The 72089-nt window shown below is 35.0% G+C and overlaps 1 protein-coding gene across 1 annotated transcript; it reads right to left on the reverse strand.

The window, feature by feature from the left end:
* Nucleotides 1-38907: 38907 nt before the first annotated feature.
* On the reverse strand, nucleotides 38908-41877 carry LOC149561898 (xyloglucan endotransglucosylase/hydrolase protein A-like). Its single transcript, XM_089825415.1, has 4 exons — nucleotides 41581-41877; nucleotides 41283-41383; nucleotides 39741-39934; nucleotides 38908-39654 (listed from the first exon to the last, which is right to left on the reverse strand). The coding sequence occupies exons 1-4, from the start codon at nucleotides 41768-41770 to the stop codon at nucleotides 39255-39257; spliced, it is 885 nt and encodes a 294-aa protein (XP_089681541.1). The 5' UTR covers nucleotides 41771-41877; the 3' UTR covers nucleotides 38908-39254.
* Between the last annotated feature and the right edge of the window lie 30212 nt (nucleotides 41878-72089).

Genomic DNA, 72089 nt, shown 5'->3' on the forward strand with positions numbered 1-72089 from the left:
CACAAACAACATCTAAAGTTTGTATGTTAAGCAATTATGGAGCATATTTAGTAATTACTGAATTACAACATTTTATGTATGTTTATCGAGTATTAGTAGAATTCAATTTTCTATTTGTATTATGTACTAACATCCAAGGGATTTGGGATTTATTTTAGTAGTAATTGATTTACCCCTCCCCTCTCAGCTACTCCTCTTATATTTCCAACAATTGGTATTAGAGCTTTTGGTGCTTGTAAAGAAGGTTTCAAGGACCTAAGCTAAAGCTCAAGATGTCTTACAAAAGAGAGATCCCCACGCTGAACAAAGACAATTTTGCAGCATGACAAGGACCTAAAAGGTTACATTTGGCTACCATCAATGATTCATGATGCAAATATCTTGATATTGAATACAAGACTCTGACTGGAACAATTTTTGTTGAAGATATTACTAAAAAGAAGAATCATAACATCATGATGATTGATATTGCATCTAGTCTTAATTATGCTAAATTTGATGAAGTCAAAGATTGCAAAATAGCTCGTGAGAGGTGGATCAAACTCAAAGACATATATGGAGGAGATGACAATGTAAGAAGAACTAAGGTTAAAAGTCTTAGAGGTCATTTGATCAGATGAAAATGAGAGAAATGAAAACATTGCAAAATATATGGAAAGGATCAAAGCAAGTGTAAGTGCAATCAAAGCATCTGGAGGAGACATTGAAGAGAAAACACTTGTAAGCAAGGTACTCAGAACTCTTCTTCCTATTTATGCAATTAGAGTATCTGCTATTCAAGAGATGAGATGTGATCTAAATAATAAAATATCTTTAGATGCTCTAGTTGGAAGATTGACAACTTTTGAGTTAGATAACTTTGATAACTATGTTCCTAGTTCAAAGGTTATTGAATCTTCTTTTAAAGCTAAAATTTCACTCAAACAAAAGGGTAAAAAAAAAAAGTCCAATCAATTAGGAAGTGAAGAAGAAGAATTAGAAGAAAGTTCAGATAGTGATCTTGAAGTTGTTGAATCCCACTTACAAAGAAGTATTCCAAAGGCAGAGGAAAGTACAAAGGTAAATTTCCTCTGATCTACTTTTCCTATGAAGAAGTTGGTCACATTACTGCAAGGTGTCTAAATAAAAAAATCAACAATGAAAAGAAAATAAAAAAGTATAAAGGCAAGAAGGATTCCAAGAACTACAAGAAATACAAGGACAAGGGTAATAAATCTTGTTTTATAGCTAAATATTTTGATAACAGTGAAGATGAAATGGTATACATTGCTATAAAAGATGAATCTAATGATGAAGGAGATAAGATGAAACTTAACTCTCATGTTAGCAAAAATGATATATGGATTATTGATAGTGGCTATTCACATCATATGACTAGAGACAAAACAAAGTTTGAGAAAATGGAATATTATGATGGAGGTAGTGTGAGATTTGAAAACAATGAATCTTGTAACATAAAAGGAAAAGAATATATTTTATTAATGAAAGAACTTGTATGTAACAATTCTTATTGGGTTGAAGGACTAAAGCATAATCTACTTACTGTGGCATAGTTGAATAACATTGGATTCAAGGTAGAATTCATGAATGGACTAGCCAAACTACTAGATGGAAAAGGAAATATGGTTGGATCTATAATGATGACTATAATGTATCTAAAATCAAAATCAAAATCCTTTCAAAAGTTCAAGTGGTATCTAGCAATAGTAGAAAAAGAAACTAGAAAGAGGTTGAACTGTTTAAGATCAGACAGAGGTGGTGAATTCATCTCCAATGAATTCAATAATTTCCGCATTGAAAGAGGAATTAAAAGACAAGTATCAACCCCTAGTACACCATAGTAGAATGGTATAGCTAAAAGAAGAAATAGATTTATCGTGGATTGTGCAAGAATCCTAATGATTGAAAAGAATTCCACTCTTAAATACTGGAAGGAAGCTATTAGCACTACAATTCATACTTCGAACAGAGTACAGTTGAAGAAAGACTCAAAAAAAACTCCTTATCAACTATGGTATGGCTACAAACCTAATGTAAGTTACTTAAAAGTATTTGACAGCAAATGTTATATCTTGAAAGAGTCTAGAAAAAGAAAATTTAATGTAAAAGGTGATGGAGGCATATTTCTAGGATACTCCTATAGAAGCAAAGCATACAAATGTTTGAATTTATCTACTCATAAAATAATAGAAAGTGCACATATTAGAATTGATGAGTTTGTAGAAAATAGTGAAGAAAAAAGAAAAAAGGAGCTAGAATATTACAGAAGATTTGTTTACTATGAATTTGATACCCTACCACATCTATTTGAAAGAAAGGAAGCTTCATCTCCCAACTTCCCGAAATCTCCAATAGTTACCAAGTTGCAAATAGTACAACTTGAGTCACAATCAAAGGCTATCAAGCTAGTTCAAACTAAGTCTAATGGACCTGAGTCATAGATAGAAAGACCCAAGCTTGAAACTAAACTTCATAATGAAGACATTGGAACTCATTCAAAGCCTAAAGAGCCTATGTTAGCAAGATATCATGCACATAATCAAATCATTGGAGACAAATCTAGTGGAACAATGACATTAAGAAAATTAAAAGGTACATGTTTACTTGCTAAATTTGAAACTAGAAATGTTAAACATGCTTTGGATAATGAATGTTGGATTGAATCAATGAATGAAGAGATAGAACAGATAGAAAAGAACGAAACTTGGACTCTTGTTCCTAGACCCACAAATAAAAATGTAATTACTACAAAGTGGGTATTCAAAAATATGCTAAATAGAGATGGAAAAGTTTCAAGAAAAAAAGCAAGACTACTATGAAAATGTTATTCTCAAGAAGAAGCTATTGATTATGGTGAAACTTTTGCTCCTATAGCAAGACTAGAAGGTGTTAGAAGTTTACTAGCATATGTAGCATATAAAGGATTACAATTGTATCGAATGGATGTTAAATCTACATTCTTGAATGGAATTCTTGATGAGGAAGTCTATATTGAACAACTAGAAGGTTTTGTAGATCCTAGCAAAAGAGACATGGTTTTCAAGTTACAAAAAGCATTATATGGTCTCAAGCAAGCTCCTAAAGCTTGGTATGAAAGACTTCACAATTGCTTGGTATAGATTGGCTTTCGAAGAACAAATGATAATAGTAGTCTACATATCAAGAAAGGACTAGACAAAAAGATTGTATTGGCAGAAATATTTGTTGACGATACTCTATTTACAAGAAATGATGAGTAAATAATTTGAGATGTCCATGTTTGGTGAGATAAAATTCTTTGTTGGATTGCAAATATAGAAAAATAAAAATGGTATCTACATCACTCAATCTAAATATATCAAAGAGATACTGAAGAAGTTTGGAATGGAAGATTCAAGACCAGTTAGAACCCCTATGTCTATTGGACATCAGCTTTCCAAGAATGATGATTCAAAAGAAGTAGATTAGACCACATACATATCAATAATTGGAAAATTGTAGTATGTAGTACATATAAGACTTGATATTGCTCTAGCAATTGGAATAGTGGCAAGATTCTCAGCAAATCCTAAGGAAAATCACATGATGGAAATCAAGAGAATCATGAGACTTCTAAAAGGTACTAAAGACTATGGCTTATGGTATAAAATTGGAAGAAATTTGGACTTTAAGGTATTTATTGATGTTGATTAGGCAGCAAGTATTGATGATAGAACAAGCACTAGTGGTGGAGCATTCTTTCTTGGTAAAAAACTAGTGTCATGGATAAACAAGAAGCAAAAATGTACATATCAATCCATAGCAAAGGTAGAATATGTGGCAGTAGCAGTTAATTGTTTTAACATTGTTGGTTTCAAACAATTGTTGGAAGGAATGAAGATGGAGATCAAGGATCCAATAGTCATATACTATGATAACACCAGTGCAATCAATATATCAAAGAATCCAATGATGCATATCAAAACAAAACACATTGTTATAAAATATCACTTCTTAAGAGAGTTGGTGTAGGATAAAGAAGTCATATTGGAATTTGTGAATACAAAAGAATAGATTGAAGACATATTTACCAAGAAATTACCTAAGAATGCATTTCTATATCTAAGAGGCAAGTTAGGGTTCATTCCCCTATCTGAAGCTCACTAAATAAAGTTTAGTGATGCATCAACAAAAACTAAGTTGAAGATCAATCAATTGGTGCAAAATTCATAAGGGCATATTGCAAATGAATCAGTACTCAAGGTACATTGATATTAATAGAGTTGTTGTCTTTGGCATATGTTATCAAATAGGGAGAAGTTTATTGTCATATCTTTGAGAATTTTTTTTTTGGAAAAAGAATAAAGTAAGGAACTAAAAGAGGGAGAAGTTTACCGTCATTCAAAGAAAGAGAAGTTTGTTGTAAGAGGGAGAAATTTTTGTAAATGAACTTGGTAGAAGTTGTTGTAGAAGAATCCAGTAAAAGGAAGAGCTCATACTAACAAACGGAGTTCTTAAGGATAAATCCAAAATTTCATTGTGCTATGACATGTTGTGTTGCCATCAATGCCAAAGAGGGAGATTGTTGGAGACAATTGATTAATTGTGTATTGTCTTTGATGTTACACAAATATCATATCATTATCAATTAGTATATATCAAGCTCACTTGGGTAGTGAAGACAATTTTTTGTGTCTATCGAGCATTCTTGTGATTACCTAGTTCAGAAGGTAGTGTCTATTGAGTTCATTTAGTTGTCAAAGGAAAGTATGTAGAAGATGAGTGTTAACTGGGCTTACTCAGTTAATGAAGGAAAGTTGGATGGAACCAATGGTAACTAAGCTCACTCGGTTCCCAAATAATTTTTGCTAGTTTGTAGTGTTAATGGAGCTTCTATTGGTTAACATAGGAAATCATTTCTAAGTTAGTTTCTACCAAGCTAGGTTAGCTAAAGAAGGATTTTCTTATTTTTTCTCATTAAGCTTAATTAATTTATCTATGATTCTAGTCGACTAAGATGATGAATATTAATTATTATAGGTTGTATTTGAGCCAACTTCACAATGTAAAAGATATAAGTATAAGGTCAAGTTGTAATTTTAAAGTTTGTAAGTATGAAGACATTATTGAAGATCTAATGATGAAGAGAGGAAGCAAATTTGAAGGATAATTAGAATATCCTTGTGGAGCAAAAAAGCTATAGTTGATTAGGAAGGATCAAGTACAAGCCAGAACAAAGATCTATAATTAGCAATTCAGTTGCTTTCAAATCAAGTCATCTCATTATTTTTTATTAAGAAAAATAGGTTTTACAAGGATCCTAAAACCCAAGATTTTTTACATAATATCTAAAATAATAATTTTAAATAAATTCTAGACCCTATGCAACTACCTATAAAAAGCCATAACAAAAGACTAGCCCATGGCTAGGAGACAAAAGCTAGAAAATCTAAACTAAAGATAGTATGAAGCAAAAAATAAGACCACTAGCAATTATTTATCACTATCTGGATCTTGTAGATTTTTTCCTTCCTCTTTAGCACTCTAAATCTCCATGCCCACATGTTCTTGATTCAAGTCATTAGTTCATTCCACCTAGCCCCTAGTCTCTTTCATTTCTCCCTTAGTCTGCCTAAGGTCTAAGCTGGCCTTTTCTTCCTTATCCCCACCAATTCCTACATTTTTCAACAATTCGCCTAGACTCTTGATGTTCTCATATAGAATGTTCACAGTAGTAATCACATGATTAGCAAGATTTTGGTTTGATATCTCCATCTTTTGCACCCTTTTCTCAACCTTTAAGAGATGATCCTTCTGGTCAGTAAGATGACCCAAGTCACTGCTCATCCTATGGCCTTTCTCCTGGCTCCTTTTCTCCTTGAGTGCCTCAATCTCATGGAACAGCCACTTGATAGAGAAAAAATTATCTATCATGCTATTTTTGGCATTATTGAGTAGATTGAGCCCTATTTCTCTTGCATTATCTGAAATTGCAACCAGAGCGAGGTCTATGAGTTCATCAAAATGGGCTTTTCCTTCTATGTCTTCCATGACTTGCAGGTTCACTTTCTCCCTAACAATCCCCATCTTCATCATTTGAGCATTGAAGTTTCTCCCCAACCTCCTTCTATCTTTCATAATTATCTCCTCATCATCTTCCACCATGGTATCCTCAATCTCCTAAGATGGAGAGAAAGAAGGGAAGGGTCCTGAAGCCTCAGGGGTTTGATCTTTTCTCTCTTTCAGCTATAGCTCCTCCTTGGCCTTTCTCTTTTTGGGGTTTCCTAATAGAATCATAATATTTTCCCTCAACTTCTCACTATCTTCTCCCTTCTTCTCTTCCTTTGACTCCATTTCCTCTTCCTCTTCATTATACTCCTCTTCCTCTTGTTTCATTGGATTAGGGGTTAAGCCTCGAGGGTTCTTTCTGCTAGGAGTAGTGTTGGCTGAAGGAGGAATTTTCTCCCCTCCCTTATGCTTCTTGCCTTTCAAGGAGGTATTATCCTCATCTTCTGAGCTTAGACTTTGAACTTCCTTAGAATCAGAATAGTTTGAGCTCCCAGTGGCCTCTAAATCATCCCCAGAGTGGCCTATAGATTTCCCCCTCATTTGAGTCTTAAGATATTCATAGACCAATAGGAGAAAACCCTCATGCAAGGGTGCGTTTACGGTAGATTTTTTCTTAAAACCATCAATGCCCTTACTCATTGAAGTAAACAGATAAAAAGAAAATGTTTTTTTTGTGCCATGCCTAAAATGATTTAACAGAACAAAGTGGTGTATTCTGACCCTATCAAATCTAGTGTCCAAAGATATAAATTTAATAACTACCTTTAAAACATACCTTCCACAACTTTTTTATCAAGTCCATTTTGTAGTATGTCTCAACCTTCATTAACTGCTTTCTTTCTTCCTCATTCTTCACAAAATCTTTAACTGCATTAGTAGACATTTTCTTATCCTTGTAAAAATTTATCCCCTCCATGGGTATCTCTATGATCTAAGCTATCATTTCCACATTGATTTGGTGAGAAACCCCATCAATTTTTATGTGCTCATCCTTCTAGGTATTCTTCATGAGCTTGGTGATCTCCTTATCAAAGTCGTGGAGCTTCTCAATGTACCTCGCTATACCACCCTTCTCCAGCTTGTTCTAGACCTTCATTCTTTTACTCTATTTTTCTGTCTCCCTAGTCGAATCCTTCCTACTCCTCTCCCCAACCATCTTAAACACTTGTTCAAAAATCTTGCACTCACAGACTTCACCTTCCTACGATTTTTGTATCCCTAAATCTTTCTTACCTTTGGAAATTTTAATGGGGATAGGAAAAGTGACCCATAAAACATGCCACAAATACATAGAATGATAGAGAGTTATTAACTTCCCATGATTTTTATTAACATCTTGTCTTACTTCCATTGTTACATATATTTCGATAATTAATGTAAGATTCCCTTCATACTTCCCTAGATATGTTCTAGCATTATAATATCTTTTGTGGCCACCAAAAAGATGTCTCCATTGTCTCATGTCATCATCATGTTTTTGACTACCACCTCGTTCACAAACCAGTCCATGACTAAGTTGGCCTCTCTGTACGCATGGCTAATGTGGACCCTTTTGAATTTACCAAAGTCTAATTGAATCTCCTCCATCACATTTGTAATGGTCTAGGAGGGCTTAGAGCAACCTTTTAAATAATTTATTATATTTAAAGAGTCTCCCTCCAACCAAAGGTTCTCAATTTTGGTAGCTAAAGTCAATTTAATAATATGACAAGTTGAACTAGCCTCCACAACATGATTCATCTAAATCCCTAAGGAATAAGAAAAAGACACAACTCCCTTTCCATGACCATTTTTGATAATTCCTCCATAACTGGCAGGGTCAGGATTCCCTTTGGCTACCCTGTCAAAATTGGCTCTATGCCATTCTTTAGGGAGAAAAAGCCACATAGCTTCCTGTCTTTTCCTCTCCCTATCCTTTTTCTTTTCTATGGTGTTTCCTCCTTTTTCAATGTCTCCCCCCTTTCTAATGGTGAAGTTCTCCTTCATGGTGGTAACAATTTTATCTACGATAACAAAAGTCAAGGTTTCCCTATCTCAAAAAAATGACTACTCCTCTCTTTCCATATTCCCTAGCAGAAATGTGGAAGAGATCAAGAGCATATCATATGTGTCTTTATTCCTTTGTACATACTAGTCCATTGTCTAAAGAATTCCTGGATGTTGGCTGATTTACGCCAACTAATTCCATAGCCCCTAGCCATAAGATCAAATACCTCTGAGGAATAGGGGCAATGAATAAATAGGTGGTTGGTTGACTCCAAATCATTCTTGCAAAGGCTACACCTATTTGGGATAATCTAACCCCTCTTAATCAGGTTATCCAAGGTAAGAATTTTTTCTTGAAGAAGCAGTCAGAAGAATATGTTGATTTTCAGAGTGAGGCCAGTCATTCAAGCCTTTTCCCAGACAGGTTTATCCATCCCATTCCACAGTGAGAAATAGCCTAAAGCAACTGGATATAAGCCATTGGAATCATCTCCCCATATAATTTTATCCCCTTTTATTATTAAGGATCGTGGCATTTAGGATATTCATTAATGGTTTAAGATCCTGGGAAACTAGGGATAGGTCTTTCCATCCTTGATTAGCTTTGTAGTCACTAACTTTCAGACCAAATCTTCTTATACATAAATCAGCCGATCTCTCATAGTTAGGATGATCTATGAGGGGCCCCTGTCTTAACCAATTACCCTACTAGAATAAGATACTTTCTCCATTACCTAATTTCCACTTTACCTTTAATTTAGCCAGAGGTTTTGCCTTAAGGATCCTATTCTAGATAAAAGATCCATGTGGAAGATCAGCTTCACTAAATATGAAGCTGAGTGAATGCCTTCTCAAATATTTTTCCACCATGATATCTTGCAATTCTCTAGAATTTTGAAAAATCTATCATATCTGCTTTGCTAGTAGAGCATTGTTGAGGTGTTTGATTTTTCTAATGCCTAGACCACCATAGCTTTTAGGCAAGCAAACATTGTCACACGCCACTAAATTATATCTCTTGTTTTCTTTGACCCCTGTCCACAAGAGTCCCTCTGGATTTTCTCCATTCTATCAGCATGTTTAATTGAGATCCCAAAAAGGTTGAGGGTTATAAGTTGGGAGGTTTTGAAGAGTTGATTTAACCACCTTCTTGACTGAGGGTAGCTCCTTTCCATCCTGCCAACTTCTTGTTAAATCTATCAATAATGTCATTCCAAAAAAATTCTGGCAGTTTTGACCCCAATGGCATTCCAAGGTAGCTAGCTAGAAGAGACCCAACACCACATCCCAGGATGTGAGCTATCTTTCTTTGTCACTCAATTGTGGTGTTTACAAAAAAGATTGAGTTGTTTTCCTAGTTTATAGCCTATCTTAAACCCCTCATGTAAGTATCCAACAAACATGTTAACACCTTAGCCTCTTGAACTATGGCTTCCCCACCCAGAATTATGTCATCCACAAATTGCTAATGGGTGAAATTAATCTATCTGAATGATGGCTTAATACCATGTAGGCTCTCATCCTATCTTTTCATCAAGATTAACCTCCCAATACACTCTACCATAATAATGAATAGAACAAGGGATAAAGGATCACCCTGTCTAAGCCCTCTCGAGGGGAAAAAGAAATTCAAGGGAGTTCTATTGATTAAAATGGCCAGAGAGGGGGTGGAAACAAGCTGAAGAATTAATTTACAAACCTGGACATCAAATCCAAAAGCCTAGAGAATAGCTTTCAAGAGGTCCCAGTCCACCTTATCATAGGCTTTAGATAGGTCCAACTTGAGAAGGAATCCTTTCCTCTTCCTAGCTTCCAAAGAGTGAATCACTTCAAGAACCATCTTTATTGAGTCTAGGATCTATCTCCCTAGGACAAAGCTAGTTTGTTGTGGAGAAATAATCAAATGGAGAACACTAAGAATTCTAGTGGTCAAAACTTTCAAAATGATTTTATAGAAAGAATTGCATAGGATTATGGGTCTAAACTTGTCCATTGAATTAGCCCCCAAGGTTTTCAAGATTAACACCAAAAAAGTAGCATTAAGTTCCTTCAAAAGGTTCCTCACCCCAAAAAATTCCTACATTGCATTCACCACATCCCCTCTGACCACCTTCCAATATTTTTGGAAGAAGAAATTTGGGAAGCCATCTAGCCCTGGATCTTTGTTAACAAGGAGAGATAGTAGAGCTTGCTAAATTTCATGTGAAGAGGGAATAACCTTCAGCATAGAATTATGATGTTCCTGTAGTAGAGTGGGGATTGAAGTCAAAATACCCTCTTGATCTTTTAGGGAAAGTGAAGAGTCCTTAGAGAGAAGTGAAGATAAGAAATGCACTACTTCATCCGCAATCTCATTTTCCTTTGTCAAAGAGGCCTACCCCCTCGTTATACTCAAAATCCTATTGTGTGCACGATGTTTTAAGGTGGAGAGATGGAAAAACCTAGTATTTTGATCCCCCTCTTTAAGCTAGTTGACTCTCAATCTTTGCTTCCAAAAGTACTCTTCCCTGCTAATGATATTGTGGAGGTAAAAAAGGATAGACCTTTCTTCGCTCCTAATCTAATCGTTGTATCCTTCCTATTGTATCCTTTCCTAGATTTTTTGAAGTTGGTCTATCTTCTCATCTTTCCCGTGAAAGATATGCCTGAAATTCATCCTATTTCAGACTTTGATGTTTCTTTTCACATTTTTCAATTTTTGAGCTATCCTAAACATTGATGTACCTTACACCTTTATATTCCACCAAGAGGAAATCTTAGCTTCCAAATCTAGGTGCAAAGTCATGATCTTCTCAAAATGGAAAGGGAAATTTTGTTTAACCATTAGAGGATTGAATGAATGTGAGATAGGTGAGTGGCTGACCCAACTCTGAGAAGAAGAGAAAGTCTACACATGTGGGTTTGCATCTAGTTTGGGGAAATGAGGGCTCTGTTCAGATGAACTTGGATGCAATCTCCACCAGTTCTCTTGTTTGACCAAGTAAATCATCCCTCCAAGAGATCAACATCCATTAAGGCCAAATTGTTAATAAAATTAGAGAGGTCTAATTTTGTTTCCTTATCTGGGGCCAGCCCCCTAATTTGTCCTCATCTAAAAGGGGGGTATTGAAATCCCCCATAAGAACACCTTTATTTATATTACTATTGTGAATTGCATCAAGAATCTTGGCCCAAAAAACCCTTCTTTCCCTTTTAGTATTAGGAGCATACAAATTTAAAATAAACTAGGAGTCACCACTATATACATGAGAAACCTTACAAAGGAAAGTATTACCTTCATTAAGAATAGTGGAGATCTGGAAAGCCATTTTATTGTAAAGTGTCAGAAATCCCCCTACAACTCCTTCTAAATCTGTGGCTTCACTACTCATATTGCAACTGAAAGATAATTTTCCTACCATGTCTTTTCTCATCTTTTTTTCTTGAATCTGTAAAAAATTAGGTCTTTGATCTCTAATCATATTTTGAACTATCTCCTATTTGTGGGCATCATTTAGGCCCCTTATGTTCCAAGATATGATCTTCATTTCTTTTTTGTAGAACATTCCTTGGTGGTTCTCTGGCTCCCATCTGCCAAGTTCTTTCTGGCCTCATCTTGCAATGTCTGACTCAGACTTTTTCTTCTTGGAGACTTAGGTTTTAACCCAACATCTGCTTTGATCCTTCATCTAGTCATTGCTGGGGATAATGGAAGATGATATTGATTTTGATTTTTTCTTCTTTTTAACCATACTCCCCTTATCTTTTTTGTCTTGAGAGCAACTTTTTATCCATTCCTCCAATTTTGAGATCTATTCTAGGGAAGAGCTATTGATTAGTTCTAAAAATTTCTTCCTCAGGGCATTGGAAGCTAGTGGATTTTCCATAGAAGCCAAAGGGAGTTCCAAAGGAAGCCTTTGATTTTGAACCTTATCTTTTGTCTCCTGCCCTACATAACTTACCTCTTCTCCTCTATTTTCTTTGCTAAGTTTATGATCAGAGTCCTTTGGGAATCCACTTGGTTCTCTAGTTAGGGCCAAAGAATCTTCTACCGACTTGATCTCCTCTCAAGGGTTCTCTAGTGTACCAACCTCCTACTCTTTTTGATTTAGTAAATCCTTACTTGCCATTTCTATGGCTTGGGGCTCGACATCGTGGTCCTTATTTTCTAACACCTTTGATCCTTTTCCTCCTTCATTGCTTTGATCTCCTTCTTGGTTGAGGACATTTTTTTTTCCTCAATCCCATCCTAATTCTCTGATGTATTGGTTATTTTCTATTTCCAAACCATTTTCTTACCCTTTTACTGAATTACCAGTAGTCTTTCTTTTTTTCCTTTCTACCTTAGAAGTAGGACATTGGTTTTCCTTATGCATTGATATAAAATTGAGGAAACATGCAAAAGGAATAGACTCATAAATTAGTTTTTGAACATGCACTCCCAATTTAGAGCGAAACGTCACTATTTTTGGCATATCCATGCCTTCCCTTACACCTATGCAAATACAGGCATAGGTAAGATGTCTTTTCAAGGTTGTAATCAGATCTATTAAGAGGATCTTGCCGAAGGAGCCAGCTACCCCCACAAAAACATCTTCATTCCAGAATTATAAGGGGAGCTTTGGAGGCCTTACCCAGATAGGGGCTTGCACAAAGAAAGAGTCATTCATATTCAACTTCGAGGACCACTTCTAAAGAATTAGAGTGGAATGACCTACAACCCACAACCCCTCACATAGAATGTTTGAGAGGTCTTCCATACAAGAGAAATCAAAAGATATAGAAAAGCCTTAGTCATTGCCATGACAGAGACTTGACCTTTGAGGGCCCATTTCTTCTTAATGAAAGATCTCACAATATCTATATTTGGCCTTGGCCCTAAGAATTTACCAACCAAAGTCGAAGCCATTAAAGCAATGCTATGATCCATAAGCTCATCTAGAATGACAATGGCACAGGAACCTTTCTCCACCTTCGAGAGAATCTCAACAGGAGGGAAAGAGGACTTGCCTATAGGCTTGACCTTGAAAAGCGATGACCATTTAACGGAGCTAGGTAGACCCACCTTGGGAATCAATGGAATCTTGTACAACACCTTGGATGGAGCATTTGGGTCCCCATCATCTTTCTTCACCTAGTCTCCTGTGCCTAAAGATCCCTGACTATCCTCCTTCTGCAACCCATGCCCCAAGCTAGGGGCCAAATTCTGACATTCCAGAGAAATCTTTCCCTATTCAAAGTTCAAATTTTGAAAATCATTTTTCCCTCCCTTATCAATGCTCACCATCGTGTTCCTATGGTGGTACCAAATCCAATCATTACTAGGACATGAAGATGTTAGAGTAAAAGATTAATTTCATTTCATTTATTAAATTGAGGTCATCTCATTGTTACTTTCTAACCATTGTAGCAATTATCTAAATCTCTTAATAGAGTTGGCTTAATAGCTATTTCCAAATCCTCTAACGAGGTGGCAATTCTATTGAATTATTTCAAGACCTAAGAGAGTATGTGCAGGATCATGGTTAACCAAACTATGGCCTTAAGTGGCAGTGAAAAACTAGCAAATCAAGATTATGTCAACTTGATACATAATTTTAAAGTGGTTCTAGACTTTACATCAAAAAGTTGTAAGAAAATAATCTGTAGGAAATTGAATGTAGTTTCTAAACTACTAGGCCTTATCTAGAGAAAAAAAAATATTTGATTGGTCAAAGGTTTGGATTTTAATATAGTACTACAAAAATTTTAGGGCAAAAATAAAAAGTAGGTGTATGTTTGACCACCTTAATCAAAATCAAATGATAATATTTTTAAATATAATTATAGATATAAAAAGTAGACTCATGCTCGGATGTGACATATTTTTGGATATTTTTATTCCAAATAAATAATTAAATATAAATTTTCTACTAAAACTTTTCTAGTAAAAAAACTCCTCTATCTGACCACCTTAACTAATTGAAAACTTTACCAAATTATTTTTTTCCCCTTATACTAGGGGAAGCATAGAATGTGACACAACTTTTAGATTTAAAAAATGTTATACCGTTTGAAAGTTATAGCTATTTTCCAATCAGTATGTCAATCAACACTTTACAATCATCTTCACTAAAAATTAACTAATAAATACTTATCAAACTCAAAATTTGATAGCAATTATATCGATGGAATCGCGAGAGTGTTATAAAATAAACCCTTTTCATTTCATTCAATTTTGAGGAAAATAGCATTGTCAGATGGCTACCCAAAGTTTGAGTGTCAATGAAACCCTTCTAAAACACATTTTTTGGGTTGACCAAATAGGCTTGGTAAGTACTGAGCCTAATTAGATACCTAAAATAAAATCAAGTATCTGATCTGTAATTGGATACTCAATATGAAATCGAGTATCCAATCATTGCGAGTTTTTTCAATTGCAATTTTGGAGGGAAATTTAAGAGGAAAGATTTTCCAATTGCAATTTTGGAGGGAGGGAAATTTGAGAGAAAAGAAATTTTCCAATTACAATTTTGGAGAGAAATTTGAGAGGAAAACTTTAGAGGGTTTCAGAAGGAAATTTATTTGGGGCAAGTGTGGACATTAATATTATTATTACATATGATTATTATTATTATTATAACTAAATATAATATAGTAATATATATGACAAATATTATTATTATTAAATATATATAGTAATATTATATGACTATTATTATATATAATAATATATATGGTTATTATTATTAAATGTATAATCTAATAACACATGATTATTATTGTTATATAATCTAATATTATTATTATTATATTAAAATATACATTATTATATTATTATTAAATATAATATAGTCATAAAATGCATCGAAAGGGGTCATAGATTAACCTATGACCCCTGTCAATGCATTTCATGATAACGTATGTCCCTAAGGCCCCTAGTGACCCCTCTCGACACATTAGAACCAACCACATGTGTCTCCAGAGGTCCTAGGTCCCCTAGGGACATACGTTGTCATAAAATGTGTCAAGATGCACTGGAACCAACCAAATGCATCCCTAGGGATCCTAGGGCCCCTAGGGACATACGTTGTAGTGAAATGCATTGAGATAGGTCATAGGTTAACCCATTACCACTCTCAACACATTAGAACCAACCACATGCATCCTTAGGGGTCCTACAGCCCCTAGGGACATATGTTGTTATGAAATGCATTGAGAGGGGTCATAGGTTAACCTACCACCCCTCTCGACACATTAGAACCAACCAAATGTGTCCTTAGAGGTCCTCGGGCCCCTAGGGACATACGTTGTTGTGAAATACATTGAGAGGGGTCATAGGTTAACCTATGATACCTCTCGACACATTAGAATGAACCAAATGCCTCCCTAGGGGCCCCAAAGCCCCTAGGGACATACATTGTAGTGAAATATGTCGAGAGGGGTAAAAGGTTAACCTATGACCCCTCTCGATGCATTAGAATCAACCACATGTGTCCCTAGGGGTCCTAGGGCCCATAGAGACATAGATTATAATGAAATACATTGAGAGGGGTCATAGGTTAACCTATGACCCCTCTCGGCACATTGGAACTAACCACATGCACTCCTAGTGGTCGTAGGGCCTCTAGAGACATATGTTGTCATAAAATGCATCGAGAAGGGTAATATGTTAACCTATGACCCCACTTAATGCATTAGAACCAACCAAATGCATCCCTAGTGGTCCTAGGGCCTTTAGGGACATACCTTCTTGTGAAATGCATTGAGAGGTGCAATAGGTTAACCTATAACCCCTCTCGACACATTAGAACCAACCACATGCATCCCTATTGATCCAAGGGCCCCTAGGGAGATAAGTTGTCATGAAATGCATTAAAAGGGGTCATAGGTTAACCTATGACCCCTCTCGATCCATTGGAACAAACCAAATGCAACCTTAGCGGTCATAGGGCCCCTGAGGACATATGTTATCATGAAATGTGTTGAGATGGGTCATAGGTTAACCTGTGACCCCTCCCAATGCATTAAAACCAACCACATGCATCCCTAGGGGTCCTAGGGCCCCTAGAGACATACATTGTCATGAAATGCATCGATAGGGATTATAGGTTAACCTATGACCCCTCTCGATGCATTAGAACCAACCACATGTGTCCCTAAGGGTCCTAGTGCCCCTAGGGACATAGGTTGTCATAAAATACATTGAGAGGGGTCATAGGTTAAACCGCTTTCGATGCATTGAAACCAGCCACATGTGTCCTTAGGGGGTCCTAGGGCCCCTAGGAACATATGTTATTATGAAATGCATTGAGAGGGGTCATAGGTTAGCCTATGACCCCTCTCGATGGATTAGAACCAACCACATATGTTCCTAGGGGTCCTACAGCCCCTAGGGACATACATTGTCGTGAAATGTGTCAAGAGGGGTCATAGTTTAACCTATGACTCACTTTGACGCATTGGAAACAACCACATGTGTCCATAGGGATCCTAGGGCCCCTAGGTACATAAGTTGTCATGAAATGCATCGAGAGGGGTCATAGGTTAACCTATGACCCCTCTTGACATATTAGAACAAGCCACATGCATCCCTAGGGGCCCTAGGGACCCTAGGGACATACATTGTAATGAAATGCATTGAGAGAGGTCATAGGTTAACCTATGACCCCCCTCAATGCATTAGAACCAACCACATGCGTCCCTAGGGGTCCTAGGGCCCCCTAGGGACATACATTGTCATGAAATTTGTCGAGAGGTGTCATAGATTAACCTATGACCTCTCTTGACACATTAGAACCAACCACATGCATCCCTAGCAGTCCTAGGGCCCCTAGGGAAATACATTATCATGAAATGCATCAAGAGGGGTCATAGGTTAACCTATGACCCCTCTCGACACTTTGAAACCAACCACATGCATCCCTAAGGGTCGCAGGTCCACTAGGGACATACATTGTCATGAAATGCATTAATAAGGGTCATACATTAAACTATGATCCTTCTTGGTGCATTAGAACTAGCCAAATGTGTCCCTAGGGGTCCTAGGGCCCCTAGGGACATATCTTGTCATGAAATACATCAAAAGGGATCATAGGTTGGTCATAGGTTAACCTATGACTCTTCTTGACACATTAGAACCAACCACATGCATCACTAGGGGTCCTAGGGCACTTAGGGACATAGGTTGTCATGAAATGCATCGAGAGGGGTCATAGGTTAACCTACGACCCCTCTCAATATATTGGAAACAACCAAATACATCCCTAGGGGTCCTAGGGCCCCTAGGGACATACGTTATCATGAAATGCATTGAGACAGGTCATAGGTTAACCTATGACCCCTCTCGATGCATTAGAACCAACCACATGTATCTCTAGGGGTCCTAGGGCCCCTAGGGACATAGGTTGTCATGAAATGTATTGAGAGGGGTCATAGGCTAACCTATGACCCCTCTCAATGCATTGTAACCAACCACATGCATCCCTAGGGATCCTAGGGCTCCTAGGGACATACGTTGTCCTAAAATGCGTCAAGAGGGGTCATAGGATTGGAACCAACGACATGCATCCCTAAGGGTCCTAGGGCCCCTAGGGACATACGTTGTTGCCAAATGCATCGAGATCTTGATGCATTGGAACCAACCACATGCATCTGTAGGGGCCCTAGGGCCCCTAAGGACATACGTTGTCGTGAAATGTGTCGAGAGGGGTCATAGGTTAGCCTGTGACCCCTCTTGATGCATTAGAACCAACCACATACGTCCTTAGGGGCCCTAGGGCCCTTAGGGACATATGTTATCATAAAATACATTGAGAGGTGTCAGGTTAACCTATGACCCCTATCAACATTTTAGAACCAACAACATACAACCCTAGGGGTCCTAGAGCCCCTAGGGACATACATTGTCATGAAATACGTCGAAAGGGATCATAGGTACCTATGACCCCTCTCAACTCATTAGAACTAATCACATGCATCCCTAGGGGTCATAGGGTCGATAGGGACATATGTTGTCATGAAATGCATTGAAAGGGGTCATAGGTTAACCTATGACCCCTCTCAATGCATTGGAACTAGCCACATGCGTCCCTAGGGGTTGTAGGGCCCCTAAGGACATACATTTCCATGAAATGCATTAGCAAGGGTCATAGGTAACCTATGACCCATCTCAATGCATTGAAACCAACTAAATGCATCCCTAGGGATTCTAAGGCTCCTAGGGACATATGTTTTCATGAAATGTATTGATAGGGGTTGTAGGTTAACCTATGACCCCTCTCAATGCATTAGAACTAATCACATGCTTCCCTAAGGGTTCTAGCACCCCTAGGGACATAGGTTCTCATGAAATGCATCGAGAGGGGTCATAGGTTAACCTATGACCTCTCTTGATGCATTAGAACTAACCAAATGCATCACTAGGGGTCCTTGGGCCCCTAAGGACATACATTGTAGTGAAATGTGTCAAGAGGGGTCATAGGACATATGTTGTCGTGAAATGCGGTGATAGGGGTCATAAGATTTGGTTGGTTTCAATATGTCAAGAGGACCCCTAGGGACATAGGTTGTCATGAAATGCATCGAGAGGGGTCATAGGTCTTAATGCATTAGAACCAACCACATGTGTCCCTAGGGTTCCTAGGGACATACATTGTCATGCCACATGTGTCCCTAGGGGTCCTGAGGCCCCTAGGGTCATATGTTGTCATGAAATGCAGTGAGAGGGGTCATAGATTAATGTATGACCCCTCTTGATGCATTAGAACCAACCACATGCATCCCTAGGGGCCCTGGGAACCTTAGGGACATAGGTTGTCATGAAATGCATCGAGAGCCTCTCAATGCATTAGAACCAACCACATGGGTCCCTAGGGGTCCTAGGGCCTCTAGGGACATATGTTGTCCTGAAATGCATCAAGAGGGGTCATAGGCTCTTAATGCATTAGAACCAACCACATGCATCCCTAGGGGCCCTAGGGCCCCTAGGGACATAGTTTGTCATAAAATACGACCCCTCTTGATGCATTGGAACCAACTAAATGCATCCCTAGTGGTCTTAGGGCCCCTAGGGACATATGTTGTCATGAAATACATCGAGAGAGGTCATAGGTTAACCTATGACCCCTCTCAATCCATTAGAACCAACCACATGCATCCTAAGGTGTCTTAGGGCCCCTAGGGACATAGGTTGTCATGGAATACATCAAGAGGAGTCATAGGTTAACCTATGACCTCTCTCGATGCATTGGAACCAACCACATGTGTCCCTAGGGGTTGGAGGGCCCCTAGAGACATATGTTGTTATGAAATGCATGAAGAAGGGTTATAGGTTAACCTATGACCCCTCTTGATGCATTGGAACCAACCAAATGCATCCTTAGGGTTCCTAGGGCCCCTAGGGACATATGTTGTGGTGAAATGCATTGAGAGAGGTCATAGGTTAACCTATGACCCCTTTCGATACATTGAAACCAACCACATACATTCCTAGGAGTCATAGGGTTCCTAGGGACATAAGTTGTCATAAAATGCATTGAAAGCTGTCATAGGTTAACCTATGACCTCTCTCGATGCTTTGGAACCAACCAAATGCTTCCCTAGTCCCTAGGGATGCATGTGGTTGGTTCTAATGTGTCAAGAGGGCCCTTAGGGACATAAGTTGTCATGAAATGTGTCGAGAACCTCTCGATGAATTAAAACCAACCACATACATCCTTAGGGGTCCTAGGGCCCCTAGGGACATACATTGTCATGAGATGCATCGAGAGGTGTCATAGGTTAACCTATGACCCCTCTCAACACATTAGAACTAACCACATGCATCCCTATGGGCCCTAGGACCCATAGGGACATAGGTTTTCATGAAATGCATCGAGAGCCTCTTGACACATTAGAACCAACCACATATATCCCTAGGGGTCCTAGGGCCACTAAGGACATACATTGTCCTGAAATGCATGTAGAGGGGTCATAGATTAACCTATGACCCCTCTCAATGCATTGGAACCAACTAGAGGCATCCCTAGGGACATACTCTATCATGAAATGCATCGATAGGGGTGATAGGTTAACCTATGACCCCTCTCTACACATTTTAGAACCAACCAAATGGATCATAGGTCATAATAATAATAATAATAATAATATATATATATATATATATTATAATAATAATAGTATATATTATTATAATATAATTATAATATATATTAATATTATTATATAATTATAATATATATTAATATTATTATATAATTATAATATATATTATTATTATTATTATTATTATATTTATAGATAATAATAATAATAACATATATTATTATATTTAATAATGATATAATATTATAATTGCATATATTAATAACAATAATAGGTCATAATAATATATAATACATAAAAATAATCCTAAATAATATTACTAATCATACATTCCCCTTAATTCCCTCCAAAATTTTGACACTGATATTGGATATCTGATCTAAAATCTGATATCCAATTTAGTATTGGGTACCTGATTAAACTGGCATGATTTTTTCATAATATTCCCTATCACTACATACCCGACAACACTGCTTTTTGTGGTCATTTTCATAGGTTTTGGAAAAACTCATGTTTTGGGCCCAAATGATCAAAAAAGTTTTGATAATATATCATTAGGTGTTCGATATTGTCATCTGAATGGGGACCAATAGTCATTGAAAAGCTAAATGCAAAAGGAAGGTATCCAATGAAGACATTGCGACATATAGGGAAAGGAACAAACTAAATCACCAAAGAAAAAGATAGGGTATGTTAAATGTGAGTGAAGTTGATGATGAATTGGTCAAAGGTGAAATCATAGAGTCAGATAATGAATATGTGTAGTTAGGGAATGAAAATGTACCAATTGATAACAATAATATTGGAATTAAAAATTTAGAGAATGAAAATTTGGAGGATGAAATGCTACCAAGTCATAATGTAAATTGTATAATTGACCATGCCGAACATGACAATGCATAGGAACCTTACATATCTCCTAATTATAGTCAACATGAAGGTTCTAGAACACTAAAATGGATAATTGAAATTGATGAAATGATTTTACCAATTTGGAAGGGAAAAAATCAGAAAGAACCATTCGGTTATGGGCTTCAAGACTATATAAGATATTTTTCAGCAATAAGATAGTGGTGGAGCAATGTCAGCTTTTCATGCACTTATTAAAGATGCAAAAGATGAGACCTATGCTTTCTAAATTGAAGATTCATGTCAATAAAAAATTGGAAAGAAATGCCATTATTGTGAAGAATCTTTTCAGTGCTCTCAATAGCATTGGGAAAAATAGTAGGGAGAAGGATAAGAGAGTTACTCAAAGGGTTATTACAACCTCTTTAGTAAGTCATCATTTGAGAAAGGGTAGATATATGAGACAAAAACGTATTGACTTGAACCTAAATTGTACTACTTTGAGAAGAGCACTTAGTAGACGAGAAAGAATTGGTGATCCTCTTCAAAATGAAACACGTGCTTTTATTGGAAGACTTCCACGTTCTAATAAGAAGCTATCTGATGATATGAAGGAAGAAATTACACAATTTTGGCACTCTAGCTAAAGAGTATCACCCAATGCTAAAGATGTGTTAAAGTTGAGAATTGGCATCAAAGACTACATGCCACATCCTAAATATTATTTGGAGGTAAGTCAAACTATGTTTTTCAAACAATTTAGAGAGATTCATCAAAGTCTTCATATATCACAAAGGGCTTTCGAATCTTTGAAGTCATTTTATTGTGTGCCACTTAAAATTCAAAATACATGTTGCAAATATCATGTCAAGTTTTCTATGCACCATGAACTATTACACTCCATCCGTTCTCCTTTGCATAGTAAAGAAATGTTGGAGAATTGTGGTGATAGTAGGCTTCCAAAATCATCAAGAGACTTGCTAGATCAATTTTTATGTCATAGAATTGATGGTTGTTTCTTTTATAGAAATGCTTTCTTAAATGAGAAGTGTTCAGAATGTGGTGGCTTATCCAAGTTTGACACATGTTTCCATGAGGGGTTTGAACAAGATTTTGGAAAAGCAATAGTAAAAAAAAAGTTATATGAAATAGTGAAATACACATTGAAGAGTGGGGGTGAGGGCTCTAGATGTGAATTGGTTGCAAAAGAAATTAGTGTGGCTACTTTTATTTTAGATTTTAAGAAAAATCTTTTCTACAAGTATGCAAGACATAGTCACATGTCTTAGTGGTTGGATCAACAATTTAGAATGTGTAAGGTGACTTTTTCCATTTGCTCTATTATATTAGTTGTTGATGTTGCTGAGAACTACACATTGCAACCTCAAAATGAGACACAATTTCAATATTACAACTCCATTCAAATTTCTATTTTTGTCCACATAACATATAGACATGCCCCTGATAGTGCGGAAGATAATTGAAAGATTATTAAAGAGTATCATTTTCATATGAGTGATGATAGATCTCACTCTCACAAGTTTGTGCAACATTGTCTTGAGAATTATTTTGATTTCTTATAGGAGCATGCAATTACTATCGATAGACATATCATTTGGTCAAATAATTGTACAAGTCAATTCAAGAATGCTCGCATATTTTATCGATTGTGTAGGATGCACATAGAGAGGGGGGTGCCTCATATTTGGATTTTTTTGAGTCTGGCCATGGGGAAGGGGAACATGATGGATTAGGGGCATGTACAAAGAGAGCTCTAGTTAAGGAGCAATTGAAGAATTTAGGAGCAGAGCTTCTTGATGCTCGTAGCATTATTGATTGGTGAAGTTTAGCATTATCATAGGGCAGGACTCTTCATTCAGTGGTACACAAGTTCTTTTGGTTGGTTGAGAAAGTGTCCATAGGTGATAGATCAGATTGTACTATAGTGAGAGACTCTGTCAGCCTCCCAATTAGATCAATAACTTGGTTTACAAACACAACTCACGGATTAGACATCCAAAATGAGCAGTTATATTTCTAATAGAGAAAGTTTATTTAAATTGTCAACTTGAGGACGTATACTTGAAACAATTCTACAAAGTATATGCACCATGAAACTCTCTAAGTTATTCTATCATTGAAAAACATAAACTATAATAGTGCTGATAATAAATCTAAGTACACAGTAATGGCTGCAAGAAACTACAAAATAATGGCTGCAAAAATTGTATACTACAAACTACAACTTTTCACATATGTCTGCATCTATCTACCTCTCTACCTCTACCAAATACTTGATTACAATTTTGAATATATAATATAACTAAATCCCTAACAAAAATCTAACAATTTTTCCATTATTCCTTTAAACAAGGAAGAATCTTATTACAAAAGTAATGACAAAGTGTGCAGAATTTCAGTTCCACATTTTTAGTAGTCCACTCAAATGCATGGCTCTCCTTCATCATTGCTAATTAGATCTAAACACTTTACCATGTTATGATCCTCCTTTTCACCTTTCTAGATCATTTTGAAAATTTAAATTTCATTAAGAAATGTGAAAGTTATGGTCATTTTGCTGAAAGTGGTTTTATGCTACTTGAAAACGTGCCACTTTTTCCTCATCTGTGGTGCTCATTAACTATTTTGAACCAACTCAAATGCTCATGCTCCTTATTTTCAGCTTTCCAAAACCATAATCCATTCTTAATTTCATTAAGAATTGAGTGAGATATGCTTATTTTTCTGAAACTAACTTTTAACTTTATCTTCATTTCCTGCTATTGCTAAATATTGACAAGTGTCAACTTGCTTCTCCTTCTTTCTAGCTGCATAAATGACTCAAAGAACTCACAATCAAAATGTTAACCACCTCAAAAATATTATTATTCAATGTTAACCATTTATCACAAAAAATCATCATAATCTAGCATCGACTAGCTACACATGCAATTGTTAATCAATAAATCATTAATCATAGTTAATGCTTCATAAACCAAGTTAATGTATGGAAATGGCTTGGAAATATATTAAAACCATAGGGTAAAATTTTATAACAAATGAATATAGATATGACATTTTATAGGCTCATCAGACTCATCAAAAATGCATTCATTCTAGAGCTCTAATTCTAGTACATGGACCATTTGGACATGACAACTAGCTTGCTTTTGTCTTAGCTGTTTTCAGTCTGATTGGGATCACTGTGAGTTGAGTGAGTGGGTGGACACATGGGCTCCACATTATCTTACTCCATTTTCTCTCATACCCTCTATTAGAAATGATGACATGGAAAGTTCACTTGAGCATAACCATCTATCAGATCTTCTACCAACACATGTCTTTGCATTGGTTGCACCATAGGAGAATGATGAGGAATCTAATTATTGGTTAGCATATTGTGTAAGAGGTAAACAAAAGCTTACACAACTAATCACAGATGATGATGGATTCACATATCCTACTGGTTCAGTGGTTGTCACTAGAACATGGCTGTAGACATACATGTTTAGAAGGAATGGAATTCTTGCATTCGAAGACTATTAGAAGCACAAAATAATTCTCATATATTCACATCTTATTATAGAAACAAATGTAAAGTTTTTGAAACATCAAGGAAGACCAAAAGTAAAAGAACATTTTACTATTACTAATGTTGATCATGAAGCCCTGTTGGAGACCCTAAAACAAAGAGAGGACCCTACTAGAACACTCAACTAGGTATATTTACTTCTTATGTTATTTTCTTCATAATGATTTAGTGAACTAATGATTATCTTGTTTAAAACAATAAGTTACTAATATTTTTTATAATATTGGAATGTAAGCACATCATGAAGAGTAGCCATGCATGAAGATAAAAAGCTAAATAAGGAGAAAAATGAAGAAAAATCTATTCTATTTTTTATACTATGATTTTTGACAATACTATTATTGATACTATGATTTTTGACACAAAAATTTTTGGTAGTTGTGTATTGATGTAATAATGATGAAACACTTGATATATTGTAAATGTAAGCTTGTCGATTTAATGTAAGAAACAAAGATGATTTTACTTAATGCAATTTATGTGGTGGGACCTAAAAAATGATGATTTTAATACATATTAACACCAAACTTGCATTGTACCAAATGCCAAAAACTTGACATAGGTAAAAAAATAATATTTTTTCTTTTAATATTAACCCTAACGAGACCCTTGTTCTAGCCACAAAGACCCTCCTTCATCTACGACCACCCTGTACCAAGGAGTCTCCAAGGTGCTCTAAGTGCATTTTGAGGTCAATCTTTCGAGGGTTGTAACTCAGACCCTATGAGGGCTATCGATGAAATGTTGAATACTATAGGACACTGATGTTGAGGCCTAAAATAACCTATCTTATTTTTGAGAGATCATGTTCTATTTGGATTTGGCACAGCAGTCTCACTCGATGCTAAAACTTGTTGTGTGCCTTAGTTCATAGGTGCACCACAACATAATTTTGAAACCACTGATCTTGGCATAAAATCATCAATTCCATTAGCTTCAAATGGGTGGGTGATCCCTAGTGAGACCCTTGTTCTAATTGTGGAGACCATCCATCATCTGCGGCCACCCTGTACCAAGGAGTCTCCAAGGTGCTCTAAGTGCATTTTGAGGTCGATCTTCTGAGGGTCGTAACTAAGAGCTCGTGTGGCTATCAATGAAATTTTGAATGCTATAGGACAATTATGTTGAGGCCTAAAATTACCTATCTCATTTTTGAGAGATCACATTCCATTTGGATTTTGCACAGCAATCTCACTCGATGCCAAAACTCGCAATGTGCCTTAGTTAATAGGTGCACCATAGCATAACTTTGAAACCGTTGATCTTGGCCTTGAATCGTTAATGTCATTAGATTCAGATGGGTGGATGAACCCTATTGATACCCTTCTTCTAGCCATAGAGGCCATCCACCGTCCATAGCCACCCTGTACTAAGGAGTCTCCAAGGTGTTCTAAGTGTGTTTCGAGGTTCATCTTCTGAGGGTCATAACTCAAAGCTCGTGTGGGCTATCAATGAAATGTTGAATGCTATAGGATGGTGATTCCAAGGCCTAAAATAACCTATCTCATTTTTAAGAGATCACATTCCATTTGGATTCAGCACAACAATCTTGCTCGATGCCAAAACTCACAGTGTGCCTCAGTTCATAGGTGCACCACAACGTAACTTTGAAACTATTGATCTTGGTATTGAATCATCATCACCATTAGCTTTAGATGGGTGGTTAAACCCTAGTGACACCCTTCTTCTAGTCATAGATACCATCCATAATCTATGGCCACCCTGTACCTAGGAGTCTCCAAGGTGCTTTAAGTGCATTTTGAGGTTGATCTTCTGAGGGTCATAACTTAGAGCTCGTGAAAGCTATCAATGAAATGTCAAATGTTACAAGACAGTGGTGCCAAAGCCTAAAATAACCTATCTTATTTTTGAGAGATCATATTCCATTTGGATTTTGCATAGAAATCTCGCTCGATGCCAAAACTTGCATTGTGCCTCAGTTCATAGGTGCAACATAGCGTAACTTTGAAACCATTGATCTTGGCATTGAATTGTCAATTCCATTAGCTCTGGATGGGTAGGTGAACCCTAGTGACACCCTTTTTCTAGCCATGGAGACCATCCATCATCTGCAGACACCCCGTACTGAGGAGACTCTAAGGTGCTCTAAGTGCATTTCAAGGTCAATCTTCTGAGGGCTGTAACTTGAAGCTTGTGTGGGATATCGATAACCCCTTACCAAGTTTGGTGAACTTGTCTAATTAAGAATTTAATGTTATATCAAAAATTGCTCAAATTTGCAAAAATTGCAATTTTGCAACTTTTGCAACTTTTTCTTACAAAGTGAAAATGTGTGCAAAGAGTCAATTAGGGGTTTGAGCATGACCATACAAGGTTGAAAACACCTATATAATGTGTGAAATGATAGCATACATTAATGAAGCCAGTTTTGTTAAGTGGATCAGTATGGGTAATCCGATCAATGTGAGAAATGTATAGATGTTATTCATATGGATATGGTATTGGGGAACCATGTTAAAAAGGTTTGATCCAATCAATTCTCTTAGGTTGGGATATTTTGAGGTTATGTTGAAATTGAAAAGTTGTAGTATGAGGATAGTAACAAAGTGAAGGGCTAGTTATCAAAGATTATGAGTCTAGGAATGAGTTTGTGGTTGGGAATAGAATCCATGGTTGAGGAGTGGAGTCCTTAAGTGTGTTGAGATTAGATTTGAAGCCAAGAGTTAGTTTCAAGGTTGAAGGTGAAGTTTAAAATTAGATTTGAGGTTATGTGAACCTTGTGTAGGAAGTTAACAAGTGTGTTTATGTCATGATAGCACTTCAAATTAAATATTGCATCCAAATTTGATAATAAAGGTTGTTAAAATGTTATTCCCAAATTATTGCATTTGAATCAAATACAACAAGCATGATCAAAATTAATGATATTCCATAAATATGGACAATACACATGATCCACAATAAATTGAACAATACTAGATACTAAATTAATATGTATATCATTGTGCACATAAATGATAAAAATATATATCAAAATACATGTATCCATAGACAAATTAAACAAATATATATCAAAGTTCATGTATCCATAGACAAATTACACAAATATATATCAAAATACATAGATCCATATACAAAATGTAGCTGATCATGCCATCAGAATGTGTATAATCTTAATGTTTCTGTCAAAAATTTAGCATATACCATCTCAAAATGTCTCATGACGCATCCTATGACAACTATACTATCCTAGACTACTGTGGATGATCAAAATGCAGCCTCTTCGCTACACTAGGTGGATTGGATGCCTCCTACATAAACAAAAAAGGAAAACCCAAAGTTAAACCACTAAATTTATATGATTCTTTGTATCTAACATTGAATTACTCAAATGTATAATGATATTGTTTTTTAATGATATTTTATGCTATTAAACTTTCATAATAAATACCTCTCTCGTTGACCTCCTGCACTAGTTAGGAGTCCTCTCATATGCCCTCAATAATGCTTGTACCTCATTGATTGTGGCCTGTGTATGTTCAAATATGTTTTTCATATGAATCTACAACTTAAACTATAACATTATAATTCATAACATGCTAAATTTGTAACATATTTAATCAAGAATTCAAACTACAACTTACTAGTGTAGGCTCCTCCTCAGGATATAGTGGCTACATCATCAAAGATACAAAACTCTCCCATTCAACCTTGTGTGCACTAGGAGTTTCCTATGAGATACAAAATAGTAGTTGTTAATATCACGGAAATTAGTTTTGAATTTATTTATGAAGATAAGAAAAATAAAAAATAAATGATACTTATATATACAATGGGGCTCTCAATGCGAATAGAAATGCTTGAGTGTCTATGACATGAAATCTACATGGGCTCATCACTAGTAGCCACACCCTATATAATAAATAATGTAATTTAATTTCATTACCACAAACATTTTACAAGAATGCATCGATATTTAATCAAATAGAAAGCACCTAGTTACCTTTCCTTTATCAATTAGTCCTAGCTCATCCCCCGCACTTTGTCCCCAAGGGACAGGTGGTACCTGCAAGATAAAAGAAAGATTAGAAACCATATATGCTACAATATCGAATAGAAAAAAATAATTAGAATGCAACATAATTTACAATAGATGTCTCAAGGCCAGATGAAATAGCTAAGAGCATGGCATCATCAACCTATCTGGACTCCTCCTCAATCATCAATTAAACATGAATGAAGATCACATACATGTATAAGTCAATATGGCTTAAAAATTAAAATTACTTTATTATAAAAATTAACTTTAAATCACATATGTCATAACAAAAAAATGTATACACATACTGACACAAAAGGAGTCCATGCCTCTGCATGCCCCTCCTCTCTCACATCAGGGTCTGTAGCCTCTGCACGTGTGTCTGGTGTATCCTCATCTAATACAAATTGATAGTCAGGAAGATCATCCATGGGACCCAAATGAATATTCTTTCATGTAATGCAAGTATGAGGCACACAAATGTGTGATGAGCTAGCTAATGATGAACTTGCACCAACATCATCAACATGGGGAGGCAAGACTAACCTAGCCTGAGATATCAATAGGCTACTCAGTCTATGGATGGCTCTTATGCTCTGAGAGCTAGCCTCTATGATAATATCAGGATGCTACACTCGAGGAGAGGGAGAGAAATCAATAGGGGGGACAAAAGTGCTAGCTTTCTTTTGCTGGGAAGAGGGTCTATCCTGAGGACCTCGTAGTCCTACACCCATGTTGGGCTTCATGCCCCAATAGTTCACCTTGAGTTTCAACACAAATTCTACATGAAATTTTCCAAACAAAATAAAATGACACCTCTAAATTGCTATGTGGAGGGATGTCAAAAACCATCCACTAATGATCCCAAAAGTTTGCACGTATGGCATCATTTGTGCACCATTTAATCAATAGTTTAGGCTTTTGGCGATGGACTAGTAAACCATTTTTGGGTTTGCAAAAAGGGCAACCAAGTCATCTTTACTTATATTGAGGGTTGCAACCTCATCATAGTCCAACCCATCATCAAACATCTCATGCATTTTGTCATGCCAACGAAGAGCGGTATTTTGTTCCTCGGTAAGTGTTTCAATGTTATCCACTATGGTGTTTAACATAGATAACATAGGAACCAATGCAGGTTCATTTTTATATGTTGTTCGCAAAGCCCTTAATTCGGTGAGATTTTCAAATATCAAATCCTCCATTCGAGAAGGGTTTTGAGGGGGTAAAGGATCATTTCGTGGATGATTTTGTGGGGGCACTGGATCGTTTGGTGGGGGGTTATGAGGAACAACATTCCTTGCCTCAGTATCATCATTTTGGTCTACCATACATATTAATTTGCAAAACATAATTTATATTTAAAAAACCTAAATTTTAACAATTTCTATCCAAAAAAACCTAAATTCTAACAAATTCAACTAAAACTAACAAATTTATAATAAAATTTGATAAATTTATACTAAAATTGATTTAAAACATATAAAAAAACACCTATTATCATGTATCTGATTACAAAATGGATATCCGAGCTTGAAAAATGCTATATCACTATCAAAATAGCAACCCTCGAGTTGTTTTTTTAAATAATAGTACAATTATCAGGTATCTAATTTGATTTTATATCGAATATCTGATAATATTGGGTATTCAATATCAAATTGGATACCTGATAAGGGTTGGGGGCCTATGTACCAAGTTTGGTACCAAGATGGGTGAAAAAAACTCAGAGCAAATTTTGAAATGCTTTTAGACATTTTCAAACTCTATTATTTTCACATCGCCACTTTTTGGCACACCATGATCCTGCACATACCCATAACAAGGCCACTCCTAATAGGGTGATTAAATCCTTTAATAGGGTCACACCTAATAGTGTGTTTTGTAACCTTTAACAAGGTTAGCTCCTAACAGGACTCACTTCAGAAGAGTGAAAATAGTAACTAGTTGCAATTGGTGGATTTCCCCAAATTGGGTTTCCACATTAATCCCTGGTGTCAAATGTGTTTATGTTATTTATTTTTATGTTTTTGCAACTGAGTTAAAGTAATGGTAATCACAAATAACATCTAAATTTTGTATATTAAGTAATTATAGAGCATATTCAGTAATTAGTAAGTTACAACATTTTATGTATGTTTGTCGAGCATCAACAGTTTTCAGTTTGTATTTTGTACTGACATCTAAGCAATCTAGGATTTATTTTAGTAGTAACTAATTCACCCCTCCCCTCTTAGTTACTCCTCTTATATTTCAAACACTCCATAACCTGATTTGATTATGAAGAAGGAAAAACATAAATTTTACTTCTCCAAAAGTAGTATGAGTTATGAAGATATAAAAATACGGTATACTTTAGAAGCCATAACTTTCACATCCAGAGTCTAATTGATTCCATTCAAAATGTGTCAAAAATCTATTAATGAGATCGACAACATGACGAACCTAAAACCATCTTAAGAATATATATTTTTCTATCCATTTGAATCAAGCATAATCTAAAATAAGTAGTCTTTCCTCTAACATACAATAAATAGGTAAATCAAAATGCTAACATGTTTTGAACTCTCTCTCTCTCTCTCTCTCTCTCTCTCTCTCTCTCTCTCTCTCTCTATCTATCTATCTATCTATCTATCTATCTACCTATCTCAGTCAAATTATCCATTAACTAATGAAGTTATGAAGATGAAAAGACATAATTTTAACTTCTCCATAACCTAATTAGGTTATGGATAATTTAAGAGGCTTGGATGGAGAGAGAGAGAGAGAGAGAGAGAGAGAGAGAGAGAGAGTTTAGAACATGTTAGCAATTTTATTTACATATTAGTTACATGTTTCGTAAATAATGACTGCTTATTTTAGACCATGCTTGATTAAAATGAATGAGACAGAAAATGTTAATATCCTTGGATTATTTTAGTTCCATTATATTCTAGATCTTGTTAAGGGCTTTCTAATGCTTTTTGAACAAAGTCAATTAAACTTTGGATGTAAAAGTATTGCTTCTGAAGTAGACACTATTTTTATCTCTTCATAACTTGATCAAATTTTGGAGAAGTAAAATTATGTTTTTTCTTCTCCATAACCTGATAAGGTTTAGAAGAACTTTTTATTTCTTGGAACCCAATCAGTTCTTAACGCTTTTTATAAAAAAATTCTTCTAGGGTTGGTCACCAAGCTTAGTCATTTTTAATTCTTTCATAACCTAATTTGATTGTTGAGAAATTTAAAAAAAATTTACATGTCCACTTTAATGTCTATCATCTTGGTACACATGCCCATTGTTACTTATTTTTGTAATTGAGTTACCTCTAACATCTTGATTGATAAGTTGATTGAAAAATAACTATAACTTTCAAATGGTTTGATATTTTTGAAATCTAAAACATGCATCACCTATTATAAGTAAAAAAAAAGTTTTAGATTTTATATAATTTTGAATTAGTTAAGGCAGTTAGATACATGAGTTATTTTATTTTGAAAAATGTGTAATGCAAAATTTATAATTAACTATTTAGTTAGAAAAGAATACACAAAAATATGCATCACATCTAGATATGAGCTATTTATATCTAGAATCTTGTGAAAAATATCATCATTTGATTGTGATTAATGTGGTTAGACACGCAAATTTTTTTTTTTTCGAATATTCATACTTGCAAGAATTTGGTATAGATCTAATACCATGTAAGAATTTTCCTAAGACAATAACTCAACACCAAGATCAAGAAGCTCAATAGATAGCACAAGGAAGACTAATGATGATCAAATGATAATGAATATCAGATAATTGGATATGAGATGAACACACACTAGAAGTACCTCAAGTATATAAAGGCAACTAGAATGACTAGGAGTCAGCAAAGAGATAAATATCACAACTAAGCACATGTCCACCAAGAGTGGATTATCCTTCATTGAGCATAGGAGTTTTTGCAATGATGAGAGGATAAGTTTACACAGGTGTATCTCATAAAGAGATGTTGTAGAGACCATGTGCTCAAATAAGTTGCTAACTCATGTGTTGTCAACAAGATAACTCATATGACAACATATTCCTAAGTGTCTACATGACAACTAATATAAAAAATGCATTATCCTAAGTAAACTTAAGTAAAGTGTAATAATAATTAATTATTTACACTAATGAACCCCCCTTTAGTGCAACTTAGGGGAATGTACTTAAGCTCACAAAGCTAAATGCAAGATGCAATGTGGGTCTTGCCTACTAGGCCATGTTAGGTACCCATGTACAAATGCAATGCTCTACACACAATTCCATGTAATGCAATGCAATCTCTTTAAAAATGGAGAAAGAGGGAAAACCTCATGGGAAAAACCTCCTCCAAAAAGAGAGATGAATAAGTACAAGATGCATGCAGGGATGGAGTAATTAAGACCCCCCTAGTATGACATACATCATGCATTCAAAAGCATATATCCCCCATAAGAAAAAATTCATGATTGTATCCCCCCATATTGAATAATCTCCTACAAGGATGTCATGAAGAGAAAAAAGTAACTAATGCCTACAAATGACATTTCTCCCTTTAGAAAGAAGATACACCAAGTATAGGTGCAAGTATACTCCCCATTGTGGATAGGAAGATGGATGAGGAATCCATATGTAGTATGTTATGGATGTTGTCTCTAAAGTCTGCTCATATGTTGATAAGTCCTTGATGAATGTAGATGCCACAATCCAATTTGGTGGATACCCAAAAGAAGGTGGCAAACAAGGTAACATGTCCATGTATGAAAGTGAATCAAACTCCAAAGACAAGGAATCATTCTTATAGGAAGAGAAGCAATGTAGCCTCCCCTCAATGATGAATGCACACTCATGAAAGAAGCTCCTCGATGACTGAAGAAACTGCACCATGAAATTTGAATGATGTTCCTCCTTGTAGGAAGCAGTGGTGCCATAGGTGTAGTAGAGAATGCTCCTCAACTAGTAGGAAGAATCCTCAAAAGATATGATGTCTGAGGAAACTAGAATACAATCTCCAAATACTGATATGTCTCCTTTGAAGTAAAAGAGTCCTCCTCCAACTATTGAAAAGAAGTGTCCATAATCATGTTAGTCTCAAAAGAAAGATCAAGTGGTTGAGGGTCAGAGTGTTCCCTCGCAACAAGTGAAGAAGAATTCTCCTCAACGAAGAGAAGATGGATGTCATCAATAATGTCTTCCACATCTTCAATGTAAGATTTCACAAATAACACTGCAATGTCTGGAAGGAAGTCATCCCATGAAGCTAAAATAGGAAGACATGGTGTTTCTTGTTGCACTGAATCAAGAGGATATGTGCTAGAATTGCATCAATAGAAGCAACAGGGGCATCAAGAGGTATGATCTCAACTAGAGTTACCAGAGGTAGAATGCCCTCTGGTAATGGAGGGACTCGTATATGCTTCCCAAAGACACATCCAAACATCATGAGGACTACTTGCCTTACTAAGAGGAACAAAAGATTCCTTACTCATATTGTTATACATAAAGAAAAGAAGAAGAGAAAGATGTCCCCAATTAGTATTAGGTGGAAATATCTTCGAATATAGATAAAGAAACGCTTCTTTATGTTCTCTTAGATGATCAATCATCAAAGCACTCCATTTTTTATAGTTCCTTTTTGTCAATTTTGAATCTTAAGCCAAAGTGACACTTTTGACATGACTCCATGAGATCAAATAATGTATGCACCCCCAAAATGCAAAAAAAATTCAAAGAAGTCCTCTCTTAATGCATGATTTGGCACTTTCTATTTAGTGTGATTACAATGGTCCACTTGCCAATTTAGGGCCTGAGTGGACTTTTGATTTTGCTAGTTACAACAAAAAATATGAAGCTATATCAGACTCAACAAGATAAGACACAAGACCTCTCAAGGATCTAATTAATTACAAGTGCCAATAGGCCAAAATGAGACCAAAATTTGAAAGTACTATGTCTACTCAAAATTACTCCAAACTTATAACAGATATGGAAAGTAGACAAAAAATATGCACTTTCAAAAAAAATAGCACTTGAATATGTGTCCATATGAGCCCGAACTAAGCCTTTGAAGTTGGAAAAATTGGGATTTGCAATTTGTAGAAAAATTCAAGAATAAAAATCTCAAACATCTCGTACCAATGTGTAGATCTTGAAATTCTACCCCAAAACAAAAAAAAATTGCTCAAAAAAAAGAGTCTGTATGAGGGAGATATTGTTATTTGCAAATCACCTCTATAATTATTTTTCCTGAATTGTTGTCATCACACCTCCAAAAATCAAATGACTTTAGATTTCACCTTAGATGTCCTATTTTGATGAAACAAAAGTCAATTTGGGGGTTTTTTGACCTTCTGAATGTGATGCCAACATCTGATTTCCATCACCAAGCTCCAATCTTGACTGGCAAAGAAATATCTCTAATGACTATGCAATGAAACTCTTATGGCTCTGATACCATGTAAAAATTTGGTATAGCTTTGATACCATGTAAGAATTTGCCTTTAAAGGCAATAATTCAGCACCAAGATCAAGAAGCTCAATAGATAGCACAAGAGAGACTAATGATGAAAAAATGATAATGGATATCAGATAATTGGATATGAGATGAATACACACTAGAAATGCCTTGTATATAAATGCAATTAGAATGACTAGGAGTCAGCAAAGAGATAACCATCACAACTAAGCACATGTCCACCAAGAGTGGATTATCCTCCATTGAGCACAGGAGTTTGTGCAATGATGAGAGGATAAGTTTACGTAGGCATATCTCATAAAGAGATGTTGTAGACACCATGTGCTCAAATAAGTTGCTAACTCCTATGTCGTCAACAAGACAACTCATATGACTATGCATATTCCTAAGTGTTTACATGACAACTAGTATAAAAATGCATTATCCTAAGTAAACTTAATTAAAGTGTAATAATAATAATTAATTAAAAATATCATCATTTGATTGTGATTAATGTGGTTAGACACACACTTTTTTTCTTCTGAATATTCATACTACTACATTGAAATATAAAACTTTCAACAATTAGATTAATTATTTTCATAAAACGGTAGTTTAGAAACTAAATTCAATTTCCTACAAATTTTACTATTTCAACTTTTTGACATAAGGTAATACGATGTTCAACTTTTTATGTCGAGTTGAGTAACCCTAATTTTTGAATTATCCATTGTCATGTAAGGCCATAGCTTGGTATACAATGAACCTATAATAGCTTGGTATACAATGAACCTATACATATCCTAATCCTACTACCTTTACCCATTTATGTCACTTGCTAACCCAAATTTTAGTCCAAAATTCATATAAGCAAGCCCTTGTGATGATAGACACAATCGTGAAACAAAGACATCCACATGACACATTCACACTCTTGAATTTGCTGACATGCAAAGAGACATTTGACTATTACAAACTTTCCATCCTACAATTGCAATGCCCAAATGATGGCTTCCATGCATGAATTACATCCAAGTTTGAACAAAACCCTCGTAGATGTCATTTTTATCTTCTTGACTCTCCTTTGACACTCTATAATTTTAAGATCACTCTATACTCTCATTTTTTAAATACCAAGCTCGCATACACATCTATCAAATCCATTTTGCACTTCATACATCTATTTAATCATAGATTTATCTCAATTTTTGTATTCTCAAGCTCTTCTTTGTGGTCTACTCTTCACATTTCAACTCTCCATTGGTCTTTTTGGGATATTTCTCTCATTCTCCTTCTATTTTATCACATCTTTGAGAATATTGTAATTCTATATCTCATTTCTATTGACGTGTGTTTTATCTTTATTCTCATTTCCATTTCAATTTTTTTATCTATCGCCAATTATCATATCATATCATATCTAGACTTGGTTTTCCTTGGAGGTGGATACACTAAAATTGCACTTTGACCAAGGTAAGCCTCTTAAATGGCCCCAACATTTTCCTCTGTTTTTGTGAGTAGGTTTGTGGATTTTTTGTAGCTCATGAGGATCATGTTACTGACCTTCGAATTTGGTTTATTCTCTCCATTTGTCTTGTCCAGTTTCATATTTTATCTTGTCATCATATTAAATATATAACCTTTTCATTCCCATCATTTACTAGTTATTTTAAGAGTCTTATTTGATTATGGTGCATTAGTTGTTACTCTCTTTTTAGTCGTTTAAACACTTCTAGGCTTTTTCCCACCACTTTCTTGTTCAAATCCATGATCTTAGGATTTTTCTTGTATAGAGCACTAGGGCATCACACTAATGCCCCTCAGAAGCATTATGATCCTCTGGGCTTGCACACCTATTTGAGGTAGAGATTTAGTTAATTTGAGGGCTCAATCTCTCAAAACTACCTTTTCAACCTTTGTGATCAAAATATTCTTATTGCATTTAATCTGAAATTCACAACTTCAACCAGTTGACACCACACATGTACAATCTTGTGTTAACAAAACCCTAAACACTATCATGTAACAAGATTCTTCCACTCTTTAGAGCACTCATAGTTGACAAAGTATATTGGTTAGAAGGGAATGGATTGGGAATGTCTTCTCTCTACTAACATTTGAGGTCATACTCTATGGTCTAGCACCAATACTTTTGAATTAGTCAAAAGAAATTCAAATTACACTTACTGTAATGACATAGCCATATTGTGAGTACATAAAAGGTGTCGAGTTTAAATCTCTTTAAAAAAAATCATCAACATGTAAGCTTTATAAATTTAATAGTAGGATTGAAAAAAAAATCATATAAACCTAATCAAATGCATGAACAGATTTTCCAAACCTAATTTTGTTGACTACTAGGATTGTCCATGCTAAAGATAAAGTAAAAAATTTGTAGGTTTTGTGAAAAAGAGAAGGGTGATCAAATAACCTTTTTAAAATAATTGATAGGATTGTCTAACTTAAACCTTCTTGAGATGGGCAAAGATGAAATCTTTTAGTCAAAGAACATCTGGTGTAATGACATAGTCATATCAGAGGTCCCTAGAATGTGTTGAGATCCTATTCAATTCAAGATTAATTTGGAATATGGAATCTTTTGTCACATCATTACAAAATTGTCAAAGATAAAGAATGTCAAGTTTAAATTTCTTCGATGAATTTCTTAAAATAAAAATTAAATAATTTCTTATCATATCATCACAAAATTCTCATAGATCCTCACTAATATTTTTAAAAATAAAAAATTATATATTTAAGCGAAAATCACAAGTCAAAATAATATCTAGAAAACTGGAAACAAAATTCAACTTATGTATCATGGAACTTATAAAAAATAAGTTCTTTTATGAACCCCTGCTCATAAAAATAGATTAATAAATTTGATACAACGGAATACAATATCATAAAAAAAAACTAGTAGAGTCAGCTATGTCTTCTTTATTTATAGAAACTGCACATCCATACTCTTGTAAATTTCTCATCTTTTTCCTGTGGAAAAAGACATTGAAGAGGAAGAGAGAGACAATCGTGGCAATTTGAGAAATAATCGGAAGCAAAAACAAGGGCCTAATCATAGAACGATTTAAACATCACACACTAAGCTTAATTCCTAGACCAAAAATATTAAATAATCAAAGTTGAATTTTTTTCCCAATCTTAATTCTTCCCTTAGTGTGTGATCTTCAAAATCAACAATTAAGATCCAAAAATAAAAAATAAATGGGAACATGCAACTTTCAAATTTGTCAAAGGAAATTCAAATTACACTTATTGTAATGATATAGCCATGTTGTGAGTACATAAAAGGTGTCGAGTTTAAATCTCTTTAAAAAAAATCATCAACATGTAAGCTTTATAAATTTAATATTAGGATTGAAAACAAAATCATATAAACCTAATCAAATGCATGAATGGATTTTCCAAACCTAATTTTGTTGACTACTAGGATTGTCCATGTTAAAAATAAAGTAAAAAATTTGTAGGTTTAGTGAAAAAGAGAAGGGTGATCAACTAATCTTTTAAAAACTATTGATAGGATTGTCTAACTTAAACCTTCTTGAGATGGGCATAGATGAAATCAAACGTATCAAACGTATTCAATTCAAGATTAATTTGGAATATGGAATCTTTTGTCACATCATTACAAAATTGTCAAAGATAAAGAATGTCAAGTTTAAATTTCTTCAATGAATTTCTTAAAATAAAAATTAAAACATTTCTTATCATATCGTGACAAAATTCTCATAGATCTTCATTAATATTTTTAAAAATAAAAAATTATATATTTAAGAAAAAATCATAAGTCAAAATAATATCTAGAAAACTGTAAACAAAATTCAACTTATGTATTATGGAACTTATGAAAAATAAGTTCTTTTATGAACCCCTACTCATACAAAAACAGATTAATAAATTTGACACAATTGAATACAATATCATTAAAAAACTAGTACAGTCAGCTATCTCTTCTTTATTTATAGAAACTGCACATCCATATTCTTGTAAATTTCTCAGCTTTTTCCAGTGGAAAAAGACATTGAAGAGGAAGAGAGAGACAACCATGGCAATGTGAGAAATAATGGAAAGCAAAATAAGGGCCTAATCCTTAGAATGGCTTAAACGTCACACACTAAGCTTAATTCTTAGACCAAAAGTATTAAATAATCAAAGTTGAATTTTTTTCCCATTCTTAATTCTTCCCTTAGTATGTGATCGTCAAAATCAACAATGAAGAACCAGAAAGGAAATGAATGGGAAAATGCAAGTTAATGTGTGAAGAATCTGTTTAGACATCCCTATCACGCTTGCATTCAGGGGGCATTTGTTTATAGCGGACTCTATCGGTGCAGTAATTGTAGATGGTGTAATGGAGCCTGACCCATTTGAGGAACCTCCACTGGCGGCCATCCAAGTCCCTGAAAGCCTCTTGATCCCACCACCTCCTCCCCACTGTGGGGCACTCCGACGCATTCACGGAGGCCTCGCAGCCGTCGATGTAGAATCCCCTGTACGATGCAATGAACGGCGCCTTGCTCCAATCCGTCTTCTCCTTCCCACCCTGCGTCGCCCAGTCGTCGCCGTTCCAGAGGCTGGAGTATATCTTCATTGGCTGGTTGAACGGGAACCTCACCCCGAGGTCCTTGCAGTTCTTGAACACCCTTATGGGCACCTCGTCTATGAACAGTCTGTGACAGATGGAAAAAACATTAGAGAGAAATCTAATTTCATGTATGTAAATATTTTAACAATATCCAAGGAAAATGTGGCTTACACAATCTGGTACATGTTCCACAGCACGGTGTAGAAGTGGTAGTCTTTGGTGGGATCAAACCAGAGATAGATGCGCTGCTCCCTGTCGCCCTTCCCTCCTGTGAACACGTTTGTCTGGAGAATGTATGGTTGCCCGCTTCTGTTCCCTAGAAATTCGAAGTCTATCTCGTCATGCTCTGCGTTCGTTGAAGATAGCTGCAGAGAAATTACTCAAAATCGTTCAGCAATATTACCCATTTCCCCTTCATTAAAGAGAATGATATCAGCAGAAATTATGATGCAATACAATCCTAACAGCTGAGAGCTTTTGTGTAAATTCAGATGTTATTGGGAAACTATTTTAAGTCTGAAATCTTATTTTGAACTTCTAAATACTCTCCTTTTTTTTATTGTAGATTGTTTAATCTGGTCTAAAATGTCAGTGTACAGAAGTATCAGGAAATAATGTTTTACAAATTATATTAAAAATAAATAAATTTAAGATTTCACAATTTCTAGAAAATGTATATAATAAGTATGCACTGTGTAAACATCATACGTTAAGGTATGATTCTAAGATTAAAAGTGCTAAATAATCAAAATTGATGCTTAATTTTTATCCAATAAATAAAACAATATATCAAATGTTTCATCTTATTTTTTTATAATAAAATTTTAAGCTAAATAGAAAATAATTTCAATATAAAAACTCTTTTCTTTCTCATAATAGATTATTCAGAACAATTTGAATGTATACAAAACCATATCCAACTAGTTTTAATAATGTTCTTTTAAAAATTGTAATAGGAACACTTCAATCTAAGACTTCAAATACTTTCTTTCATCAACATCTCCAATGTCTATAATTCCGCTTCACTTAATATTTCTTAATAATAAATTGTTGAACATATAAAAAATATTTTTAAGTCAATAATATTTTCCTTGTTTCTAATAATAAATTATTTAATATAATCTATAGATCAGTACAAAATTATACAAAATAAATTCAAGAAACAATCTTGTGAAAACTAAAAGACTTAATTAGCATGCAACAATCTTCATAGTTTGGTCATAGATGGGTTCCTAAAAGAGCTCCCAAAAATGAAAATACATTTACTAATAATCTATCATTCTTAACTTTTCTTATTGATAATTGATCAATTTGAACACTTTTACTGAAACATTTAACTACGAGTAAGTTTTTTAAATAGATGAACGTAATAGATTTCAGATGAACATTTTGAAATAGCCCTTATGAACTATTTTCCACTCCTCATTTCCTACAAAGTGATCCAAAGCTTACTATTTATGAATTCTAAATTAGCGTGGAAGTTCGATTATAATAACAACTACCTTATATAAAACACACTACCCATTTACTTATCAAATCAAATTCAACAGAGAGGCACTCTTTCAGATTGGTGTCTAAGAATGTAACATTGCAACTTTGGATTTTCTTTCATTTGTTGCTCGGTTAAAAAGTGCTCGTTTCAGATTCAGAACCCCATTTTGGGGGAACGGCGAAAAACAAGCATGACTGATAAACATTTCGATAAGCACTTACATAAAATGCTGTGACAGTGCCTGCAGAATCACCACCAACCAGCTTTATCTGCATGCTGAAATGCCCAAACAGATATGTGCCCTTTGACTCAAAGCCCGCCCCTGCAACTCAAAAGCCTTACCTTTAACCATACAATTCCAATTTCCTCCTATAAACAAAACTTGAATAAAAGAATAATGATCTTTTTAAAAAGATTTGCAGTTTCTTCAAGTTCTTCCTGATGATTAATCATAGACTGTGATCCAAATATTGATACTAAAATTATTTACACAATCAAATTCAAAAGACATTGCTCCACCTGACTGTTTGTCCAGAAGGATCTCTGCCTTTCTCCCACCATGAAACATTTGAATGTGGTGAGCAGACCAGCTAGGAGCATAATTAACATGAAAAGGCATATCCACTGGCTTCTTCGGCGTGGCAGCCATGGCAGCAGGGCATAACACCAAACCCAAAAAGCACAGACATAACAACTGAACTCCCTCCATTATTACTCTCCTTACTGAACAAAAACCCCAAATGTGCAGTCAAGAAACCATCAATTACAGAGCAACACCAGAAAATGATTTGAAGTTTGAATAGAATGGGGTTTTAAAGAAGGATTTGAAACTTCTAGCGCGTGGAAATTGGAATTCGGGCAACAGAGCAATTCCTCCTTAAATCACGCCTTGACAACTTTTTACTCCTTCCTATTTTCCAACCGCTACAGCGACATCAGATTTCAATGCCTTACACGTACACCAATTACATTACCCGTCCCCTTCGCCAATTTTTTTCCCATTTCTTCCTCCTGTCGGTAACGTTTTAAAATATAGATCTCTTTTTTTCAACGAGACAGCATTTGAATCTAAAGCTTCTTTACAATTCTCTAATAGGCACGATGAAAAAAGATCAACTTTTATCAGTATGCGATGATTTGAATAGATTCCTTTACAAATCTCTACTGGATTGGCTTAAAAATGAGATTTTTTTAGTATGGGTGGAATCGATTCCGTAGTTTCTTTTCATTTTTTAAATGGGTATTTGCTTAGAAGGGAGATTTTTTCTTAAAATGGGTGATGAGAGATTAAACCATTTCTACAGTATAAACGGGTGTTTTAAACATAAATTCATCCATCAATCTGACCCCAATGAGGAAAACACAAACGTCTCTTTCCCCGCCGATCTGTTTATTAGTATTTCCGCGTCGCCGTACCATATACTAACCATCCATCCAGCATTAAGATGGAACATTTGCATGTGGAAGACAAGTATTTTTCAGCTTTAACTTTCTCTGTTTCAAACTTGATCAATATGTCGTGATTCGTGGAATGATTTTGCTGTCAGCACGTTAACCAGTGTTGAGATTGTCGCGTTAGTGGTCGTACTAACTCTGACCTACTTGTGTTTTTAAACTTGGAGAAAATAACCACAACCACTCTGAAAAGAAATAAAGGGCACAAAGAAATGATGAACACTGGTACCTTTCTCTATTTTATGTGCTGGGTTTAATTCACGTGGATTAAAGATGGAGGAGAAAACTTTTGTTTTTGTTTTTTTTTTATAAATGAGTAGACCTTTTATATTAATTTAAAAAATTAGGGTCTCTTTGTTTGTCGGTATAGGAATAGAAAATTAGAATGAGAAATTAGAATAGGAATAGAAATGTGGAATGGGAATGGAAAAGAGCATTCCCATTCTTGTTTGGTTCACCTGGTATTTGATTGGAATATGTTTTTGAAATAAAAAGCGACAAAAAACAAAGGGGTTAGCTCTTACAACCAAAATGCTAGTAACCAGCACATCACCAGCAGAGAACACTACTGCAGTAAAAACATATTAAAGTTCAACCACAATAATATTACGCAAGTAACTAACCAACATACTACTATGAACATAAGTAACTAAACTATAGTAAAAGTCTTTAAAGTTTGCTATACTACTTAAGTTCATCAAAAAAATTGTTGGCACAACCAGGACAACCCAAGTCTGAGCAATAGGTAAAAACCAACAAATCAAGTATTAGTAGATTAACAAAAAATAACTTGGATCCAAAGATCCTCTAAAACTAACAAACTTAATTCTCAATTTTTTCCTTTCCCTTCCCAGCCAGCAGAACCCGAGCACAGTCATCAGCAAGGAATTCAAAAAGGAGCTTATGATCCTCCACGTCCATTCTTGTTTCTTCTTTCTCTTGTGCCAATAGTTGGAGGGTGGTGGCAGCAGCATGGGTGACCTTTAGAGAAAATTTAGAGAAGGTGGTAAACCTTTCTTCTAAAGTTTTAACCCTTTTGTCCAATTTGGCATACTCCAATTGCTCCTCAGTGTCCTCCTTATTTTACATTCCCACCTTTTTTACTCCCTCTTTAGCTTTTTCCACTTGGTTATTATCCTGCAAAACCCTTGGGTTAGTAAAAACCTTAGATTTTTCTTTGATCGGGGAGGAAATGGTAATGGGGGAGGTGTCCACTTTACTACTATCTTCACAAAAAGTAATGGGTTGCAGGGCGAAGCTAGCCAAAACATGGGTAGTCTCCATGGTAACAACATTTCCAGCCGACATCTGAGTATTTTCAGCAGACATTTGGGCATTATCAACAGAATTGTCTATAGAGTTAACACTTTTATCTACCTCCTCCTTCCCTTCCTCTCTTTTGGAATCAAAGTTATCCTCTTCCTCCCTCTCTTCTTCATTATTTTCTGAGCTTTGCTCTTCCACCTCCTCAACCCTGAATCTGTTAGATTTTTGCTTACACCTTGACTGGGATTGGGCAATTCTTCGTGATCTTCTCCTACCCTTTCCACATGCCTCCTCCTCCAATTCCTCTACCACCTCCACTGGTTTTTCCACTTTAATATTTTTACTACCCTTTTGTTCCACAACCACATCTGGTTTCTTCTTTTTCTTATTTTCACAGCTAGGGGAGGATCACAGGGTGTGAATTTTGGTACCAGTACTGGTACTCGGGGGTGAATTCTATTGGTGGCGCTGGTTATCAACTACCACCACCCTAGGGGAGCAAAGGGAAAGGTGGAATTGGTATAGGAAAAAAGTCAGGCCCTGGTGGATAATGGTGAAGTTAAGCCCCTTATTCCTCTTCTCCCTAACATCACTGACCATATCTTCTAGAGAATGTAGTAGAAAAATGGGATAGAAATAAAATCCCTAATTCTAAAATGATTCAATAAGGGAAAATGATAGTAGTAGTAAACACCAAACCTACCCTCCAGTGTAAGGTATTTCATGAGAACCATGCAAACATCATCCCATGGGGCTGGCATCTTATCCCTCTTAAAACCTCCTCTATAGCGTACTAGTTCCTCACCCTCCACAAAAAAATTGCTCATACTGGCCTCGTCTGCAATTTTAGTGATCTTTTTCCATTTTTTTCCCTTTCATTGAAAGACCGGTAGCCATTGCAATAGCTTCCTCATTCACTTGAAATGTGATTCCATTAATGGTCACCTTGCAGTCATTCCACCCATTGATGAACTAGAGGGCACAATTCTCATCATACCCCACCATCGACTGCATGTAAGGCAAAAAACTCCCCTCCTTTAGCAAGAACTAGGTAGCCATCTTGTCTTTGAGTTCTCAATTTTTGTGGGCTCCAACCTATTCAAATCTCCACCCATATCTTCCCTGCCAATTTCTAGTTCCTCCACCTCAATGATGCGCATCTGAACCACCTTGTCTATGCAAACACTGTGAATACTATCAATCTTGAGATTTTTAGCTATGAGTGAAAAGGTTTAACAAAATCGTGCTTGATAAGCTTCAAAATCCCAAGCAAATTCATTATGGGAATCGTGCTTGTTTAACATCATAATTTTAACACCCCAAAAATCTTCGACAATCTGAATAATGATATCATTCGTACTTTCAAAGGGGAAGTAATTTGAATTCTGCAATGTGTTACCATAATGATCAAATGACACTCTTCTTAAATTGCATTCATTCATTTCTCTATTTGCACCGCCACGTCTTCTCCTCATTTCCCTAAAACCTTTATTAAATTTAGTTCACTTCAACTCCCCAAGGAAAGGATTTCCAAATTTGACCCCAATCTTAAATTGTATAGCCATAATTAAATGATACTCTAATGCAGAGGTATGGGCTAACAAAAAAAACCCTAGGTTATGTTGATCACCAATCCAACATGACTAGTAAAACACTCAAACTTCTACACCACTGAATAAGAACATCACTAAAGGACTACTCCTAATCCATTCAACTCAAATTTACCAAAACTTGACTCTTCACCCTCACATGGTGTATTTCACACACTTTGAATCTATCAACATGTTAGGGGTTGAACACATGCTCAAAAGATCAAGGAATCACTGCCCAAAAACAAGTTAGACCCAACTTCCAATATTTTCTCCTAAGAATGCAGCAAGGCCCAATAGCCCTCTCAAACAGACTTATGCCTTTGATGCAAAATTTTCACAAAGGACCCATAGGATAAATGACAGATTCCAATACTCTTTATTAAGTTGCACATACTCCCAAAAGAACAAATTCTGACATTACATTTTAGCCCTTCAAAACAACATTCCACCATAGACCTAATTGCCCCTATTAGGCCTGATTTACAAAGGAACTACTAGAAATAGGAAGTGTAGTGCAAAACCAAAACAAGGAACAGTTAGGTTGGATCATAAATGAAAGGATTCCAAAGTTTCATGACCTGGCTCAACCCCCAAGGCATGCATTTTAGCAATTTGCAATTATCACCAGAGTTGTCACATGGAGATGCTAACTCAATTTTGCTTGTAGTGTACAGCCATCAACTGCTCCTGCCCTAAAACCTCCATAATCTTATAGTACACAGGCATATCTCCCATTTCCTTGAAAATCAAATTTTTCCATCAGTGGGAATGGGAGATATTGTCATTTCAAACTAAAACCCTAGGTAGTTAGGGTTTGTAACCAGTTTTTATAAAAAAAACCTTATAACTCCAATCTCCTGGCATTTCAAGGGCTCAAAGTGGGCTCATTTGAAAGCTAACTCTTCAATCTTTAATAACACCTAATCCTCCAGTCACCTACATCAATACAATAAGCAGAGAAATATAGTTTTTGTAGGAAAACAACAGGTTTTTATTGATTCAAAAGCAAGTATTACATCATATGTCTTCCACCTGCCTGTAAAGGCTTATGAAGACCTTCCCCCAACTAATCCAACCAAAATTTGAAGGTTGTGACCGTTGGAGGGAACTATTACAAACTAAAAATTACTAATATAATGTAAATGTTGCATTATTGGCATAGTTATGCAACTTATTTTGATCCTATGATTCTAACATGACTTCTAAAGATTCTAACACTTCCTAAGACCTTTAGACATGATCCAAGAAGACTACTAGATCCTTGTGACCTCATGAAATAATTGGTTTATACAAACATCAAAGGTTGTTCAAGGATCACACAAATAGGATCAACATATAAACAAAGAGCCTAATTAGCAAATATGCTAGAATCAAGAGGTGTGAAGGCCTAGGAGACCTTTTGATCACTTAGTTTTGATGGGGTGCTCCTGCACCATGCTACCTAGGCTATTTGAAACTCAAGTTCCCACTTGAGGTTAATTGATCCAAAGTATAGCCATGCTTGATGATGTCCTGCTCAATCATCCAAGTGGTATCAATGTCAGGAAGACCTTGCCACTTGACAAGGTACTGCAAATAAGTTTCATGCCTGTTCTTTTTGTAGATTTTTGTGTCAAGGATTCTCTCCAACTGAAGGGTTGGCTTGGTGGAAGTTCTTGCAGCCAATCAGTATGTGACTCCTCAACATCCATGGTACCTATCATATCTGCATTTCCTTTAAAAGGAGTTAGATCATAAATGTTAAAAATATAAGAAATGGAAAGGGATGGTGGGAGAGTGATTTTATAAGCATTTTCACCTAACTTATGCAAGATTGTGCATGGTCCTATTTTCTTCATTTGAAGCTTGGTGTGTTGGTCCTTAGGAAGCCTCTCCTTTCTTAGATAAGCCCACACTTTTTCACCCACCTTAAAGTGAACTTCCCTTCTCTTCTTATCTACCAATGCTTTGTACTTTTGGGATGACTGTTCCAAACTGTCCTTGACTTGTTTCTGCACCTACTTTATCATTTCTGCTAGTTCTTCCCCTTTTGCACTTACTTTGAAATCAGTAGGAAGTTCTCTAAGCTCCATAGCTCCTTTAGGATGCATGCCATGGACTATTTGGAAGGGTGTTTTACCTATGGATCTGTTCAAGGAGTCATTAAAAGAAAATTCTTCCTAAGGTAACAAGAGGTCCCAACTTTGTGTGTATTGTTTTGTCAAGCAACTGAGGAGATTACCAAGAGATCTATTTATAACTTTTGTCTACCCATCCATTTGTGGATGGTAGGAAAAACTTAATGGCAACTTTGTACCCAACTGTTTATGAAAGGTTCTCCAAAAGTGAGCTTGAAACTTGGCGTCTCTGTCTGACACAATGGACTCAAGCAAACCATGGATTCTAAAAATTTCTTTGAAGAATAGTTGTGCAATTTGTGATGCATCATGAGTAGTTTTGCTAAAATGGTCAACTACCACAAAAATGTTATCATAGCCCAATTTTGTCCTTGGAAGTCCCATAACAAAGTCCATTAAAATAACATGCCATGGTCTAGAAGGTATGGGAAGGGGTTGATAAAGACCTTGATTGGTTGACGTACCTTTGGCTTGTTGGCATATGACACAAGTTTCAACAAACTTTCTGACATCCTTTTGCATTTTTGGCCAGTGGTAGTACCTCCTAACTACTTCTAATGTCTTATCTAGACCAAATTGGCCACTCATTCCCCCACAATGTTTTTCCTGATAATTTTATCCCTAATTGAACACCTAGGGATACATAACTGGTGTCCTTTAAAAAGTAGGCCATCTTGAATAAGATATTTAGAAAAAATAGTGTTATATCTGCCCACTAATGTAGTGCATACCTGATAAATGTTGCCAAAATCAGTGTCATCTCTGTAGAGGTCCTTGAGAGCATTTATCCCAATGCTTTGGAGTTGTATTTGCTGCACCAAAGTGATCCTCCTGCTCAATGCATCAGCCACCTTGTTGGCTTGACCCTTCTTGTGTTTAGTGCTGAAAGAATATGCCTGCAATTGTTCTATCCATTTGAGATGTCTGACATTCAATTTGTCTTGTGAATTTAGATATCTCAAGGCATGGTTATCAATGAAAACTACAAATTCCTTAGGTAGGAGATAATGCCTCCATTTTCCAAGAGCTTGGACCATAGCATAAAGCTTTAGGTCATAGGTGGAGTACTTCCTTTTGGTATCATTCAGTTTCTCTGAGTGCAACTGGCTTACCATCTTGACTTAGGACTGCACCAATAGCTAGGTTGCTAGCATCTATTTCCACTATAAAAACTTTATTAAAATTAGGGAAGGTTAGTATAGGATATTGTGCAATTCTAGATTTAAGGTATTCAAAGGCATCATTGGCCTATTTTGTCCATACAAACTTAACTTTCCTTCCACTTTTAATAGTATGTAGTTTTGGAACACACACATGGCTAAAGTTTTTCACAAATTTCCTATAAAATGTGGCTAACCCATGAAAACTTTTTACATCACTTTGGGTTTTAGGAGGAGGCCAGTTGACTATTGCCTCAACTTTTGAAGGATCCATCTTCAAAGTGCTTTAAGAGATCACAAATCCCAAGAATGTGAGTTCTTTTTGCAAGAAGGTGCACTTTTCAAGATTGATAATCAGTTTATGTTCCTGCAACCTTTTGAATACCAAGCTTAAGTGTTTGAGATGCTCTTCCAAACAGAAACTAAATATCAGTATATCATCAAGGTAAATAACCAAAAAAATTCCATTATAGTCTTGAAATATCTCATTCATTAACCTCATGAAAGTTGAAGGTGCATTACTAAACCCAAATGGCATAACAAGCCATTCATACAAACCCTCTGTTGTTTTAAATGTTGTTTTCCATTCATCACTTGGTTTTATCCTTATCTAATGATAACCTAATTTTAAATCAAATTTTGAGAAATAGGAAGCACCACCTAATTGGTCAAGCAGATCTTCTATTCTTGGAATTGGAAATCTATATTTAATGGTTATCTTGTTGACTGCCTTTCTGTCAGTAGATAATCTCCATTTGCCATCTTTCTTTAGAGCCAAAACATCAGGCACTGCACAGGGACTAAGGTTTTTCTGGATCAGACCCTTTCCTAATAGTTCACTGACTTGTTTAGCAATTTCAACATTTTGTGTAGGTGTCATTTTGTATGGGGCCTTATTGGGCAAAGAAGCACTAGGTATAAAGTATATTTGATGACTTACATCCCTAATGGGTGGTAGGGAAGAGGGTAAATCAGTTGCTACTATCCCATGATACTCCTCAAGAAGTTTATGCACCTCTTTGGGGATTGGCTTGTCTTTTTCAAACTTTACTTCCTCTCTAGGATTATGTATCAAAACATATCCCTCATTTGCTTCCTTGATTGTTTCTAGCATCTCCTTTTCACTCACAATAGCAACCAAAGGTTCCTTTCCTTATTTTTTATCAGGAAAAGGTTTCAAGGTGTAAGTTTTTCCATCCCTGATTATGGTGTAAGTGTTCTTCCTTCAACTATATGTTGCATCCATGTCATACTGCCAGGGTCTGCCAAGTAGCAGATGGCAGACATCCATCTCTATTATATCACACAAAATAGTGTCCTTAAATTCACCCAAAGATAATTCCACCATTGCTTGCTCAGTCACAAGGGTTTTTTGGCCTTTAGTAAGCCATGAGACATGATAGGGGAAAGGATGAGGTGTCTTAATTAATTCTAACTTTTTTACCATCTCTTTAGAAACTAGATTTTCTATTGAACCAAAATCTATTAACAAATTACATACCTTCCCTTGGCATTTGACACTTGTCCTAAACAAGTTCTTCCTTTGTGGAGGTTCTTGAGTATTGGTACTTGCAAAAATGCTTGCCTCATCATTAGTGCTATGCCTTCTTCTACTTCAAGGTCTCTCTCCTCATGGACAAGTTGTGCTCTCCTTTCTCCTTCACTTTTATTTGCTTTCTTAGGGCATTTGTTGGAGTAATGTCCTGTTTGGTTGTAGTTATAACATTTTGGAGGCCTATTTGATCTTCTTCTACCCCTACCAAAGGGTCTTTTGCCTCTTGCATATCCCCTTGAACTGGATTCTCCTTGTTCCTTGGTCTCTTGATCAAGAGACTTGTCTGACTTATCTGATTTCCCTTTGTTCCAAGAATTAGTTCTTGCTCTATCATTCCTTCCTTTGCCTCTTCCACCTTGTTCACTCCTCCTTTTCAACTTCTCTTCTACCTTAAAAGCCAACATGAAACATTGTTGGATAGTAGTTATGGTGGCTAGGTTCAATTCATCTTGAATTGACAAATTAAGTCCTTGCAAGTACCTTGCAAGTTTCAAGTTCTCTGGTTCTACAATGCCAAACTTCATCACAAGGTTTTGAAATTTTTTAGTGTATGTTGAGACATCCATGTCTTTTTTTCTCAACCCCATCCTCCTTTTGTGGAGTTGTACCTCATAATCTGCAAGTACATAGGCATCTCAAAGCAAGGCCACCATCTTCTTTCATGTGGAGACCTAATTTTTGCCTTTCTTTACCCTATCATCTTGGATAAAGTTCCACCATACCAAGATAGATCCTCTTAGGCTTGACTTGGCTATCTTAACTTTCTAATTTTCAGGGATAGTTTTACAATCAAAGAAACTAGTTAGGGCATTCACCTAATCCACAATAGTATTAGGATCCATCTTCGCATAATAAGTGGGAAAATCAAATTTAGCATCCAAGGATCTCCTTTCCATGGACTTTAGAGTCTTCACAAGTAGCCTCTGATTTGGAGGGCATTCTTCTTCTTCTTTCTCCAAAAGGGGTTCATCATCACTCCCTTATTCACATTCACCAGAATTCCCACTACTCTTCCCAAGCTTCTCCTTAAGTCTAATTATCTCACCCCTCATCTACCTTATCTCAGTATTTCTGAGATCATCCCTGCTTCTTTTCTTAGTTTCCTTTTTTTTTTGCTCCCTTAAGTACTTCACAATCTTAACATTTTTCATCCTTGATGACAATCCATCTCCTTCTTCCTCAAACGTGATGGAATTTTTTTTTAAGCCTTAGAGATCTTAAGGCTCCAATACCACTTGATGCAGAGGTATGGGCTAACAACAACAAACGTAGATTGTGCTGATCACCAATCCAACATGACTAGTAAAACACCCAAACTTTTGCACCATTGACTAAGAACATCACTAAAGGACTACTCCTAATCCATTCAACTCAAATTTGGAAAAACTTGACTCTTCACCCTCACATGGCGTATTTCATACAGTTTGAATATATCAACATGTTAAGGGTTGAACACATGCTCAAAAGATCAAGGAATCACTGCCCAACAACAAGTTATACCCAAATTCCAATATTTTGTCCTAAGAATGCAACAAGCCCTATTAGCCCTCTCAAACAAACTTATGCCTTTGATGCAAAATTTTCACAAAGGAACCACATGATAAATGGTAGATTCCAATACCCTTTATTGAGTTACACATACTCCCAAAAGGAAAAATTTTGACATTACATTTTAGCCCTTCAAAACAGCCTTCAACCATAGACCTGATTGCCCCTATCAGGCCTGATTTACAAAGGAACTACTAGAAAGAGGAAGTGCGGTGCAAAACCAAAATAAGGAATAGTTAGGTTGGATCACAAATGAAAGGATTCCAAAGTTTCATGACCTGGCTCAACCCCCAAGGCATGCATTTTAGCAATTTACAATTATCAGCAGAGTTGTCACATGGAGATGCCAACTCAATTTTTCTTGTAGTGTATGACCATCAACTACTCCTACCCTAAAACCTCTAGAATATTATATTACATAGGCATATCTCCCATTTCCTTGAAAATCATATTTTTCCACTTGTGGGAATGGGAGATATTGTCATTTCAAATAAAAACCTTAGGTAGTTAGGGTTTGTAACCAATTTTTATAAAAAACCTTATAACTCCAATCCCCTGGCATTTCAAGGGCTTGGAGTGGGCTCATTTGAAAGCTAACTCTAAAATTTAATAACACCTAATCCTCCAGTCACCTATATTTGTATAATTTGTACAATAAGCAGAGAAACAAAGTTTTTGCAGGAAAACAACAGGTTTTTATTGATTCAAAAACAAGTATTACATCATATGTCTTCCACCTACCTGTAAAGGCTTATGAAAGCCTTCCCCCAACTAATCTAACCAAAATTTGAAGGTTTTGACCATTGGAGGGAACTATTACAAACTAAAAATGACTAATATAATGTAAATGTTGCATTATTGTCATAGTTATGCAACTTATTTTGATCCTATGATTCTAACATGACTTCTAAGGATTGTAACACTTCCTAAGACCTTTAGACATGATCTTAGAAGACTACTAAATCCTTGTGACCTCATGAAACAACTAGTTTATACAAACACCAAAGGTTGTTCAAGGATCACACAAATAGGATCAACATACAAACAAAGAGCCTAATTAGCAAATATGTTAGAATCAAGAGGTGTGAAGGCCTAGGAGACCTTTTGATCACTTAGTTTTGATGGGGTGGTCCTGCATCATACTCCCCCCTCTTTCCTTTCATATCAAGGACTTAATATCCTCATTTAGATTTTCCATATTTCTCCAGCACATGACTGTCATTAATTTAAACCCCATGGTAGCCGCTGCATCAGCCACCTTATTTCCTTCCCTGTAGATGTGTTGCAGGTGGACACTTTCCATCCCTTCTAACATATGCCTAATATCCATAATGATAGTCTGAATATTCCATCCTGATTGGGATGTTCCATTAACCAAATCAATAATTAATTTGGAGTCCCCTTCTATGGTTATTTCCTTAAGTTGCATTTCACTAATCATCTGAAGACCCCAAAGCAAAGCCATTGCCTTAGCTAGATTATTACTTCCACTCCCCACCTTCCTAACATAGATTAATAGTCCATCTCCATTTGCGTCCCCTAGCACTCCACCTACCGCTCCTATATCTCCTTTGGCAGCACCATTGAAATTTAGTTTGAATTGAGTAAGGGTAGGTGGTTTCCATCTCGTTTGTTGTCTCTTTAACATTTTTGAGTTATCGAAAAGGTAAAAATCCTCTTGAATACCCCATTTTTCAGGAATTTGACCTTCTTGCCTACCTGGTTCTTCCTTTGGTATCTTACATTTGGCAACCCTAATATTTTCCTTCAGTAATTTCTCCATTATTCCAAAAACCACCTCCATTGGTTTTTCCTCCTCCCAAAATATTCTATTATTTCTTTCTTTCCATATATGCCAACAAATATATGGTGGAACAATTTTCCATAGAAAGACCCATTTTGGGTGATAGAAGGGACAACACCAATTTTCCACAAATTGACATAAGTTGTCTTTCATAACCCAATTCAAACCAACTCTCTCCCACAACATAGCCCATAACTTTAAGGCATACTGGTATTCAAGGAACAAGTGAGAGATACTCTCCTCCTTATCCTTGCAGAGATAGCATCAGCTTGTTATATAAAAGCCCCTTCTTTTCAGATTGTCTATAGTTAAAATTTTGCCATACTGAACCGTGCACTAGAAGAAATTTATTTTAGGGAGAAGGTTACTAATCCAAAGATTATTCCATGATGGTGGACAAAGGTCCTTGCTAAAGAGATGCCTATAGGCCTATTTTACTATAAAGTTACCACTTGAAGTTAAGTCACAGACTCTAATATCCTCCTTGATCCGAATTGGGGGTCTTTATGCTCTTATTAGCGCTTCCAACTCCTTGAGAAGCTGAATATCCTCCTAGGAGTAAGTATCTTTATATAATTTCTTCCACTTGCTCCCCTAGTCAATATAGTCCTCCACATTTCTTCCCATGTCTTCCTTAAGTAACTCCATTAGTCTTTTAAATTTTTTGAAGACCAACGGTTTCCCTCCCATCCAATTGTCTTCCCAGAATCTGATGCTATAACCATTCCCCACTATCTACCTCATTCCTTCCCTTAATAAGCCTCTACTCTTAACAATATTCATCCATATTTTAGAGCCTCTTGGAAGATCATTATTGAAAAGATTCTAGTTGAAAAGAGAATTTGACAGATATTTAGCTTTCATAATATTAACCCAATTAGTATTATCTTCTCCCAATCTCCAGCCAATCTTCGTAAGGAGGGCCTTATTAAGGTCACAAAGTCTTCTTACTCCCAACCCCCCTTTCACCTTTGTCTTGTACACCTCTTCCCAATTGACTAGGCTCAATTTATTTTTCTCCTCTGTTCTTGACCAGATGAAATTCCTTTGTATTCTCTCAATCCTATCAGCCACATTTTGGTTGATTTTTAAAAGGGACAAGAAGTAAATAGGAATGCCTTGGAGAGCTGCTGAGAGAAATTGTAATTTTCCAGCATTGCTTAAAATTTTCCCTTTCCATCCTGTAAGTTTCTTCTGAATTCTTTCCACTATAGTATTTCAAAATTCATTAGTCACCTCTTTAGTGGTTAGTGGTAGGCCAAGATAGGTATTTGGGAGGTTGGTAGACTGGCAACCCAAAATGTTCCTTATCCTCCTCTGTAATGATGCATTAGTATTAAAGAAATAGATCTTACTCTTGTGGTAATTAACTTGCTAACCTAAACTTTCTTCATATTTGAGAAGAATAGTCTTCCAAGCTTTAGCCTCCATAACCAAAGATTCTTGGAAAAGGAATGTGTCATCTACAAATTGTTGCAGCACTTCAGTATCAGTAGTAGTCGCATGCTTAACTCCTTTGACACAACCAATATTAACTAGTTTAGAGAAAGACCTCCCTAATGTAGACACCTAAATTTGATTACACTACTTTGGTAATCTAATTTAGCCATCTCTAAAGGCATCATTAATTAAATTCTTATTTAATTAATCCTTTGTCATCCCCTAGTTGATTAATTTAATTAATCATCTATAGTCCTAATTGATAAATCAAATAATCTATTATTTATCAATTAAATCCTTATCTCCTATCTAATTCCAAAAATCCCCATTTATTAAATAAATCTATTTGATAAATGAAATCCTCAAATTCAAAAAAACCCTAACCTATCTCTAATCCTCCATTTAGCCTAATCCACCCCATCCACCCATACTAACCAAGCTTAGCCACTAACTCACCCACCCTCATTAATGCCATCCACTTGCACATCTCTAACATCCCTAATCTAATCCTAAACCCAAGCCTAATCCACCCCCTAATGTTGTCACATTCCTTAAACAAGTTTAAGACTTTCCTAATCCAAACCAAAGTCTCCCCTCAAAAAAACCCAACCACTAAGTCATGAGTGCTCTTACAAAACATAAAGACTCTTACAAGCCCACTCATGACTCTTACACCCATCTTCCACACTCTTCCCTCTTCCACACTCATTCCTCTTACATCCCTCTTACATACTCAACCCCACTCATCATGCCCTTAACCAACCCTTAACCCTACCCTCTCACACTCATCTTCCTTGTGACAAGTGTCACCTTCCCATTGGTGCTAAACAAGCACAATCCATGTGCTCCCCTTTGAGTGCATCTTAGCCCTCCTTAAGCCTTCATCCATCCTTGCATCTAAGCCCTCCATCCCTCTACCCCTTAGCCTATAAATTGAATCCCATCCCAAGCCATTTCATCAACAATCTTTGAGCTAAAGTTACCATGCTATTTTGAGAACCAAAGCCATCAACCATACCCTTATAATGCCAAATTGAGAGCTCACAAAGCTACCAATTTGCCATTACCCATCTCCATTGAAGCAGCTTTTGAGCATCTTGAGCATACATCCACAGCAAAAGGACACATCTACAGAATCAAGAAAGCATGGAGTGTTTTCTCTTGTGAGGTTTTGCACTTCTTATTTTCTTTCTTAGTCTAAGCATATATGTAAATTTAGTTTTTGGTTTGTGAATGTTTACTTCATTTGTTAATGTTCTTTGCATACTGATTCTGGTTCTACACCTAAGACCTCAGCAACCATAATGAAAAGGTAGGGAGAAAGAGGGTCACCCTGTCTTAGACCTTTCTTTGCTCCAAAATTGCCCCAGGGAGAACCATTTAGAAGAACAAAATACTGAACGAGCCAACCATCATCTTAATTAGATCTATAACCTTGTCATTAAACCCCACTCTTTCAAGTACATCATAGAGAAAATCCCACTTGACCTTATCATAAGCCTTAGATATATCCAATTTGAAAGCCATTCTAGGTCTTTCATTTTTTTCCATTGAATGAATGATTTCATGTGTGGTTATCGCCACATCCAAGATTTGTCTCCCTAGAACAAATCCTTTCTGTGGAGTGCAAATTATTTTTTCCAAGAAAGGGTTTATTCTGTTAACTAGGACTTTAGCAAATATCTTATAAACAGTATTACATAGGCTTATAGGCTTATAGGCTTACCAGAATTGGAATTGGAATATAGTTAAGTTTATATTTTAATATATATTATTTATTTTAATATAGTATTATATTTGGTTAATTATTTCAATTTATTATAAAGAAAATAATTTTTTTTTCATTCTATTTAAAATTAATTTATGTCAACATTTTTTAATGAATAGATACAAACATAAAAATATTATACACAATAATATAATTGTGAAATTTGTAAAATTTGCTCATCGTGATCCAAATTTGATGAATTGAGTTGTACATCAATTTGATTTTTAAATTCATTTAATATATTTTATTTGTTTCACTATATTATTATATTTGGTTAATTATTTCAATTTATTGTAAAGAAAATATTTTTGTTTCATTCTATTTGAGATTAATTTATGTCAACATTTTTTAATGAATAGATACAAACATAAAAATATTATACACAATAATATAATCGTGAAATTAGTTAAATTTCCTCATCCTAATCCGAATTTGATGAATTGAGTTGTACGTCAATTTGATTTTTAAATTCAGTTAATATATTTTATTTGTTTCACTATATTATTATGTTTGGTTAATTATTTCAATTTATTGTAAAGAATTTTTTTTTTCATTCTATTTGAAATTAATTTATGTCAACTTTTTTTAATGAATAGATACAAACATAAAAATATTATACACAATAATATAATCGTGAAATTAGTTAAATTTGCTCATCCTAATCCGAATTTGATGACTTGTGTTGTGCGTTAATTTGATTTTAAAATTCATTTAATATATTTTATTTGTTTCACTATATTATTATATTTGGTTAATTATTTCAATTTATTGTAAAGATTTTTTTTTTTTTTTTCATTCTATTTGAAATTAATTTATGTCAAACATTTTTTAATGAATAGATATAAACATAAAAATATTATACACAATAATATAATCATGAAATTAGTAAAATTTTCTCATCTTGATCCAAATTTTATAAATTGAGTTGTGCGTCAATTTAATTTTTAAATTCATTTTATTTGTTTCACTATATTATTATATTTGGTTAATTATTTCAATTTATTGTAAAAAATAATTATTTTTTCATTCTATTTGAAATTAATTTATGTCAACATTTTTTAATGAATAGATACAAACATAAAAATATTATACACAATAATATAATCATGAAATTAGTTAAATTTCCTCATCCTGATATGAATTTGATGAATTGAGTTGTACGTCAATTTGATTTTTAAATTTATTTAATATATTTTATTTGTTTCACTATATTATTATATTTGGTTAATTATTTCAATTTATTGTAAAGAAAATATATTTTTTTCATTCTATTTGAAATTAATTTATGTCATCATTTTTTAATGAATAGATACAAACATAAAAATATCATACACAATAATATAATCATGAAATTAGTTAAATTTTGTCATCTTGATTTGAATTTGATGAATTGAGTTGTACGCCAATTTGATTTTTAAATTCATTTAATATATTTTATTTGTTTCACTATATTATTATATTTGGTTAATTATTTCAATTTATTGTAAAGAAAATAATCTTTTTCTATTCTATTTGAAATTAATTTATGTCAAACATTTTTTAATGAATAGATATAAATATAAACATATTATACACAATAATATAATTGTGAAATTAGTAAAATTTTCCCATCCTAATCTGAATTTGATGAATTGAGTTGTATGTCAATTTTATTTTTAAATTCATTTAATATATTTTATTTGTTTCAATATATTATTATATTTGGTTAATTATTTCAATTTATTGTAAAGAATTTTTTTTTTCAATCTATTTTATTAAATGAAATTAATAAGAAATTATTTTATTTTAACATTTTTTAAATGAATAGATATAAACATAAAAATGTTATACAAAATAATATACATTTGAAATTACTAAAATTTGCTCATCGGTTAATACAAAATCATATAAAAGGTTTAGTCTCCATGATTCTTTACAACAAAATGGTCATTTCATTACTAAAATTAGAATCACCATCACCAATACTGTGTTTATAAAAAATAGAACAGTGCAATTTCAGCTTTCACCATAGAACCAATCTCCCCAACAGTTGTCTCCTGCACAATGCACAACTTGTAACCCTTCCTATCTTCTTTTATAGATTTTGATGTGCTTGATGTAGATGAGCCATCTTTGACCCACTCAAAGAAATTGCAGCCATTGTGCCCTTGCATTCCAAAAGTACATTAGGGCTTGCCACAATAATAAAATAAAAAACAAAAATAAAAAAGATTAGTAACAACCTTTCTTTTATCTAGACAATACAAAAACCTGTGCCCATGATTATCCTTTGTATGTGACATCTCCATTACGACAGGTCCAACACCACATTGACACATTGGAAAAGTTGTCAAATCCATCAACCCTATATAAGTAATGAACAAATATAATAAGAAATTACTACAAAAGTGTAAAATATATTCTAATATCTATATTTAATAGACTATGTTGTCACTCCTCAGTCCAATCCTGCTAGTGATGCAAATACCTCTTGCCTTAAAATTTTTGATACATGACACATGACTTTCAATTGTATATTGTTACAAATACCTGAACACTCTATAATATATATAGCATACCAATGCATGCATTTTATATATCATAAAGCAAAGATAGGATGTGGAGAGTTTGAGAAGCACAATTTAATAGGATGGTGTTTTTGTAGCAGGGGTGTTGACATCACTAACTTATTCCCAACTGTATCAGTCATACAACTATTATTGACGACTATCATAATGTGAGAAAATTGCCAGAGGTATTGAGATTGTCGGAGAAAAGGATAACATTCAGCACTAAAAATGATGAAAGGTCAAAAGGTATGACACTCAAAACACCCACCTAGGCTGGAAGCATTGCCTTTGAACATGGAGCAACCATCAAGCATATTATAATTTGCAAATCATTAAAATATACGGCTGAAAATATAAACCATACTCCATTTTTGTTGTCAAATGGCTCTTGCATAGCAATTGAGTTAGCCAACTTTCACACAAATATATCTCTCTCAAGAGATTGTTATAATGCCTATTTGCAAATATTCTTAAAACCAAGAGAGGGGATAGAAAGAAGTCTCTTGTATTTGAAATAACAATAACAGTGCCCTGCATCCTAAATATTAAATGTTCATCGGGCTACGAATTGAAGATTCGAGGAATACACCTACAACAACCATTACTGTCATGATTAAGCTGCTACTATTGTTATAGAAGTGTGAATTAACAAGAAATAAAGAAAAGAGAAATGTTTGGATTTCTCAGTGTTTCTTGGGTCCATGGTTGCAGAATTGAGCTATGCTCTATTGTGTCATTTCAAACAAGGCATCATATTGTTGTGCGGTCTCTTAATTTGTGACTCTCCATACATTTGTGAATTTTTTGAGGGAGGTGGAATTCATTGTTTCAAGGTTTAGTGTTACTTTGTCAAACAATGTTTCATCTCTCCTAGCCATCATGCTAAGAATGGACTAATGAATTGCAAATGAATCACCATGATTTAGTTACACGGTCAACTGTCTATGTTAAAACTAATATAGTTTGAACCATAGATGTTAACATTCATATTAGCAGTGAATGAGAGTGTCATTTGAACTAATAGAGATGCTATGCTATCATAAGATGATAAGGGGGTTTTTTTGCGCCAATGGACTTGGATGAGAGTGCCATTTGAAGTAATAGATGGGAATTGCATCTCTATATATTATTGGCATGAACCTTAACTTAGAAATCTATGAGATGTATCCTCAAGATTTTGAATCAAGGTGACAAATTCAACAAAGGGTAGTAATACTAGGAGGTACTTCAAACAAGAAGTACTTGGATCACTTGGCAAAAAAAGCTTAAGGTTGCTAGGAATGCATCTTGGATCTTTATCTGCTCCTATGGTATCAGATAAGTAAGATATCCTATATAAAATAATTAAAATTACCAAAATTAGAAAAATGCAAATTTCTATCCATGGCCATGGAATTTGATTAATTATGTACACTTGGCTTTACCATTTGATACCAAGATCTCTGTTTCAAATGCATTTTCCTTTCTAATAAAATCATGAAATTCTAAACAAGCATATAAATACCGCACCTTAAAAATATTATTAAAATTGCAATCATAGAAATAAAAATATCCAAAGCAATCCCAATGATACCCCATTTTTCATGAATTTTTTTTTATAGCCTAACGCAATTGAAAACAATTTTTTTGCATTTAAATCACATCTGAAACCTTAATCAATCTCCCACTAACTTGTGAAACCCTTGAAACCTATGAAATATTTTATGAGTGGTACAATTGTGCAATATTTTTAGGGCACAAATGTCAACTATAAATGGAAGCTTTTAGTTGGGACATGCATACAAGGCACAAATAGTAGCAGCATATGAAAATCTGATCATGCAAAAGTGTGATAAAGTCAAAATGGAAACACAAACTAAACATGGAATGCCATATTGGAAAATCACTACAATCCTCTAAATTTATATAAAAAATACTCTTCTTTCTCCTCTAGACTCATCTCTAAGAACCCCCAAGCTTTTGGAGGTTTTGAAGTAAAAGTGTCATAAACCACAATCATAGTTTGTCAACTAAGTCCAGGTATGGCCTTGAGGGCTACAAATGCAGCTGATATATCTTGCTTTGTTTCTCCTTTATCAACTTTTACTATTTGAGACTCCCTCACGCCTTCCTGTATATCTTGTACGCTTTTACATATCACATCCAAAGAAGAAGCCATGCTTGCCTTCCTCTTCTTGGTCCTCCTCGATAATGATGGTGTGGAAGCATTTTGTCTAATTAAGGTACTAGAATCATTTGTCCCAACAAACGCTTCCTCAAGTTTTAGAGTGCCATCCATAGGTGTAGTGAAGCCCCCATCATTGTCAAGATCAGCCACCTCATAAAAAATGTACCCATCTTCATTCTGTAGACACCTAAAAAACTTTTAGAAAATAAAGTATTTTTATTTTCTAAAAAATTCCTGATGACATCATCATTTATTAATTAATTAATTTATTTATTTTTATGCCATTAAATCCCTTTATCTTAATTAAAAATATTTAATTAAGGAATCCCTCCCAAAAATGTTTAAATCTTATTTAAACATTATTTCCTTATTTATTAATTATTTAATTAATAAATTGACCAAAAATCTCAAAATAAATAATTTATTTATTTTTTTCCCAAAAGTTGGCCAATTTTCTTAAGACCACTAACCTCTTCCAAAATCTTCTAATCCTTCTTTAATTTTAATTAAAGGCTAATCCCATCATTTCCTACCCCTAATCCCAACTCAAAATATTTAATCAAGATTAAATATTAATCCTCATGTTTATTAAAAATATTTTAATAAATATCTCCTCAACCCAAACCCTTGAAATAAATAAAACTTTATTTATTTCATAAAATCTTATCCTAGGAAGTTCTAGACTCTTCTAGAAAGTCTTCATCCTCATCCAAAGCCTAGACTCTTCTAGAAGATGTCTTTAACCCTAATCCTAATCCCCTCCTAACCTTGTCACATTCCCTAAACATGGGTTAAGACTTTCTAACTCAAGCCAAAGTTAACAAATATCTCCTCCTTCACCCACCCTCATTAATTGCAATCCACTTGCCATCCACTTGCCTAGTCCTAAGCCATCTCTAACCCTTCTTCTAATCATTTTTTCAACCCTAAGCAAGCTTAAAACCTCCCTAAACCCTCAAATTCGAATTTCATGGTATCTCTCACAAATATCTTCAACCACAAAACTTTATAAAGCCCACAAAGTCATAAATGTTCTTACAAAGCACTTATGAAGGGTCTTTATGAAGATTTTATCCCTTGAGCCTCCTTTGTTGACTCATCCTTCCCCTTTCCTCCATCCTCTCACCATGTGACATGTGTCACTTCTTGATTGGTTGTAAGGAAGCACAATCCATGTGCTCTCCTCTCATGCAATATGAGCCCTCCATAAGCTTTTTCCCATCCTTGCATCTTAGCCCTCAATCCCTCAAGCCTCTTGCTTATAAATTGGATCCTTCCCCTTTGCAAAATAACACAACCCATGAAGTAAAGTTATAATGCTATTTTGAGAGCCAAATCCATACTAAAGCCATCTATCCACACTAAAAATCCACAATCATCCATTGAAGCCTTCGGAAGCATATTGAGCATACATCCTATCCATTTAGATAAAGCTACTCAACAAGAGAGCTTCTTATTGAGAGAGTCCATTAATGGCTCATATTCTCAATTGAGAGTTCATCTTAGTCTATCTTGAAGTTTATGAATTTTTTTTAGTTTGTAGAAGCTTTATTTAAATTTGGTTTCTATTAGCATACTAACATTGCTCATATACACATTCTCTTGGGCTGTTGCAACTGTACTTCCATCTGCAATGTCATTCCCAACAATGATTGCTAAGTCATTGTAATAGAGGAATGGTTGCCCCTTGTACACTCTAGCATTCTTGAAGTCCTTTCGCTACATGAAGGAAAATAAGGTATTAGATATTTATCTTTCATTAGTATTAATTAAGAGATATTTAACTTGACTTATAAACATTGTGTAGAGTATATTACCTTTAACAACTCTTCCCATACAACATCATCAGTGTCCACATAATGAGTAGTTTCATTTCATGCAAAGCTGCTCATATTTCTCAAGTCTTTCATCATTTGATAAGCTTGATTCCATGTTTTCAATTTATTCTTGAAGTTGTCTCTTACAAGATTCATCTTCATATCCAAATTGAACCTCCTTTCTATGCTACTTCAAGCTTCTTTCTGAAACCACCCTTCTCCTTTTCTTTCTAATGTGACTTGCTCAAGGAGTACATCGAGCAATTTTTGTTCCATATCTTGAGTCCAAACAACTTTTAGATTTCTAGGTGTGGAAACAACAATAGTGACACGAAGCCCCTCATCAATGCTCGTCAAGGGATTGGTGAATGACATTTTCAACAATTATCAGCTGGAAAACAATAGTTTAGATGCACAAAACAAGATAAAAATTTATGACAGAATATTGGAGTATTAGACTGTAAACTATTGCTCAAATAAATCCATTAAATTATCATATTAAATGTTATTACTCACACATTATCCCTGGTAAAAAGGACAGAAATATTAATATAATACGTATATAAAAATGGGACAGAATAATGAAAGACAAAGGATTATATTCAGATTGACTATATATATGTTATAAGAATGTGATTAGGTATAGACATGATGAATAATCTTGATCTAGCAAACTGAGTATAAGGAATAACTTCACTTGAAAGGCAATCGACCAAAGCATAGGTAAATCTTCAGTTTATCTATGAAGTTTTAATTTGTACTACAATGCAAATGTCTAACTAGATTGTCTTGTTATTTACTAGTTCTAATTTACAAGACTAAAAGGAGACATAAAAGTTCCCCATTCAAGACTGCTCTCAATGCACAATAGAAGGCCCATGTGATTATTTGGCCTAATAGTTAATAAAATTGGCCAATATAGATTATTATAGTAGATGCAAAATCTGCTTTCTACATCAAAGATGAATGACTTAATGCCCTTAATTGAATATTGCAATTCAAGCAATAGCTTGTCAATCTCTTGCAACCTCAAATGATTATTGTGCCTTGAATCCTAGGGTGATCTGTACACAAAAGGCTTTTACAAAAGAGAAGCCATTTTTTTATCAACATGCATACTCAATCTAGCTGTCAATGACCTTGATATATTTTAAGGGAAAACTATAGGAAAATTTTCTCCTGAACATCACATCTCATGGAAATAAACACCATGCACACTACTGTATAGTAGGGTGGGATCTTAGCTATGTACTTACTGGCCAGTCAACCCTTGAACATTGTTTGTCCCTCTTAAAACTTTCACTCATACAAAGAGTAGCTATGATTGCAACCACTATAGTCTCTCATCCAAATCGATGTTGATACCATAATGTTCAAATGAAAATAAAAACAACTATATAGAGATTCATTTTTATGTTGGAACTAAAAATATTGCAGATCATTTTTAAATTATTATCACTGAAATAATACAATTTTAGGGAACTAGTGATTTTAGAGAATATAATGACTAATTGTGGGATGGTATATTAGTATCTAATGTAAGATTTAAAATTCTAGGTTTCAATACCTTAAAAATAGCCACAAGCAATGGGACACTTATAGAGAATACAATGACTAATTGTGAGATGGTATGCTAGTATCTAATGCAAGATTTAAAATTCTAGGTTTCAGTACCTTAAAAATAGTCACAAGCAATGGGATACTTACTAAAATAGTGCAAAGTATATCCCTAGATTGATGATTTTAAAGTTTGAAAGAATGTCATATGTGGAATTACTCAACCATTAAACACGAGTATACTTTCCATTTTTTGCATTTTTCTCAATTGTTGACTTTTAATCATAATTTTCAAAATAAATGTCCTCTTATAAGTAGAATTCTCTAAGAGGTAGAGGCAAGAGTTCTTATAGCTTTGTATACTACTTTTATTTCCCCATCCCATTTAGAATGGCTCGAGGGGCTTTCATACAAGTAAAATGCAGTTTACAATTTCAAACATTTCATTTCTATTTTCTGTATTTTTTTTCATTTTTTAATTTCTGGTCACAATTTTTAATGTAAATGCCATCTGCCAAGCCTAAAATTTCAGTGAATTCCCCAGCCTCTGGGTCTCAAACACATTATCAATATATTGTTCTAAAATTCTGACTCCTATTCTTCAAGACTGGAACACTTAGAAAATATGTTTTGGGCAGATTCCAGTTTCCCCTATCCTTATATTTTAGCTTGCTTGAATCTCACATAGATTTAGTGAGTCATTCCATGGATGAGAAGTTTAGTTATATGCTTTTATGTATTTTAGGTTACTATTGCACAGTTGTTGACAATGATGAAAGTGTTGGAGCAGTAGAAATCATGTGATCAACACATTGATGATGACCATGTTCATGCCAAACTTATTGTTGGTTTATCCAAAAAAGAGAGTGTATAATGGATCCAATTAGATTGCTATAATGTGTCCTCTTGTTTCCAGCAACAAGAATGCATAGATTTTCAAGAGGAAACTCAAGGCACCAAAATAGAATAGTTGGAAACTTTCTTTAATAAGTGGTATAGCCCTAAAATAGTGGTCAAGTATTTTGTTAGATCCTTCGAATCATTCTCTTTGAATATACATCTGGACTTTGCCAAATCATTTATGATGTGAAGAATTGATGTTGATCATCTTTAATAAGTGGTACAACCCTAGAGCATGTTCAAGTATTTGTTAGATCCTTTGAATCATTCTTTTCAAAGATACATCTAGACTTTGCCAAATCATTTATGATATGTGAAGAACTGATGTTGTCAATACATGCATTTTATATTTTTGTGATTTGGTTAGAATCTCCCTGACATTTTCAATAGATGGTTTCAATCTGTTTACTAGCCCTCCTTGTGCTTCTTCTAGCTTTAGTGGTTGTAACTTTAATTGTATATGGCAAGCCTTGAACTATGTACAAAATGTTGAATTGTGCTGATCACTAAATTCTCAAGAAAACTATGCGTCACATGATTTATTTAACTATTAAAGATATGTCTAAAAATATGTCAAGTATAATTCAGATTTTTTTCCATCTATCACAGTGTGGGCCATGGGCACTTCCAATTAAACATATTGTTCTAAGATCAACCACTACTTTTCTTAAATCAAAATATCTTGCATTATATTATAAATGAGTTTGCACTTCTAAGCACTTTCCAATGCTGCCAAAAAAAAAATTAGCACATATTATTAACTAAAATGCATAAAACTACAAAATATCAAAAGAGAAAAACAATCACCAAGCAACAAGTATGCTAGAGACTTGGCCAAAATTGATTGTTTTGCTCTAGTATATAGTTACCAAGAGACATATACAGGAATAGGTATAGGGAAAAAGTATGCCATTTAAAATTGGGTTTTTTGCTCCAACATATAGTTACCAGGAGATAGATACGGGGATAGATACAGGGACAAAGTATGCCATTTCAAACATAGATGGAGTAGGATGCCTGGAGTTGGCAATTATCTATATATCAGACACTGGATATCTTCAAAGAAGGCTAGCTATGATATCATATTTTTTTTTTCCATAGAGCACCTATGGTTCAAACCTACAATCTGTCATATGTATGCTAGAACTCCCTACCACTGAGCTGTTGACCTTCCTTGTGACCAAGGCTTTTTGTTAGGCTCCTTATCTCAGTTTCAATGTGGAAGAGCTATGAAGAAGGTACAAGGGAAACTCAACCCCTACAAGCAGAGAATAGTGGAGAAGTATAGGGAAAACCCACCAAAAGAGAAGGAAGAGAAGGAAGATAATACAACATGCTTACATCCCCTTCAAACATACATCAAATTTCCATATACAGATAACAAACTACTCATATCAAATCTTCATATAAATATATCTTAAACACAACAAATGTCAAGGCAATTTAAGCATATCCATACTGTATGTCATGGTAAATTTTCCTTCCTCTATTTAAGTGCAAATAAATGTTCATGTTTTGTGGTACAATTAAGTGCAAGAGTTGTAGTCTTCCTACATTCTTCGAGCTATTTCATCTCAAAATTTTGTCCAATCCTCTCTATCTCATTGACTCATACCATAAGTCTCAAAAATTGGCACATTTATCAAAGCATGACCATCATTGTCTTCTAATTTCACTTCGGATGGAACACCATCCTCTACCATAATAAAATTGTGTAGTATGGTGCATGCTAATACAATCCTTGTTTGAGTCATAATATTATAGGATGTCACATGCTTTAGGATAGGAAACTATTGCTTCAAAATACCAAATGTGTGCTCTATTACATTCCTAAGAGAGGAGTGTCGGTGGTTAAATAACTCTTTAGGATTGCTGATTGGGTTTTCTCTACAAAACTCTTTTAGGTGGTAACAAGTACAACAATATGGAGCAAGAAACCCAAGTACATTTGGGTATCTAGCATCAACTAAATAAAATTTCCCTACAAAAATAGAGAAAACATTATAGTCAAAATATATCATACAAGTTTTGATATCATAGAATCATATAAAATATGAATTAATATACTAGGAGGAACCACAAGTGGATCCACTCTAGAGAGTGCTGAAGTAAGCACTTGACTATCTGTAGTAGACCCTTCACAACCAACAAGAATGTATTGAAACTTATAGTTAAACAAAAAAAAGACCTAAAACATTCTGTGACAAGTTTGTTGGAAATAATCAAGACTAACAAGGTTACTGAGAGGGGAGGGGTGAATCAGTAACCCTAAAACTTTAATTCAATTCTGCATAATAATATTTTTACCATTCATCCATCTAATCTACTGTATGCATAAAAAGATAAACATTTGTAACACATGAACACATAGATTTGGTGACCCAGAAACCTTCCAATTAGAAAGTAAAATTGGGGTGGGGATGATGCCCACAAAAATTCAATACTGTAGTATAAAGTTGGCCGGTTAAGGCTTACAATGATCACTTCTGATGATCTGCCCTATTAGGAGCAAGTAGGATTGCTAGATCCACCTTGTTAAAGGATTTACAAACATACAATGAAGTATGCACTCTGTTAGGAGATTTACAAAAGACTGTCAAGTCTACCTTGTTAAAGGATTTAGCAAACTGATTCACCTGTTAGGATGAAGCAGTGGATTTGATTACAACTGATTGCTAATAAGATCCTTTGTGCTCTAATCACCTGATGTGATGGATATATCTTTTCTGTATCAATGTTGACCTTGCTATATTCCTTTGTTCTACTAGTGATTCACTTTCCCTCTTCTCAAATTATTGCAACATAACACAACCAATGATATTCAACATCTCATCATTTCAAATGATGTATACGATTCCAATATTTACACTGGGAAGGTCTGCCAAACACAAGTGAACAAGCATTACTGAGTTGGCCAGGTGGTAGAAAACTCGGGTTCCACAAATTGACTCGGTGACCTTTTGATACTCGACATCTACTACAATATACTGCATCGTCATGCACTCAGTAAGAGTAGAGGCATGATCCATACTAATCATTCTAAATAGCTCAAAACTCGGTAACCATTGGTGACTCGGTGAATATTGTGTCACTCAGTAAAAACTGAATCCATTGATAACCTTCTTCACTTGGTAAACACTGATTCCTTCATTTACCTTGTTTATTCGGTAATCATTGATTCCTTTGTTTACCTTGGTCACTCGATAAACACTAATTTCTTTGTTTACCTTGATCAATCAGTAAACACTAAGTTCTTTGTTTACCTTGATCACTCGGTAAACACTAAGTTCTTCTGATGACTCGATGAGCACTGACTGCTTGGGGAACACTGTTCTGCTTGGTAACCACTAACTGCTTGGAGAACACTATTCTACTCAATAACCACTGTTCTGCACAGTAACCACTGTGAACTTGGTAAATACTACCGAACTGCCCATATGCTCGATTTCCAAAGGAATGCTCAGTATCAACTGTTTACCTGCGAAATTTATAAGGTAACCGCTGAATGCTCGGTGTGAACTGTAGACTAGGTGATGAGCTTAGTAAGCATTCGGAATTGAATAAGTGTTGTGACTAATGACAAATATATCATAATTCCAACAATCTCCCCCTTTGGCATTAGTGACAAAAATACTTATGAGCCAAAACTTATATACAATATCTAATATATTGACAACTGATTCTGCTGAATATACATGGCTTCCTTACATATGACTCCCCCATACAATATACACAAGGTATTTACATGAGTTATATGACTTTTATTTATAGTATCTCTTTGTCCATTTTGTACATTTATCTCACCAATAACTTTTTCTAAGTATCTCTTTCTCCCCCTTTTTGATAATAATGCCAAAGAATAAAAAATAATGTATTTACATAGAAACACCAAAATGTGAGATAAACTTTGAATGTACCTGAAGAATGAGTTGCAGAGTCTTATCCCAATTCTCTTGCAGGATTTTGCATGTGGATAGAGCTATTTGAACTTCTGCAGAGAGTTCAATCACATGGTCTGCAACGGAGAAATTTTTGTCATGGATCAATGTTTTTGAATGTGCAATGTGCTTCTGCATTGTGTCCATGATGGGAAGGATCATATTCTGAATATCTAACAATGTAGAACGGATCCTTGACTCTTCTCTCAGCAATTCTACTTTCTTTTCTGACAAAAATTTGATCCTGAGGTGATGAGATGAGGTTGAACTGGGGTCAAGCTTTAGGTGTTGTGCGTTTGCCTTCAGATCCTCATCTATCTTATTCAATTGTTCTCTTATTTCCTTAGTATACTCAGTAACATCACAAAGCTTAGCAAAAAGAGATGTTACATTATTAAAATAATTTTCAATATTGGCCAAAACTATGGTTAATTCAACCTATTTTATTGCTATATGTTGAGCAATGTGCTCAAGCACCTTATTATCAAACTTCTTTTCTGCCTTCTCTATCAACTTTTCTTGACCGGAGGTATCCTCATTGAATTTATTGACTGCCTCTTCTAATTGTAGCAAAATGTGTTGAGTAGAATCTACATCAACACCTATAGCCTCTATAATTATATTCCAGGCATTCTCAATTATTTTATATTCCTTATCCCTTTTAGACCTTAGCTATTTCTGTGTAGCCTTCATCTCAATTAGTTGACTAGCATACCTCATTTCTGCAATGGTAGCATTTTCATAGTCAATCTTTGGAATTACTATCTCAGTGTCTAGGTCAATGTCTTCAAGAATTTCCTTTCCACTGATCATAAGTCTTAATGGTTTCTTTTGTTTGACTTCTGTGATGACTGGTTTGACCTTGGGAATAGACACAATAGTAGAGATGGAAGGGCTAGCAGCAAAAACTTGGATGCTTGGGGGTTGAGTGCCAATAGGAGTATATACTAGGTCAAAAATTGAAGTACTTGCCAAAAATGGTGATACACTCAGTAATGGAGTATATGAACTAACTGAGTTTTAAGTAGATGCAGATAATGCTGACAAAATTGTAGAACAAATTCTAATTGACAAAATTGTGGAACTTACTACTATTCCAATTGGTGATGATGGAGCTGAGAAGGCTTCCTTGGTAGCTAAAGAAGAGAAATGTAGCTTGGTAGATGAAGTGGTAGACACTTCCATTGATGATACCTGGAGCTGAGATGTGGCAGGTGCAGATGATATATCTGATGTAGATGTGACCAAACCTACTGAAGCTGACTCCAACCTTGATGATATCACAGTTTTAGGTGGAGAGTGAAGAAGGGATGCAATAACTGCTGCTACAATTTTCACTGGATCATCTTCCTCCTTGTCTGCCTCTTTAGCTTCTTCCTCCTTGTCTTCTTCCTCTTTATCTTCCATTAGTGCATGCAACTCTCCTGGTGAGATTATGATGGATGGAGTGCTATCAAGCTCATCATCACTATTGTTGTCATCATCTTTGATTTCTACTAGGTCTACACTGGGCTTATGTGGATGATAGATGTTTTTCCACATGTTTGTAGCATCATTTACAACATGTTCAATGTCTTTAATCAAAATCAAACAAGTGTCAAATTTGATTATCATTTTACCTTCATGGTTTTTCATTTCAGCTTTTACTTCTGCTCCAGTGAGACTTGGCTGGAGATTCTTTAGAGATTTCTCATAAATATCTTTTACTGTTTGGGTGGCTAACTCCCATCTCAGTTGCAATCTCTCCAGTAGTTCTTTTGAGACTTGAGAGGCAATCTGGTCTGGGGAGTATTTCCATTTACCCATCTTGCTGAGTACAATTTCCTCAATTTGCATTTTCTCAGCATCAGTTCTAGTTTCAAATGTCAATGCTTTGAAATTTGTGATGCCAACTCCTTCCTCCAATTGTTTGAGCCTTTTCTCAAATGTGGGTGTAGGCCTGACTAGTATAGGTTCCTGCTTACCTTTCCTGGTTCTTCTGGTAAACACTACAGTAGGCTTCTTCTTAGGTTTGGTGATGATTACCTTGCCTTTCTTCTTTGGCTGTTCCCCTGCAAATTCTTCTTCTCCTTCTTCTTCTCCTCCTTCTTCTCCTCCTCCTTCTTCTTCTTCACCTTCTTCATCTTCACCTTTTCCCTTGGTGAGCATAAGAGGACCAGTAGAAGTTTTTGATTTGGCTATTTTCCTCTTACCCTTACTTATGGCCTATGGTAGCTTGATTTCAAGCTCAATTCTGGCCTTAGCTTCATCATAGGTTTCAAAAATTTGTTTCCTAGGGTCTAATGGCTCATTTACTAGTGCTTCTATAATGTCTCTGGCTTCATCAATATTTACCTCATAAGGAAGAGGTTTCACCCATGCAACTCGGGGTTTGACTGCCTGAATGTATACCTTG

The sequence above is a fragment of the Cupressus sempervirens genome, chromosome 4 (genome assembly GCF_028749045.1).
Source record: "Cupressus sempervirens isolate cs-2001-9-10 chromosome 4, ASM2874904v1, whole genome shotgun sequence".
In the NCBI taxonomy this organism is placed as follows: domain Eukaryota; kingdom Viridiplantae; phylum Streptophyta; class Pinopsida; order Cupressales; family Cupressaceae; genus Cupressus; species Cupressus sempervirens.

What these genes read in the sequence shown, in the direction of transcription:
- LOC149561898 (XM_089825415.1), bottom strand. Translation starts at nt 41,770, where the DNA reads ATGGAGGGAGTTCAGTTGTTATGTCTGTGCTTTTTGGGTTTGGTGTTA. An exon ending in CCTTCTGGACAAACAGTCAG is followed by an intron (nt 41,384 to 41,580) that starts GTGGAGCAATGT and finishes TTTGAGTTGCAG; the next exon opens with GGGCGGGCTTTGAGTCAAAG. An exon ending in GCACTGTCACAGCATTTTAT is followed by an intron (nt 39,935 to 41,282) that starts GTAAGTGCTTAT and finishes ATTTCTCTGCAG; the next exon opens with CTATCTTCAACGAACGCAGA.